The 72,089-nt window shown below is 38.1% G+C and overlaps 1 long non-coding RNA gene across 1 annotated transcript; it reads left to right on the top strand.

Annotated features, from left to right (window-relative positions):
- Positions 1-22,949: 22,949 nt before the first annotated feature.
- On the top strand, positions 22,950-55,875 carry LOC121527519. The gene is made up of 2 exons (XR_005993422.1): positions 22,950-23,032; positions 55,423-55,875. It is a non-coding gene; the product is annotated as an uncharacterized LOC121527519 (long non-coding RNA).
- The last annotated feature ends 16,214 nt before the right edge of the window (positions 55,876-72,089 follow it).

Raw genomic sequence — 72,089 nt, 5'->3', positions numbered from 1 at the left:
AAGGTTTTTAAACATTCCATCCTCTGCCTATGATGATGATGTCATCAAAGTTGATAAACATTCCATCCTCTGCCTTTCAGGATGATGTCATCAAGGTTTTTAAACATTCCATCCTCTGCCTTTGATGATGATGTCATCAAAGTTGATAAACATTCCATCCTCTGCCTTTCAGGATGATGTCATCAAGGTTTTTAAACATTCCATCCTCTGCCTTTCAGGATGATGTCATCAAAGTTGATAAACATTCCATCCTCTGCCTTTCAGGATGATGTCATCAAGGTTTTTAAACATTCCATCCTCTGCCTTTGATGATGATGTCATCAAAGTTGATAAACATTCCATCCTCTGCCTTTCAGGATGATATCTTCAAGGTTTTTAAACATTCCATCCTCTGCCTTTCAGGATGATATCTTCAAGGTTTTTAAACATTCCATCCTCTGCCTTTCAGGATGATGTCCTCAGAGTTCATAAACATTCCATTGTTGCCCCCAGTTGTGGTTCCAGTCTACCCAGTGCCTCCTCGCGTCGCCAGTGTTGGTGTTAGGAATGTTTGCGTCTTGGTTAGATGTGAAGCTAGCATTCGGTGGAAGTGTCTTGATTTTCATGACTCCCTCTGCTGGTGACATGTAAAAGTCATGTAGCTCAGCGTTGCTGATTTTGGGCTCTCCAGCCGTACTTTTAGAGTTATTCCAAACTTCAGAAACAGACTTTTAGAGCGTTTGATACGTGAGGATGTGATCTGTTTCAGGGATGTTTGAACAGAGAGTCATGACTCCTCCAGTGTGACGCCGTGCTTCTTTATTCTTCAAAGATAGAAATAAATATTTCTCCAGCTAAAAGACGATGAAGGGCATTATTCATGTCATGAGCTGGTATCATGAAAAAGCACATCACTGGGGACCGTAAACACTCGGCTGCAGCTTTATGTAAGACATCTAAAAATCCTGTTAAGTGCTAATATGCGGCCGTATATGGGAGGAAAAACCTGCTCTGACACTTCACAGGAATGAAAACGCTGCGATATTCACAGGCCGCTTTGATTGTCGAGGTCAAACCAAGAGCAGCAGGTTCAGGCAACCTCAGATCTTCCACACACAAACACCGCTGCACATACATCGAGCTGCACACGCTCCATCCTCGCTTCCTTGATGTTGCTGTAACATGATGTAACAGCGGGCCTGGACGGCTCCCATGGGGGCTGGTTAGTCGACTTAATGGACTGCCACAGCTAGCTTCAAAGACTCCAAGAGTGAAAAGAGTAAAGAGCGATGGGGAGGAAGAGGAGGCGTAAAAAGAGCGAGGAGAGCGGAGAGAAACACCAGGGTGAAGAAGTCATCGTCTGAGTTGGCCTCTGTGATTTAGAAGTTGGTGACAGGAGTTAGACGAGGCTTTATTCTGCATAAACCATCGCTGATTCCTGTCTCTGAACCTGTTTGAATTCACAGCTCAGCTTCTGATTGGTCAACTCATCCAAAAGTTAGTCTGAGGAGTCATGACCTGAGCGTGGATAGCTCTGTGAGAGTGTTTGGCTCAGTAGAAACTTTTTATCTGCTGTTATGGTAAATAAAGATTAAAAACCAAAGAAATTCTCAGTAGTCTGGTTCTTTATTTCATCTTCAGTCATGTTAATAGAAAGTCTGAGTCATGTGTATTTTACAGCCAATGGATTTTTAGTTTGACATTCAAAAACATAAAGAATAAAGCTGGTTAAAAATAAAATCATAAAGCCTGGAGAAAACCTGCCCTTGGCTCTTTCATATAAAAATATAAATAAAAAACTAAGCATTTCTGATGTTGGTGTATGATTTGATAGAGGCTGTGATCATCTGTGGGAAGTTTGGTGATGACTTGTGTAAGCACTGAAAAGTCATGGGCACTAAAAGCTGTTTTTCACCATGTTTTTTGAGAAAAATGGTGAAAAAGTGGTCTTCAAAGTTGGGGGCCTTGTCACGGCCCAGCCCCCAGGTGAAAAGTCATGCTTTTGATAACTTTTGGTGTCCATCTTGTCTAGTTTCAGGAGGAACCAGTCTGGAGTCAATGGAAGAAGTCCCCTCGGACGAGTTCGTTCAAATGCGAGGACTGTAAATTAACCGAAAAGGCCCAAATTTGGACACTTTTTCTTTAAGATGTCACTTCCTGTGCATTTTAGAGGATGGTCCCAAGAGGATTTTTTGTTCGTCTAGTCATGACACATATGTGTACCAAGTTTCATGCATGTCACTCAAACCTGTGGGCGGGGCTCCTGAATACCAGCAAAAACCAGGTTTTGGGGCCCCTGAGGGGCCATTTTTTTGAGCGAGCTGAATGGAACCACCAGAATATGAAATTTTTTCACCAGAATCTAACAAGACCCCAAATTTTGTGAGTTTTGGAGCGTGTTAAGGCCCCCAAAAATGCAAAAGTTCTGACAGAAACAAAATAAATTCCTACAGATACAATGGGGCTCTCACACTGGTCGGTGCTAACGAAGCGTTAATGCACTGCACAGTGAGCACTAAGATCCTCACAGGTCTGTATTTAAAATAATGAGCACATTCACTATATGAGGTAGAGCCGTTTGTCAACAGTAGGTGGCAGTATGATAAAGGAGGATCAGGTCATAGGTCATAGGTCATATGTATCAGTGGTCAGGGCACGGCTGATATTTATCATTTTGACTTTAAAGAAGATAAGTGTTTTATGAAAACGCTACAGCAGATCCGTAACATCAACATGTAAATATACCAGGGTCAGGGGCCTGATCATACATGTGAAATCTGAACCAAATCAGAAGTTTGATATGAGAGTTTTGGCAACTTCCTGTTAGATGGCGGAGTACAGAAACGGTCACCACCACAGCTGAGATGTGCTGTGGTCAAACGTTAGCATGATGCTGCTGAGGCCTTTCTGTCAAAATCAGGTTCGTAAGTTCAACTGTGTGAGAGGAATGAAGATTGTGTCATTCCCTCTTGCCAGCAGGGGGCGTTGGTACTGTAAAAACAGATCAAACGTATGCTAATGTTAGGTCTGGTTTAAGTCATAGGCACCGTCAGAAAGCCTGATTTTCAGACTGAAATGAAGCTGGTGGACTTCCTGTTGGGACTCTGGGTCCAGGAGGTTTTCTGGTAGGTCTGATGATGATCCACGTGTGGACTAAAAACCATCAGCCTAGGATAAATGGTCTGTGGGGGCTGAATGTTGACGATTCAGATCAAATCCCAGCTCTGGTAGTCATCTGTGTTTGTCAGAAGGGGGCGCTGTGTCAGAGTGATACATGTGATGCGTAAATGTCCCGAGGATGGATGTGTGATCATCTCTGATGTTTGCTGATGACTGACAGAAGTACTGCAGAGTTATGGACCATTACTGTTCCTGGAACTTTAGAATAAGTGGTAATAAGTAGTCCCACTTTGGGCCACGATCACGGCCCCGCCCTCTGACGAAAACTCACAACTTTTAATCTCCATCTTGTGTAAAATGAGCAAAAAACAAAACCTGGAGTCAGTCAGATAAAATCTGTGAAACCTGTCCATCAGTGAAAATCTGACCTTTACCTGTTTGTAGCAGACTTCCTGTACATTTTAGAGGATGGTCCCAAAAACCTTTTTAGTCTCCTCATGATACATACACTATATAGCCAAAAGTATTCGCTCACCTGCCTTGACTGTCATATGAACTTCAGTGACATCCCATTCTTAATCCATAGGGTTTAATCTGACGTGGGTCCACCCTTTGCAGCTATAACAGCTTCAACTCTTCTGGGAAGGCTTTCCACAAGGTTTAGGAGTGTGTTTATGGGAATGTTTGACCATTCTTCCAGAAGCACATTAGTGAGGTCACACACTGATGTTGGTCCAGAAGGCCTGGCTCTCAGTCTCCGCTCTAATTCATCCCAAAGGTGTTCTATGGGGTTGAGGTCAGGACTCTGTGCAGGCCAGTCAAGTTGATCCACACCAAACTCTCTCCTCCATGTTTTTATGGACCTTGCTTTGTGCTCTGGTGCACAGTCATGTTGGAACAGGAAGGGGCCATCCCCAAACTGTTCCCACAAAGTTGGGAGCATGGAATTGTCCAGAATCTCTTGGTATGCTGAAGCATTCAGAGTTCCTTTGACTGGAACTAAGGGGCCAAGCCCAGCTCCTGAAGAACAAGCCCACACCATAATCCCCCCTCCACCAAACTTTACACTTGGCACAATGCAGTCAGACAAGTACCGTTCTCCTGGCAACTGCCAAACCCAGACTGGTCCATCAGATTGCCAGATGGAGAAGCGTGATTGGTCACTCCAGAGAAGGCGTCTCCACTGCTCTAGAGTCCAGTGGCGGCGTGCTTTACACCACTGCATCCCACGCTTTACATTGCACTTGGTGATGTATGGCTTGGATGCAGCTGTTGCCATGGAAACCCATTCATGAAGCTCTCTACCACTGTTCTTGAGCTAATCTGAAGGCCACATGAAGTTTGGAGGTCTGTAGCCATTGACTCTGCAGAAAGTTGGCGACCTCTGCTTACTATGACCTCAGCATCCGCTGACCCGCTCCGTCGTTTTACGTGGCCTACCACTTAATGGCTGAGTTGCTGTGGTTCCCAGTGGCTTCCACTTTGTTCTAATACCACTGACAGTTGACTGTGGAATATTTAGGAGCCAGGAAATTTCACCACTGGACTTGTTGCACAGGTGGCATCCTATCACAGTACCACGCTGGAATTCACTGAGCTCCTGAGAGCGAGCCATTCTTTCACTAATGTTTGTAGAAACAGTCTGCATGCCTAGGGGATGATTTTATACACCTGTGGACATGGAAGTGATTGGAACACCTGATTTACATTATTGGATGGGTGAGTGAATACTTTTGGCACTATAGTGTATATGTAACGATTTTCATGCATGTAGCTCTTACCCAGTCCCTTAACTGATGCTCGCTGTGCTGCAGTGGCCCATTTCTACCACCACATATGGATGTCCACTAGGGGGCAGTATAGTTGAAAGTCTGCTGATTTTTGAGGATGTTGGAGCCCCTGAATTAGCGTTTTATTTGGAGAAATAGTAATAATGTGTCCCTTTAAAACAGGGTCCTCGCTCCAAGGCTGGTGCTCTGATCCTAGTTAGGGCCCCAGCAGTGACCTCAAAGCGAGACCCCGGTTGAACTGTAGGCGTTCTTCGATATATTTTTTTTGGCCCTTTGCAGCTTGTTTTAGGGGCTAAACATGCCTAGACGGTCCCAAAACCTTCCAGGAAAAAAACCTGCTTTTGCTGTTTTCTAACGTGTGCCAACTATTTTGGTCACGTTTAACTCTACAGTGCTTTTGTCAGTCATCATCAGACTTCAGAGAGATGATCACACAATCATCCTGAATACATTCATTCATCACTATCATCACCTCACAGCGCCCCCTTCTGTCAGTTCAACATTTCCTCCTGAGAAATTCTGATTTTTTTTTTTCATTAAATATTCTAAAGATTAAATATTCTAAACCATTCTACCTAGGCTCAGGATCTTTAGTCTGCTTGTGGATCCCCATCAGACCTACCAAAGAGCCTCTTGGACCCATGCCGAAAACCCAACAGGAAGTCCACCAGCTTCACCTCAATTCTAAAATAAGATGTTTTTGATGGGACCAAATGACTTCTTCTACACTTTCTGTCGAGACAACAAACAGGTCAAATAAACCAGACCGTTTGCGTGTGAATTCTCTGAACTAGACGGTATCTTATTGGACTGGTCTCCACAGGTTTCAGGGGCACAAAAGCTGCACAGTCCTGTTGTGAATCAGGCCCAGACTTAGGAGGATAAAGCCAGGTTAAACAGGTAGGAGCAGCAGCCTTAATATGAGAGAGAGAATGAAGGAGAGGAGGAGGATGAGGAGGAGGCACGTGGCTGAAAAACCGCCAAGTGTTCTGTGATCAGTGCGTCTCTTTTGATCAGCCAGCTAACTGCACACAGACGCTGTGGTTTTAGGGACCGCTCTTTTCCTCCACCGCTGGCAGCGTGCACATGGCACACACACTCCTAGCATCAAAAACACACTGGGAGGATTGGCAGGTGGAGCCTGAGTCAAACACAGACCATGTGTTCAAACACAGCGGAGCAGGGAGGCTTCCTAAAGCTGGCGCTGATGTTTGAGGGCCTTTATTGAAGCATCTCAGCGTAATACAGGGAAAAGTCCAGAAAAGTCACCTTAAACCTCGACACGCCCTGCAGTCACATGGAGGAGAGGCAGGGAGAGGAAAAAGTGAGGAAAGATGGAAAATGGAGAGAACATTCTCCTCCTGTGGAGGTTTGAAAGAACGATTACTGAGGGAATGTTCAGCTCTGTAACACTGTGAAAAACTCTAACTCTGACGCTAGACCCACTCTGAGGTTAAATGTTGTAACTCTGACTTTATGTGATATACAGTCTGATGGCTGGCTCCTTCCTCCTCTTTACACGACGTAGAAACTCTGATTTACACCTGATTCAGGGAGTTCTAAGACAGTCTGCTCTGTTTGCTCAGAAAGGAGCTGGCTCACCTCACACATCGCCGCTGTCATCACTCTTCTGAATGGAATCACCCACAATCTTTCCCTCCTGTTGACTGCTTGCCCTGTGTGGGCAAGTTTTAGAAAAGTATGTGGAAAAGTACAGAAACAACTTTTACACAAGCTGCAAACTATAGCCATAAAACATTCCATCCTTTCCTTTAAGATGATGTCATCATGCATATAAAACATTCCGTCCTTTCCTTTGAAGATGATGTCATCATGCAATGTCCATAAAACATTCCATCTTTTCCTTTGAAGATGATGTCATCACATCCTATAAAACATTCCATCCTCTTCCTTTGAAGACGATGTCATCATGTAATGACTATAAAACATTCCATCCTTTCCTTTGAAGATGATGTCATCATGTACTGTCCATAAAACATTCCATCTTTTCCTTTGAAGATGATGTCATCATGTAATGACTATAAAACATTCCATCCTTTCCTTTGAAGATGATGTCATCATGTAAAGTCTATAAAACATTCCATCTTTTCCTTTGAAGATGATGTCATCATGTAATGACTATAAAACATTCCATCCTTTCCTTTGAAGATGATGTCATCATGTAAAGTCTATAAAACATTCCATCTTTTCCTTTGAAGATGATGTCATCATGTAATGACTATAAAACATTCCATCCTTTCCTTTGAAGATGATGTCATCATGTACTGTCCATAAAACATTCCATCTTTTCCTTTGAAGATGATGTCATCATGTAATGACTATAAAACATTCCATCCTTTCCTTTGAAGATGATGTCATCATGTAAAGTCTATAAAACATTCCATCCTTTCCTTTGAAGATGATGTCATCATGTACTGTCCATAAAACATTCCATCTTTTCCTTTGAAGATGATGTCATCATGTAATGACTATAAAACATTCCATCCTTTCCTTTGAAGATGATGTCATCATGTAAAGTCTATAAAACATTCCATCTTTTCCTTTGAAGATGATGTCATCATGTAATGACTATAAAACATTCCATCCTTTCCTTTGAAGATGATGTCATCATGTAATGACTATAAAACATTCCATCCTTTCCTTTGAAGATGATGTCATCCTTTAATGTCCATAAAACATTCCATCCTTTCCTTTGAAGATGATATCATCATGTAATGTCCATAAAACATTCCATCTTTTCCTTTGACGATGATGTCATCATGTAATGACTATAAAACATTCCAACCTTTCCTTTGAAGATGATGTCATCATGTAAAGTCTATAAAACATTCCATCTTTTCCATTGAAGATGAGATCATCATGTAATGTCCATAAAACATTCCATCCTTTCCTTTGACGGTGATGTCATCCTTTTTATGTCCCTAAAACATTCCATCCTTTCCTTTGAAGATGATGTAATCCTTTGATATCCATAAAACATTCCATCCTTTCTTTTGGAGATGATGTCATCCTTTAATGTCCATAAAACATTCCATCCTTTCCTTTGAAGATGATGTCACCATGTAATGTCCATAAAACATTCCATCCTTTCCTTTGAAGATGATGTCATCATGTAATGTCCATAAAACATTCCATCCTTTCCTTTGAAGATGATGTCATCATGTAATGTCCATAAAACATTCCATCCTTTCCTTTGAAGATGATGACATCCTTTTTATGTCCATAACATATTCCATCCTTTCCTTTGAAGATGATGCAATCCCTTTTAAGTCCATAAAATATTCCATCCTTTCCTCTGAGGTCGATGTCATCCTGTATAAAACATCCCATCCTTGCTCTCTGCATACGGGTCAGTCTTGGCCCCAGTTGTCATTCCAGTCTAACCAGTAGCCCACAAGGCTTGTTGTCTGAATAGTACATCAGTGTGTCCTTTAAAAGCGTGTTTATGGCACTACAAGGGTGAAAAGCTGCTAAAGAAGCTCCACTGGCCTGTTAGCTGGTGGCTCATTAGCCCTTATTCATCCTTACCAGCATGCAGGGAAACCAGTCCACGGTCAGAGAGCCTCAGAGAGGATGATGGGCTTTAGTTAGAATCAGAGGAGGGACAGAGTTCTAGTACTGGGTCTCACTGAAAGCAGACTGTCACTAGTCTAAAGACTTTTCTAGACCCAGGGTTGATTCTCCTCAGCTGAAGCTCTGAGCTCTAGTTCTTCCTTAATAACTCATTTCACACAGCTCTGTTTAGCAAAGCGTCTTTGTGTGCTGAGTCTTTCTCTGCTTAAAACCAACAATACATATTATTTGTAATTTTTATTCATTTTCTTTAATTTCATGTTTAAAACAACAACGAGTGGGACATAAAACATAAAAAGCTTAAGTGAGGCAGGGAGAGTCGTCCATATGGATGTAATGATACCCTGCATAACAAGCAGATAGAATTACACACTCACAGACACATGCATGCAATCATACTGTTACACTAGTATGCACGCAGGCTCAGAGACAACACACAGAGGATATTAAAGGAGGAGCTGTGGTCGTGAGAAATACTCCAAAAAATGAGAGAAAAAACTTACATTATACATTTTCATCATCCATGCGTATAGCCAGTGTCAAACATGTTGATTTTCCCCTTCAAGTTCTTAAAGCTGCAGTTCCTCCACTGTCCACTGGTCTAATCCAACCTAATCTAATATAATCCAGACCAGTCTAATCTAGTCCAGTCTAATCTGATCCAATCAAATCTGATCCGTTCTAATCTAGTCTAAACCATTCCAATTTAATCTAAATTGGTCTAATCTAATCCAGTCTAATTTAATCCAATCTTCTACCAGTGTCTGTACGAGTGTCTGTAGCATGTCTGTAAAATGTCTGTACCAGTGTCTGTACCAGTGTCTGTAGCATGTCTGTACCAGTGACTGTGCCAGTGTCTGTAGCGTGTCTCTACCACTGTCACTACCAGTGTCTGTAGCATGTCTGTAAAATGTCTGTACCAGTGTCTGTAGCATGTCTGTAGCATGTCTGTAGAGTGTCTGTACCAGTGTCTGTAGAGTGTCTGTACCAGTGTCTGTAGAGTGTCTGTACTAGAGTCTGTAGAGTGTCTGTACCAGTGTCTGTAGAGTGTCTGTACCAGTGTCTGTAGAGTGTCTGTAGAGTGTCTGTACTAGTGTCTGTAGAGTGTCTGTACCAGTGTCTGTAGAGTGTCTGTACCAGTGTCTGTACCAGTGTTTGTAGAGTGTCTGTACCAATGTCTGTACCAGTGTCTGTAGAGTGTCTGTAGAGTGTCTGTACCAGTGTCTGTAGAGTGTCTGTACCAGTGTCTGTAGAGTGTCTGTAGAGTGTCTGTACCAGTGTCTGTAGAGTGTCTGTACCAGTGTCTGTACCAGTGTTTGTAGAGTGTCTGTACCAATGTCTGTACCAGTGTCTTTAGAGTGTCTGTAGAGTGTCTGAAGAGTGGCTGTAGAGTGTCTCTAGAGTGTCTGTAGAGTGTCTGTACCATTGTCTGTAGAGTGTCTGTAGAGTGTCTTTACCAGTGTCTGTAGAGTGTCTGTACCAGCGTCTGTAGAGTGTCTGTAAGGTGTCTGTAGAGTGTCTGTAGAGTGTCTGTAAGGTGTCTGTAGAGAGTCTGTACCAGTGTCTTTAGAGTGTCTGAAGAGTGGCTGTAGAGTGTCTGTAGAGTGTCTGTAAAGTGTCTGTACCACTGTCTTTAGAGTGTCTATAGAGTGTCTTTACCAGTGTCTGTAGAGTGTCTGTACCAGCGTCTGTAGAGTGTCTGTAGAGTGTCTGTACCAGTGTCTGTAGAGTGTCTCTACCAGCGTCTGTAGAGTGTCTGTAGAGTGTCTGTACCAGTGTCTGTACCAGTGTCTGTAGAGTGTCTGTAGACTGTCTCTACCAGTGTCTGTAGAGTGTGTGTAGTGTGTCTGTAGAGTGTCTGTACCAGTGTCTGTAGAGTGTCTGTACCAGTGTCTGTGCCATTGTCTGTAGAGTGTCTCTACCATTGTCTGTAGTGTCTGTAGAGTGTCTGTAGAGTGTCTGTAAGGTGTCTGTAGAGAGTCTGTACCAGTGTCTTTAGAGTGTCTGAAGAGTGTCTGAAGAGTGGCTGTAGAGTGTCTTTACCAGTGTCTGTAGAGTGTCTGTACCAGCGTCTGTAGAGTGTCTGTAGAGTGTCTGTACCAGTGTCTGTAGAGTGTCTGTACCAGCATCTGTAGAGTGTCTGTAGAGTGTCTGTAGAGTGTCTGTAGGGTGTCTGTACCAGTGTCTGTACCAGTGTCTGTACCAGTGTCTGTACCAGTGTCTGTAGAGTGTCTGTAGACTGTCTCTACCAGTGTCTGTAGAGTGTGTGTAGTGTGTCTGTAGACTGTCTGTACCAGTGTCTGTAGAGTGTCTGTGCCAGTGTCTGTGCCATTGTCTGTAGAGTGTCTCTACCATTGTCTGTAGTGTCTGTACCAGTGTCTGTAGAGTGTCTGTACCAGTGTCTGTAGAGTGTCTGTACCAGTGTCTGTACCAGTGTCTGTAGAGTGTCTGTACCAGTGTCTGTACCAGTGTCTTTACCAGTGTCTGTAGAGTGTCTGTACCAGCATCTGTAGAGTGTCTGTAGAGTGTCTGTACCAGTGTCTGTAGAGTGTCTGTACCAGCATCTGTAGAGTGTCTGTAGAGTGTCTGTACCAGTGTCTGTAGGGTGTCTGTACCAGTGTCTGTACCAGTGTCTGTACCAGTGTCTGTAGAGTGTCTGTAGACTGCCTCTACCAGTGTCTGTAGAGTGTGTGTAGTGTGTCTGTAGAGTGTCTGTACCAGTGTCTGTAGAGTGTCTGTGCCAGTGTCTGTGCCATTGTCTGTGGAGTGTCTCTACCATTGTCTGTAGTGTCTGTAGAGTTTCTGTAGAGTTTCTGTAGGGTGTCTGTAGAGTGTCTGTACCAGTGTCTGTACCAGTGTCTGTAGAGTGTCTGTAGAGTGTTTGTACCAGTGTCTGTACCAGTGTCTGTAGAGTGTCTGTACCACTGTCTGTAGAGTGTCTGTAGAGTGTCTGTACCATTGTCTGTAGAGTGTCTGTACCAGTGTCTGTACCAGTGTCTGTAGAGTGTCTGTAGACTGTCTCTACCAGTGTCTGTAGAGTGTCTGTAGAGTGTGTGTAGTGTGTCTGTAGAGTGTGTGTAGAGTGTCTGTACCAGTGTCTCTAGAGTGTCTGTACCAGTGTCTGTAGAGTGTGTGTAGAGTGTCTGTAGAGTGTCTGTACCAGTGTCTGTAGAGTGTCTGTACCAGTGTCTGTAGGGTGTCTGAAGAGTGTCTGTACCAGTGTCTGTAGAGTGTCTGTAGACTGTCTCTACCAGTGTCTGTAGAGTGTCTGTAGAGTGTGTGTAGTGTGTCTGTAGAGTGTCTGTAGAGTGTCTGTACCAGTGTCTCTAGAGTGTCTGTACCAGTGTCTGTAGAGTGTGTGTAGTGTGTCTGTAGAGTGTCTGTAGAGTGTCTGTACTAGTGTCTCTAGAGTGTCTGTACCAGTGTCTGTAGAGTGTGTGTAGAGTGTCTGTAGAGTGTCTGTACCAGTATCTCTAGAGTGTCTTTACCAGTGTCTGTAGAGTGTCTGTACCAGTGTCTGTAGAGTGTCTGTACCAGTGTCTCTAGAGTGTCTGTACCAGTGTCTGTAGCGTGTCTGTAGTGTCTGTACCAGTGTCTGTACCAGTGTCTGTACCAGTGTCTGTAGAGTGTCTGTACCAGTGTCTGTAGTGTCTGTACCAGTGTCTGTACCAGTGTCTGTACCAGTGTCTGTAGAGTGTCTGTACCAGTGTCTGTAGAGTGTCTGTAGAGTGTCTCTACCAGTGTCTGTACCAGTGTCTGTACCAGTGTCTGTAGAATGTCTCTACAAGTGTCTGTACCAGTGTCTGTAGAGTGTCCCTACCAGTGTCTGTACCAGTGTCTGTAGAGTGTCTCTACCAGTGTCTGTACCAGTGTCTGTACCAGTGTCTGTAGAGTGTCTGTACCAGTGTCTGTACCAGTGTCTGTACCAGTGTCTGTAGAGTGTCTCTACCAGTGTCTGTACTAGTGTCTGTACCAGTGTCTGTACCAGTGTCTGTAGAGTGTCTGTACCAGTGTCTGTACCAGTGTCTGTAGAGTGTCTCCACCAGTGTCTGTACCAGTGTCTTTAGAGTGTCTGTAGTGTCTGTACCAGTGTCTGTAGAGTGTCTGTACCAGTGTCTGTAGAGTGTCTGTACCAGTGTCTGTAGAGTGTCTGTAGTTTCTGTACCAGTGTCTGTAGAGTGTCTGTAGATTGTCTCTACCAGTGTCTGTACCAGTGTCTGTACCAGTGTCTGTAGAGTGTCTGTACCAGTGTCTGTAGTGTCTGTACCAGTGTCTGTACCAGTGTCTGTACCAGTGTCTGTACCAGTGTCTGTAGAGTGTCTGTAGAGTGTCTCTACCAGTGTCTGTAGAGTGTCTGTAGAGTGTCTGTACCATTGTCTGTAGAGTGTCTGTACCAGTGTCTGTAGAGTGTCTCTACCAGTGTCTGTACCAGTGTCTGTACCAGTGTCTCTACCAGTGTCTGTAGAGTGTCTGTACCAGTGTCTCTAGAGTGTCTGTACCAGTGTCTGTACCAGTGTCTGTACCAGTGTCTGTAGAGTGTCTGTAGACTGTCTCTACCAGTGTCTGTAGAGTGTGTGTAGTGTGTCTGTAGACTGTCTGTACCAGTGTCTGTAGAGTGTCTGTGCCAGTGTCTGTGCCATTGTCTGTAGAGTGTCTCTACCATTGTCTGTAGTGTCTGTACCAGTGTCTGTAGAGTGTCTGTACCAGTGTCTGTAGAGTGTCTGTACCAGTGTCTGTAGAGTGTCTGTACCAGTGTCTGTACCAGTGTCTTTACCAGTGTCTGTAGAGTGTCTGTACCAGCATCTGTAGAGTGTCTGTAGAGTGTCTGTACCAGTGTCTGTAGAGTGTCTGTACCAGCATCTGTAGAGTGTCTGTAGAGTGTCTGTACCAGTGTCTGTAGGGTGTCTGTACCAGTGTCTGTACCAGTGTCTGTACCAGTGTCTGTAGAGTGTCTGTAGACTGCCTCTACCAGTGTCTGTAGAGTGTGTGTAGTGTGTCTGTAGAGTGTCTGTACCAGTGTCTGTAGAGTGTCTGTGCCAGTGTCTGTGCCATTGTCTGTAGAGTGTCTCTACCATTGTCTGTAGTGTCTGTAGAGTTTCTGTAGAGTTTCTGTAGAGTTTCTGTAGAGTGTCTGTACCAGTGTCTGTACCAGTGTCTGTAGAGTGTCTGTAGAGTGTTTGTACCAGTGTCTGTACCAGTGTCTGTAGAGTGTCTGTACCACTGTCTGTAGAGTGTCTGTAGAGTGTCTGTACCATTGTCTGTAGAGTGTCTGTACCAGTGTCTGTACCAGTGTCTGTAGAGTGTCTGTAGACTGTCTCTACCAGTGTCTGTAGAGTGTCTGTAGAGTGTGTGTAGTGTGTCTGTAGAGTGTGTGTAGAGTGTCTGTACCAGTGTCTCTAGAGTGTCTGTACCAGTGTCTGTAGAGTGTGTGTAGAGTGTCTGTAGAGTGTCTGTACCAGTGTCTGTAGAGTGTCTGTACCAGTGTCTGTAGGGTGTCTGAAGAGTGTCTGTACCAGTGTCTGTAGAGTGTCTGTAGACTGTCTCTACCAGTGTCTGTAGAGTGTCTGTAGAGTGTGTGTAGTGTGTCTGTAGAGTGTCTGTAGAGTGTCTGTACCAGTGTCTCTAGAGTGTCTGTACCAGTGTCTGTAGAGTGTCTGTACCAGTGTCTGTACCAGTGTCTGTACCAGTGTCTGTAGAGTGTCTCTACCAGTGTCTGTAGAGTGTCTGTAGAGTGTCTCTTCCAGTGTCTGTACCAGTGTCTGTACCAGTGTCTCTACCAGTGTCTGTAGAGTGTCTGTAGAGTGTCTCTACCAGTGTCTGTACCAGTGTCTGTACCAGTGTCTGTACCAGTGTCTGTAGAGTGTCTCTACCAGTGTCTGTAGAGTGTCTGTAGAGTGTCTTTTCCAGTGTCTGTACCAGTGTCTGTACCAGTGTCTCTACCAGTGTCTGTAGAGTGTCTGTAGAGTGTCTCTACCAGTGTCTGTACCAATGTCTGTACCAGTGTCTCTACCAGTGTCTGTAGAGTGTCTGTAGAGTGTCTCTACCAGTGTCTGTACCAGTGTCTGTACCAGTGTGTGTACCAGTGTCTGTAGAGTGTCTGTAATGTGTCTCTACCAGTGTCTGTACCAGTGTCTGTACCAGTGTCTCTACCAGTGTCTGTAGAGTGTCTGTAGAGTGTCTGTAGAGTGTCTCTACCAGTGTCTGTACCAGTGTCTGTACCAGTGTCTCTACCAGTGTCTGTAGAGTGTCTGTACCAGTGTCTCTAGAGTGTCTGTACCAGTGTCTGTACCAGTGTCTGTACCAGTGTCTGTACCAGTGTCTGTAGAGTGTCTGTAGAGTGTCTGTACCAGTGTCTGTACCAGTGTCTGTACCAGTGTCTGTAGAGTGTCTGTAGAGTGTCTTTTCCAGTGTCTGTACCAGTGTCTGTACCAGTGTCTCTACCAGTGTCTGTAGAGTGTCTGTAGAGTGTCTCTACCAGTGTCTGTACCAATGTCTGTACCAGTGTCTCTACCAGTGTCTGTAGAGTGTCTGTAGAGTGTCTGTACCAGTGTCTGTACCAGTGTCTGTACCAGTGTCTGTACCAGTGTCTGTAGAGTGTCTGTAATGTGTCTCTACCAGTGTCTGTACCAGTGTCTGTACCAGTGTCTGTACCAGTGTCTGTAGAGTGTCTGTAGAGTGTCTGTAGAGTGTCTCTACCAGTGTCTGTACCAGTGTCTGTACCAGTGTCTCTACCAGTGTCTGTAGAGTGTCTGTACCAGTGTCTCTAGAGTGTCTGTACCAGTGTCTGTACCAGTGTCTGTACCAGTGTCTGTACCAGTGTCTGTAGAGTGTCTGTAGAGTGTCTGTACCAGTGTCTGTACCAGTGTCTGTACCAGTGTCTGTAGAGTGTCTGTCGATTGTCTCTACCAGTGTCTGTACCAGTGTCTGTACCAGTGTCTGTAGAGTGTCTGTAGTGTCTGTACCAGTGTCTCTAGAGTGTCTGTAGATTGTCTCTACCAGTGTCTGTACCAGTGTCTGTACCAGTGTCTGTACCAGTGTCTGTAGAGTGTCTGTACCAGTGTCTGTAGAGTGTCTCTACCAGTATCTGTACCAGTGTCTGTAGAGTGTCTGTAGAGTGTCTGTAGAGTGTCTCTACCAGTGTCTGTACCAGTGTCTCTAGAGTGTCTGTACCAGTGTCTGTACCAGTGTCTGTAGAGTGTCTGTAGAGTGTCTCTAACAGTGTCTGTACCAGTGTCTGTAGAGTGTCTGTACCAGTGTCTGTACCAGTGTCTGTACCAGTGTCTCTACCAGTGTCTCTACCAGTGTCTGTACCAGTGTCTGTACCAGTGTCTGTACCAGTGTCTGTAGAGTGTCTGTAGAGTGTCTGTAGAGTGTCTCTACCAGTGTCTGTACCAGTGTCTGTAGAGTGTCTGTAGAGTGTCTGTAGAGTGTCTCTACCAGTGTCTGTACCAGTGTCTGTACCAGTGTCTGTAGAGTGTCTGTAGAGTGTCTGTACCAGTTTCTGTACCAGTGTCTCTAGAGTGTCTGTAGAGTGTCTGTAGAGTGTCTCTTCCAGTGTCTGTACCAGTGTCTGTACCAGTGTCTCTACCAGTGTCTGTAGAGTGTCTGTAGAGTGTCTCTACCAGTGTCTGTACCAGTGTCTGTACCAGTGTCTGTACCAGTGTCTGTAGAGTGTCTGTAGAGTGTCTCTACCAGTGTCTGTACCAGTGTCTGTACCAGTGTCTCTACCAGTGTCTGTAGAGTGTCTGTAGAGTGTCTGTAGAGTGTCTCTACCAGTGTCTGTACCAGTGTCTGTACCAGTGTCTCTACCAGTGTCTGTAGAGTGTCTGTAGAGTGTCTCTACCAGTGTTTGTACCAGTGTCTGTTCCAGTGTCTGTACCAGTGTCTCTACCAGTGTCTGTAGAGTGTCTGTAGAGTGTCTCTACCAGTGTCTGTACCAGTGTCTGTACCAGTGTCTGTAGAGCGTCTCTACCAGTGTCTGTAGAGTGTCTGTACCAGTGTCTCTACCAGTGTCTGTAGAGTGTCTGTAGAGTGTCTCTACCAGTGTCTGTAGAGTGTCTGTAGAGTGTCTCTACCAGTGTCTGTACCAGTGTCTGTACCAGTGTCTGTACCAGTGTCTGTAGAGTGTCTGTAGAGTGTCTCTACCAGTGTCTGTACCAGTGTCTGTACCAGTGTCTCTACCAGTGTCTGTAGAGTGTCTGTAGAGTGTCTGTAGAGTGTCTCTACCAGTGTCTGTACCAGTGTCTGTACCAGTGTCTCTACCAGTGTCTGTAGAGTGTCTGTAGAGTGTCTCTACCAGTGTTTGTACCAGTGTCTGTTCCAGTGTCTGTACCAGTGTCTCTACCAGTGTCTGTAGAGTGTCTGTAGAGTGTCTCTACCAGTGTCTGTACCAGTGTCTGTACCAGTGTCTGTAGAGCGTCTCTACCAGTGTCTGTAGAGTGTCTGTACCAGTGTCTCTACCAGTGTCTGTAGAGTGTCTGTAGAGTGTCTCTACCAGTGTCTGTAGAGTGTCTGTAGAGTGTCTCTACCAGTGTCTCTACCAGTGTCTGTAGAGTGTCTGTAGAGTGTCTCTATCAGTGTCTGTACCAGTGTCTGTAGACTGATGGATGTCAGTGTTGGTGCCTGGTGGTAACGATTAAATAAGGATGGAGGTTTCTGAAGATCTGAACTCTGAGATATGTGAGACTGGGTTTCATCAAGAATGAAAAATCAACCCGCTACTATTCCTTACTTGCTAGAGGTCACCAGCTGATTGTCAGGTTTCCATAGCAACAAAAATGCAGAGTGAGGCGCCCCTGTTGTAGAAGCTTCACCCAGAAATCTGTTCTGCTCTGGAAATGACCTGAAATATTTGCTTTATTTTTTCTCATGTATATGAACATCCCGCCGTCCCTAACGCGGGCTCACAGCCTCGCCATAATTCATTTAGCGCTGGTTGGCTTCCTGCTCAGCGTGTCGCGTTTGATGTTTAAATTAAAGCCATCGATCAGCACTGGCTTCTTATTAAAGTCCCCCCTGCAGAAGACACATGTAATCTATTAACCCCGCCCCCTTAGGTCAGGGTTATATACATGAGATTACTGTTCTTCTTCCATGTGGTTCATGCCACCATGCAGACGGTCTGATAGCACAACTATAGACTGTTAAACACAGGTTAGCATCACTGCTCTACAGACAGACAGACAGTAGCTGGCCATCCTTAGTGCTGCTGCACCTATAGAAGCACGCTAGTCACATGACCACATCACAAACATACCAGCATGGTGGCTGTCCTTTGTTGCTAACAACTATGGTGTGCTATTTGGCAAAAATGGAGAGAAAAGGCCCCAACATTACCAGCTTCACCAACATTACCAGCTTCACCAACATTACCAGCTTCACCAACATTCCATCCTCTGCCTTTAATGACGTCATCCTTTCAAGTCTTTATAGAGATTATGTCAACAAAGCTTATAATCATTCCATCCATTCCTTTGAGGATGATGTCATCTTTACATGTCTGTAAAACATTCCATCCTTGCCTTTGACGATGATGTCATCTGTACATGTCTATAAAACATTCCATCCTTTCCTTTGAGGATGATGTCATCTGTACATGTCTATAAAACATTCCATCCTTTCCTTTGAGGATGATGTCATCTGTACATGTCTATAAAACATTCCATCCTTTCCTTTGAGGATGATGTCATCGGTACATGTCTGTAAAACATTCCATCCTTTCCTTTGAGGATGATGTCATCTGTACATGTCTATAAAACATCCCATCCTTGCCTTTGAGGATGATGTCATCTGTACATGTCAATAAAACATTCCATCCTTGCCTTTGAGGATGATGTCATCTGTACATGTCTATAAAACATTCCATCCTTTCCTTTGAGGATGATGTCATCTGTACATGTCTATAAAACATTCCATCCTTGCCTTTGAGGATGATGTCATCTGTACATGTCTATAAAACATTCCATCCTTTCCTTTGAGGATGATGTCATCTTTACATGTCTATAAAACATTCCATCCTTTCCTTTGAGGATGATGTCATCTGTACATGTCTATAAAACATTCCATCCTTTCCTTTGAGGATGATGTCATCTGTACATGTCTATAAAACATTCCATCCTTGCCTTTGAGGATGATGTCATCTGTACATGTCTATAAAACATTCCATCCTTTCCTTTGAGGATGATGTCATCTGTACATGTCTATAAAACATTCCATCCTTGCCTTTGAGGATGATGTCATCTGTACATGTCTATAAAACATTCCATCCTTTCCTTTGAGGATGATGTCATCTGTACATGTCTATAAAACATTCCATCCTTTCCTTTGAGGATGATGTCATCTGTACATGTCTATAAAACATTCCATCCTTGCCTTTGAGGATGATGTCATCTGTACATGTCTATAAAACATTCCATCCTTTCCTTTGAGGATGATGTCATCTGTACATGTCTATAAAACATTCCATCCTTTCCTTTGAGGATGATGTCATCTGTACATGTCTATAAAACATTCCATCCTTGCCTTTGAGGATGATGTCATCTGTACATGTCTATAAAACATTCCATCCTTTCCTTTGAGGATGATGTCATCTTTACATGTCTATAAAACATTCCATCCTTTCCTTTGAGGATGATGTCATCTGTACATGTCTATAAAACATTCCATCCTTTCCTTTGAGGATGATGTCATCTTTACATGTCTATAAAAAATTCCATCCTTTCCTTTGAGGATGATGTCATCTGTACATGTCTATAAAACATTCCATCCTTTCCTTTGAGGATGATGTCATCTGTACATGTCTATAAAACATTCCATCCTTTCCTTTGAGGATGATGTCATCTGTACATGTCTATAAAACATTCCATCCTTTCCTTTGAGGATGATGTCATCTGTACATGTCTATAAAACATTCCATCCTTTCCTTTGAGGATGATGTCATCGGTACATGTCTGTAAAACATTCCATCCTTTCCTTTGAGGATGATGTCATCTGTACATGTCTATAAAACATCCCATCCTTGCCTTTGAGGATGATGTCATCTGTACATGTCAATAAAACATTCCATCCTTGCCTTTGAGGATGATGTCATCTGTACATGTCTATAAAACATTCCATCCTTTCCTTTGAGGATGATGTCATCTGTACATGTCTATAAAACATTCCATCCTTGCCTTTGAGGATGATGTCATCTGTACATGTCTATAAAACATTCCATCCTTTCCTTTGAGGATGATGTCATCTTTACATGTCTATAAAACATTCCATCCTTTCCTTTGAGGATGATGTCATCTGTACATGTCTATAAAACATTCCATCCTTTCCTTTGAGGATGATGTCATCTGTACATGTCTATAAAACATTCCATCCTTGCCTTTGAGGATGATGTCATCTGTACATGTCTATAAAACATTCCATCCTTTCCTTTGAGGATGATGTCATCTGTACATGTCTATAAAACATTCCATCCTTGCCTTTGAGGATGATGTCATCTGTACATGTCTATAAAACATTCCATCCTTTCCTTTGAGGATGATGTCATCTGTACATGTCTATAAAACATTCCATCCTTTCCTTTGAGGATGATGTCATCTGTACATGTCTATAAAACATTCCATCCTTGCCTTTGAGGATGATGTCATCTGTACATGTCTATAAAACATTCCATCCTTTCCTTTGAGGATGATGTCATCTGTACATGTCTATAAAACATTCCATCCTTTCCTTTGAGGATGATGTCATCTGTACATGTCTATAAAACATTCCATCCTTGCCTTTGAGGATGATGTCATCTGTACATGTCTATAAAACATTCCATCCTTTCCTTTGAGGATGATGTCATCTTTACATGTCTATAAAACATTCCATCCTTTCCTTTGAGGATGATGTCATCTGTACATGTCTATAAAACATTCCATCCTTTCCTTTGAGGATGATGTCATCTTTACATGTCTATAAAAAATTCCATCCTTTCCTTTGAGGATGATGTCATCTGTACATGTCTATAAAACATTCCATCCTTTCCTTTGAGGATGATGTCATCTGTACATGTCTATAAAACATTCCATCCTTTCCTTTGAGGATGATGTCATCTGTACATGTCTATAAAACATTCCATCCTTGCCTTTGAGGATGATGTCATCTGTACATGTCTATAAAACATTCCATCCTTTCCTTTGAGGATGATGTCATCTGTACATGTCTATAAAACATTCCATCCTTTCCTTTGAGGATGATGTCATCTGTACATGTCTATAAAACATTCCATCCTTGCCTTTGAGGATGATGTCATCTGTACATGTCTATAAAACATTCCATCCTTTCCTTTGAGGATGATGTCATCTTTACATGTCTATAAAACATTCCATCCTTGCCTTTGAGGATGATGTCATCTGTACATGTCTATAAAACATTCCATCCTTTCCTTTGAGGATGATGTCATCTGTACATGTCTATAAAACATTCCATCCTTTCCTTTGAGGATGATGTCATCTGTACATGTCTATAAAACATTCCATCCTTGCCTTTGAGGATGATGTCATCTGTACATGTCTATAAAACATTCCATCCTTTCCTTTGAGGATGATGTCATCTTTACATGTCTATAAAACATTCCATCCTTTCCTTTGAGGATGATGTCATCTGTACATGTCTATAAAACATTCCATCCTTTCCTTTGAGGATGATGTCATCTTTACATGTCTATAAAAATTCCATCCTTTCCTTTGAGGATGATGTCATCTGTACATGTCTATAAAACATTCCATCCTTTCCTTTGAGGATGATGTCATCTGTACATGTCTATAACATTCCATCCTTTCCTTTGAGGATGATGTCATCTGTACATGTCTATAAAACATTCCATCCTTGCCTTTGAGGATGATGTCATCTGTACATGTCTATAAAACATTCCATCCTTTCCTTTGAGGATGATGTCATCTGTACATGTCTATAAAACATTCCATCCTTTCCTTTGAGGATGATGTCATCTGTACATGTCTATAAAACATTCCATCCTTGCCTTTGAGGATGATGTCATCTGTACATGTCTATAAAACATTCCATCCTTTCCTTTGAGGATGATGTCATCTTTACATGTCTATAAAACATTCCATCCTTTCCTTTGAGGATGATGTCATCTGTACATGTCTATAAAACATTCCATCCTTTCCTTTGAGGATGATGTCATCTTTACATGTCTATAAAACATTCCATCCTTTCCTCTGAGGATGATGTCATCTGTACATGTCTATAAAACATTCCATCCTTTCCTTTGAGGATGATGTCATCTTTACATGTCTATAAAACATTCCATTCTTTCCTTTGAGGATGATGTCATCTGTACATGTCTATAAAACATTCCATCCTTTCCTTTGAGGATGATGTCATCTTTACATGTCTATAAAACATTCCATCCTTTCCTCTGAGGATGATGTCATCTGTACATGTCTATAAAACATTCCATCCTTTCCTCTGAGGATGATGTCATCTGTACATGTCTATAAAACATTCCATCCTTGCCTTTTACACGCATGCTTTTCCATAGCCTCAGCTGTCGCTCCAGTCTAACCAGTACACTTCTGTTACTGATGTAATAGTTAATGTTTGAGACAAAATAAGGGAGAAAAGCTGTTAAAGGGGCACTCCTAACCTCTTAGCTGTTGGCAAACAAGGCAAAGCGAGTCATTTTGCACATGCACTCCTGCAGATCTTCTCATGTGTATCAGTTTAAAGTCAACATTTTAAAATATAAGCCAATAAAAAGGGTCTGGGCTTTGATTCATTGATCACCACTGTTCATCAAACACCAGTTAGACTGAAGGTTGTGATTCTAAGGGAGCTGCAGAAGAAACAAAGAGGCCAAGCGTGGGTTAGGACAGAATCAGGATAGGTGGACGGGAGAAAGAGGAAGGAGAGTGTGGATAATGGGAGGGAGGGAGGGAAAGACAGGATGGAGATGAAAGAGAAAGGAGAGGTGGAGGAAAGGATGGAATAATTTTTCTGTCAGTTTGAGGCACAGAGAAGACGACAAATCAACACAAACACACCAACATATGTAGAACGGCGCGCTGAGGAGCGTGTGAGCCAACATAAAGTCAGACATATGTTGGTGAGATGGATGTTTACCTTCCAGCTCCGCCCACATCCTCCTCTGTTTCCACCATCTCTCATAATTCAGTATTCAGACTCCAGACCCAGCTCAGGTCTGTTTCAGATCTGACTCCAGTCAGCCAATCAGATTATTCCGATCAGTACAGCGAGCACCAGCAGATTACACAGACCCAGACCTCCACTGATCCTTCTCTCCATGTTGTCGGTAAAGGGTTAACACAGATTTGCCTCATTAAAAACTGTCCCATGATCTGGCCCTGGTTCTCCTCCTCACCCGGGCTGTCTGTGTGCTTTCTATGTTGGTAATCCTTTTAGCCACAGGTAGAGCACCTGTGCTACACCCCCACACTGATCTCTGATGTTTGTGTGTCCACAGGTGAAACACAACGGACTCATCCAGGACATGGACCACCCCACAGCAGGACGCATCACTGTCCCAGGTTAGTAGCACTGAGAGAGCCAGCTGTTAGCTGACATTAGCATGAGTGTGGGTCACTCAGATGTCCAACCTCTGCAGCCTCACTCGGCCTTCAGAGCCTTCAGAGCCCTGGTTCTAGCGTACGCCCATCCATCCTCTCTGGAGCTCTCTGAGCACGGCTAGTATCCCTACATGCTAGTGAGAACAAATGAGGGCCAGTTAGTCAATGGCTAAGAGGCTAGCAGCATCTCTTTAACAGCTTTTCTCCCTCATGGTGTCATAAACTGACTGTATTTAATGAAAGATGATGCTGGTGGAGCCTGAGATCGGACAGAGTATCAGAGTAAGCCAACATACGAAAACAGCTGCTAACTGACCGACCAAAATAACCAAATATTAAGACACGCCCCGAAATTTGATGTCAAAATGGCACTAAACACGCTGCAGACGTGATTCTTGAAGACACTGCCCCCTAGCTTTTGGGAGAATATCAGTTTGCGGTGAAGAGGAAGCCGGCGCTAAGGTATAAATGCACCAGACGTCTCTGCATCATCAGTCCGCATCAGTTTTTGTCTGTGTGGCCGTCCGCGTGGAAAGCATAACCGAGCCTTAGGAGGGAAATAATCTTTTTAACACTCAATTAACAACATTTTTTAAAAAGGTGCAAGCACAGGGAAACAAAGTTTGAAGAATATGAATGTATCTGTGGCTGTCATAACCCTGCATCAGTGGATACAGAGTTAACAGCACCGTTTTAATAATACTCAGTCAGCTGGAGGCTGATCAGAGACACTTCAGTGATAGCCTGTTTCAACAGATTTAACAGAGCTTCATGCAAAAAATATGAAATAAAATAGTGCAACTACTGAGAACTGTCAGAATCCTCAACACTGTGTTCCTTTAGCTGAGTCCTGAATACAGAGCTAACACAGCACTGTTAGAACCAGAGGTGTGGACTCAAGTCACGCAACTTGGACTCGATTCAGACTTGAGTTCACACTCATTTTCAGTGAGTGTGTTGAGTAAAATGTGCCCCCATTCAAAGTATTCAGCTAATGCAGTGGCACTCAACCCGCGGCTCTAAAGCCACATGTGGCTCTTTAGGGACCAGTTGCTGCTCTTTTAAGACTTACTTTAAAAAATCCTCCCGAAATCCTCTATAAATCTAAGTCCACACAAAGAGGACAGACTTTAACTTCCAACCTCAAATGAAAACTTGTATATTATTACTGTTGGATGCGCGCTGGATGGAGGAACGTGTGTAAAAGAGCGCAGAGGAAGTCCGCTGGTGGCGCGTCTTTACTAAGTTCATTCATAGAGGTGTGCTGTCTTGTGTTCACAGTGGAGCCTCTAATGCTCTGGTTTTAACACGTTTCTTCAGTCACTTCCTGCCGATGCTCTCCCATGCTCGTATTTGATGATGACTTTTACACTGGCATCATCATCAACGAGCCAAACACACACGGATCACATTTTGAAGTGATGTAAAACTGAGTCAAACTCGTCCAAACGAGGGTCATTTGATCTTAAACGTACTAATGATAAATCCTGTCAAAGGGCAGAAACAGAAAAATGAAAGCAGCAACGGTCTGTGAGGGGGCGCTGCAGGTGTGAGGCAGGGCTGGCTTTAGCCAGTTAGAGGCCCAGGGCAAAGACCACTATGAGGACCCTCCCCCTTTAGCTAAAAGCGATAATAATGAGAGGAGAAAAATAGCAAGCATAACGTTAACAGAGTCACAGAACTACAGTAAATGTCCAAATATGAAATATTAATACCCAAACAGACTCCCATGATTCACCAGCTCTGTTTATGTTTATTCACTAGGAGGCAGTCACTGTGTTCACAGAACTGGAGCTTAACTGGTTATAACACCTCAAACCTAACGCTGACCAGTCAAACATGTTCACTTACACACACACATAAACCCTATATATCCACTCACACACCTATACACACACACACACACACCCCCCCCCCCCCACACACACACACACACCAGAGTCTCTAACTCTGAGGTTTTGGTGGACAAAGCAGCTCTGAGGTCATGCTCAGTGTCTGTTTCTGTGCTTCGTCTTCAGCTGGACCAGAGCTGAGACGCCTCTCTCACAGAGATACTGTTGGGTACTCTTTCATCACAGTGCTGCACCAGAACTGGGACAGGCTTACCTGCAACTCCATTGCTCCTGCGAGTCCTCCTCCCACACCCGTGTCTCACGTAGACGAGTGGAACTGCTGTGTTTAAGTCTGTTGTAATGCGAAATGAGCGCCTGCGTTAAAACGAGCGGCGGTCTGCTGTCTGTCTTCCCACGTCTTTGATTCGTCTGCTTAGTGTCATGTGACAGAGGTATAGTTTTGAGTTTATCTGCTGCAGCGTGGTCCAGAACCTCTCACCATGTCCAGTGCTGCAGGTAAAACTAGGTCCTCCATGATGGTGTGGGGCTTTTTTGACTGAACAATACGATGTGCCACCTGGTAAGAAGCGTGACGTGTTTGCTGTTGCTTCGAGCATGAAGAAATAAGGCACTTCTGCGTCTCAGGTCCTGAAGACGTCTTCAAAAGTACTCAACAGAGCTCACCCTGAGAACAGGGCTTTGTTTCTAAATGTCGCTTTAGTTTTGACGGCCTCGTACTTTCATGAGCCAGCACCTCGCTGCACAAAACACGCTGTGGTTTTTGTCCTCAATGTAAGAAAATCCATATTCCATGCAGTCGGGGTCGTACCTGTGCTTCGCCATGCTGGATTAGCATGAAAACAAACTTTCTCTGCTGTGAAATGCAGCTGTGAGTGTCAGTTATCATTACAGTACTTTACCGCCACCTGCTGGAAGGAGTGGGAATAGATGGCACCACTGCGTTGTTCTTTTGAAGATAGAAAGGTAAACTGGTGCTACATGAAGAGCTGGTTTGGAGCTGAAGTCCAAGAAAGATGGTCGGGATCTCTAAACAGAGCCACAGTTCTCGTCACTCTGAGCGAGGCTAGGCAGGTGAAGACCGTGCTTTTTGCTCGTTTGTGGACTACATAGATCACGTCAGCTGATAGGGCGGTCTTTAATGTGTGCCAGCACACGTTCGATCTACAGAACCAGTCCAGTCCAGGTGAAGATCCCAGACCACCTCTGTATGTGCCTGAGCTGTCAGATATCAGAGCGTTTGAGGCCTGTTTACACGCAGCCATAAGGATGACTGCTGTCTGCATGCCTTAACCAGATTTAAGTGTGAGGTGTAAACGGGGTCACACTCATCCGCTGGTTCCACTGAGAGCATGCTGTTTGTCCTTATGGTGTATTTACACCATTATCCCAGCGTCTGTGGCTCCATTCACCGCCTTAACAATATCCTTTTCTTCGCTCTCCTCTTTCCTGTTCCCTCCATCTCTGTTTAGTAAACAACACCAGTGTCTGTGTGTGTTTTCATGTGTGTGTTCTGTATGTGTGTGTGGTTGTGTGTACCTCAGAGGTTTAACTGAGCGTGAAAACGTGCAGCTTAGGACATTCATTGGCCCGTCCGTCCGCAGCATTCCTCTGTGTGTTGTTTTATAGCCAAGAAATAACTGAGAACAAACGGTAAAGAAGAGCGTTCATTAATAACGGGCTAGTCTGACGTTATATAACCATCAGGAACAATAAGAAAGTAACGGACGCCTGCACTCGGAGATTTATCAATAATCTCTTTAGTAGAAAAGCTCTGAACAGACAAACGCGCTCCAGAGTGCAGAGAGAGAGAGAGGACAACAGAAATGACACCTGAAAGATACCTGAGCTGCACGCTACAATCATACGTTCCAGTAAATCAGTACGGTCCAAATCAATACGGGCTGGTGTCGCAAATGATCCACATTAAACAGAAAAACCAGGATCAAGGCATCCCTGTTTACTTCAGTGAGGAGGTTTACCATCTAAACCTGAATCTGAAAAGCTTTGAAACGGATTTATTTATGTGAAAAAAGAAAGATTTAGACCAACGGAGGCTAGAAACAGTTGAGATTCTCTCATCCTGGTAGGATTTGTCCCTGTTTTTTGTGAGCATATTTGATTCTGTACCGTGGCGAGACATCAAACTTTAAGGAGCCGCCTTGGCGGCGCCCTTAAAGTTTTATTCTGGAGATTTATACATCTGTTTCTCCGTGGTCTCTTTTAGTAACAAAGAGGATCTGAAGAAGCCCTTCAGAGTAGTTCATTCTAGAATGATCCATGAAAACCGCTGATTCATCTTTTTTTTTAGCAAACATTAAAACTGTGAACTTCCTGTTGATTTGAAGGTCTTGGTCTAAGAGGCGTCTCTGTGGGTCCTACAAGGTTGAATGTGTGCCAAACTTCAATGTGCTGTGGAGGTGGAATTTTTCAAATGAATGTAGGGGGCGCCGCTGAGCCATGGCCACCATCAAAGTCTCTCTCAGTCACCTGGTGGATAAACCTCCAGATGAGGTCTTTTTAGCCATCCAGCCACGACCACACACAGAGTCCATCACCTGTGCCTGCCAGCTGGAACTGTTCTGCCAAGTTTCATGGCTTTGTAACTATTTACACCCCCAGATAAAACTGCTTCCTGTTTTGTGGCAAACAAAAAATGACCATGTTCACAGCGTTGGACAAAAGCCATGGCTTTCATAGGCGGGCGTGGTGAAGATCTTTGGATGCGTCTGAATAAATAAGCGTGGGATTTGGTCAAACAGGATTGTAGGTAAAAATAAAGAAGCAGAAACTTCCTGTTGCCAGCAGTTGGTGCTGCAGGTTTAAATTATGCAGCTATTTTGAATTTTGCTTGATTCTTTAAATGAAGATAAAAGTGTTGATTAGTCAAATTTATCCATTTTAACCTTTTTACTTTAGTCCAGTTTCAGTCAATAAACGGTCCTCACATTTCAGTCTGTCAGGGTGAACTCTCTGAGTGTTCCTTTGACTCCTTGGTGTAATGGTAGCCAGGGTTAGACTACTAGCTCCAACCTGGCCTCACTTAGATCAGTTTAAATGGTGAATATTTATATTTACAGACATTTATCTGACATTACTGTGTAGAAATCTGTTCTCACTTTGACATCAGAGAGGGGCGTTGTCTTGTTTGTCACAAAAGCCAAACTCTATTGACCCTTTTATTGGTTTATAAAATCAATAACAGGGTCAAACCTCCGAGGGGGTGAGACAGTGGCACCAAACCAGAAACTTTATTTAAACCCAGAAGAAGAACTTTTCCTGACAGGAAAGCCCAGCGCGCTCAACACTTCAGGACGGGTCTGAGACAGGAAGTCCATTTAGAGACGGACAGCATGAATGGATGACGAAGATGATGATGATGATGATGAAGATGAAGCTGATGATGATGATGATGATGCTGATGATGATGATGAAGCTGATGATGATGATGATGATGATGGTGATGAAGCTCATGATGGTGATGATGATGATGATGGTGATGAGAATGATGAAGATGAAGCTGATGATGATGATGATGATGATGGTGATGAAGATGATGGTGATGAAGATGAAGCTGATGATGATGATGATGATGAAGGTGATGAAGCTAATGATGGTGATGATGATGATGATGGTGATGAAGATGATGGTGATGAAGATGAAGCTGATGATGATGATGATGAAGCTAATGATGGTGATGATGATGATGATGGTGATGAAGATGATGAAGATGAAGCTGATGATGATGATGATGATGATGGTGATGATGATGATGATGGTGATGAAGATGATGGTGATGAAGATGAAGCTGATGATGATGATGAAGGTGATGAAGCTCATGATGGTAATGATGATGGTGATGATGATGGTGATGAAGATGATGGTGATGAAGATGAAGCTGATGATGATGATGATGATGATGAAGATGAAGCTGATGATGATGGTGATGAAGCTAATGATGGTGATGATGATGATGATGGTGATGAAGATGATGAAGATGAAGCTGATGATGATGATGATGATGATGGTGATGATGATGATGATGGTGATGAAGCTGATGGTGATGAAGATGAAGCTGATGATGATGATGAAGGTGATGAAGCTCATGATGGTAATGATGATGGTGATGATGATGGTGATGAAGCTGATGATGATGATGGTGATGAAGCTGATGATGATGATGGTGATGGTGATGAAGCTGATGATGATGATGGTGATGATGATGGTGATGGTGATGGTGATGAAGCTGATGAAGCTGATGATGATGATGATGGTGATGGTGATGGTGATGAAGCTGATGATGATGATGGTGATGATGATGGTGATAAAGCTGATGATGATGATGGTGATGATGATGGTGATGAAGCTGATGATGATGATGGTGATGGTGATGATGATGAAGCTGATGATGATGATGATGATGATGATGATGATGAAGAAGAGGCTGATGATGATGGTGATGAAGCTAATGATGGTGATGATGATGATGATGATGGTGATGAAGATGATGAAGATGAAGCTGATGATGATGATGATGATGATGGTGATGATGATGATGATGGTGATGAAGATGATGGTGATGAAGATGAAGCTGATGATGATGATGAAGGTGATGAAGCTCATGATGGTAATGATGATGGTGATGATGATGGTGATGAAGCTGATGATGATGATGGTGATGAAGCTGATGATGATGATGGTGATGGTGATGAAGCTGATGATGATGATGGTGATGATGATGGTGATGGTGATGGTGATGAAGCTGATGAAGCTGATGATGATGATGGTGATGGTGATGGTGATAAAGCTGATGATGGTGATGGTGATGGTGATGAAGCTGATGATGATGATGGTGATGATGATGGTGATGGTGATGGTGATAAAGCTGATGATGATGATGGTGATGATGATGGTGATGGTGATGGTGATAAAGCTGATGATGGTGATGGTGATGGTGATGAAGCTGATGATGATGATGGTGATGATGATGGTGATAAAGCTGATGATGATGATGGTGATGATGATGGTGATGAAGCTGATGATGATGATGGTGATGATGATGGTGATGAAGCTGATGATGATGATGGTGATGGTGATGATGATGAAGCTGATGATGATGATGCTGATGATGATGGTGATGGTGATGGTGATGGTGATGAAGCTGATGATGATGATGGTGATGTGATGAAGATGAAGCTGATGATGATGATGGTGATGATGATGGTGATAAAGCTGATGATGATGATGGTGATGATGATGGTGATGAAGCTGATGATGATGATGGTGATGGTGATGATGATGAAGCTGATGATGATGATGATGATGGTGATGGTGATAAAGCTGATGATGGTGATGGTGATGGTGATGAAGCTGATGATGATGATGGTGATGATGATGGTGATGGTGATGGTGATAAAGCTGATGATGATGATGGTGATGATGATGGTGATGGTGATGGTGATAAAGCTGATGATGGTGATGGTGATGGTGATGAAGCTGATGATGATGATGGTGATGATGATGGTGATAAAGCTGATGATGATGATGGTGATGATGATGGTGATGAAGCTGATGATGATGATGGTGATGATGATGGTGATGAAGCTGATGATGATGATGGTGATGGTGATGATGATGAAGCTGATGATGATGAAGCTGATGATGATGGTGATGGTGATGGTGATGGTGATGAAGCTGATGATGATGATGGTGATGTGATGAAGATGAAGCTGATGATGATGATGGTGATGATGATGGTGATAAAGCTGATGATGATGATGGTGATGATGATGGTGATGAAGCTGATGATGATGATGGTGATGATGATGGTGATAAAGCTGATGATGATGATGGTGATGATGATGGTGATGAAGCTGATGATGATGATGGTGATGATGATGGTGATGAAGCTGATGATGATGATGGTGATGATGATGGTGATGAAGCTGATGATGATGATGGTGATGATGATGGTGATGAAGCTGATGATGATGATGGTGATGATGATGGTGATAAAGCTGATGATGATGATGGTGATGATGATGGTGATGAAGCTGATGATGATGATGGTGATGGTGATGATGATGAAGCTGATGATGATGATGATGATGATGAAGAAGAGGCTGATGATGATGGTGATGAAGCTAATGATGGTGATGATGATGATGATGATGGTGATGAAGATGATGAAGATGAAGCTGATGATGATGATGATGATGGTGATGATGATGATGATGATGGTGATGAAGATGATGGTGATGAAGATGAAGCTGATGATGATGATGAAGGTGATGAAGCTCATGATGGTAATGATGATGGGTATGATGATGGTGATGAAGCTGATGATGATGATGGTGATGGTGATGAAGCTGATGATGATGATGGTGATGATGATGGTGATGGTGATGGTGATGAAGCTGATGAAGCTGATGATGATGATGGTGATGGTGATGGTGATGAAGCTGATGATGATGATGGTGATGATGATGGTGATGGTGATGGTGATGAAGCTGATGATGATGATGGTGATGATGATGGTGATGAAGCTGATGATGATGATGGTGATGGTGATGATGATGAAGCTGATGATGATGAAGCTGATGATGATGGTGATGGTGTTGTGATGAAGCTGATGATGATGATGGTGATGTGATGAAGATGAAGCTGATGATGATGATGGTGATGATGATGGTGATAAAGCTGATGATGATGATGGTGATGATGATGGTGATGAAGCTGATGATGATGATGGTGATGATGATGGTGATAAAGCTGATGATGATGATGGTGATGATGATGGTGATGAAGCTGATGATGATGATGGTGATGTGATGAAGATGAAGCTGATGATGATGATGGTGATGATGATGGTGATAAAGCTGATGATGATGATGGTGATGATGATGGTGATAAAGCTGATGATGATGATGGTGATGATGATGGTGATGTGATGAAGATGAAGCTGATGATGATGATGGTGATGGTGATGGTGATGAAGCTGATGATGATGATGGTGATGGTGATGGTGATGAAGCTGATGATGATGATGGTGATGATGATGGTGATGATGATGGTGATAAAGCTGATGATGGTGATGGTGATGGTGATGAAGCTGATGATGATGATGGTGATGGTGATGGTGATGAAGCTGATGATGATGATGGTGATGATGATGGTGATGATGATGGTGATGAAGCTGATGATGATGATGGTGATGGTGATGATGATGAAGCTGATGATGATGAAGCTGATGATGATGGTGATGGTGATGGTGATGAAGCTGATGATGATGATGGTGATGATGATGGTGATGAAGCTGATGATGATGATGGTGATGATGATGGTGATGAAGCTGATGATGATGATGGTGATGATGATGGTGATGAAGCTGATGATGATGATGGTGATGTGATGAAGATGAAGCTGATGATGATGATGGTGATGATGATGGTGATAAAGCTGATGATGATGATGGTGATGATGATGATGGTGATGTGATGAAGATGAAGCTCCCTTACATAACCTCGTTAATAACTGGAGCTGCTGCTGCTCTCTGAGTGCGGTTGGAAGGAAACTAATGGGGTGAAAATAGAAGCTCTGTTCACAAACACACCAGCTGACACAGTCATGCAGAAAACCATGATCCCGGCCGCCACACCAACATGGTCATGTGACTCTGCACGTGTGGCTCACGCACACACATGCTGTGAGAGTCCAGCTCATTAGCGCTGCTCTTTAAAGACAGATGATTGTTGTGGGTTTCCTAAAATAACTGTCCTTTGATCACCCGTTGTGATCCAGAGCACAGCTGTTGTTGAGGTGAAAAAAGTCCTGATGTATCCCGGAAGGAGTTTGAGGCTGATCCACATGTCTGAGGCGGAGCCCTGATGTACCAGAACATTTCTCATATCAGGGCTCATATCAGGACCTCGACCCAGCTAAGAACATTTGACCCTAAGACCATTTGACCTAAGACCAGTTCATGGCGAGACTGGCTCATCCTGTCAGAATGGTTACATACTTCCTGTTGACCTGGCGATTTTGGTACGCTGAATATGTGACCCAGGTTTCAGAGTCTTGGGCTGAATGTGCTGTGGAGGCTGAACCCTTGAGTTCCTCTAGGGGGCGCCATTGAGCCACGCCCACCAACAAAGTCTACATCAGTTACCTTATCAAGTTTCATGGCTGTAACTCTTTTTTGTCAGTGAGGGCTGAAATAAAGCTGGACTGATCGTACTTTCTGTATCTCGCTCTAAACGTAGATTTAAGTTTCAGTCTGAGTAGACCTGGTCTGTGAGCAGACCTGGTCTGTGAGCAGACCTGGTCTTCTCTCTGATCTTCAGAGTCAGTCTTCAGTTGAAGAAGCTCCGGGTTAAATAATCTCTCTAACTTCAAGGCTCCCTGATTCCTTCTTCAGTTAAAATGAGCTCTGAGCAATGCTAAACCAGCTAGCCTGATAATGGCAGTTTCCATGATGTGTTAGCATGAAGCTAACAAACCCATCTCTTGGAATCGTCAGTGTCTTTTGGAGGGAAAATTTCCTTGTAATGCAGAGAGCTGTTTAAACAGAGCTGGTGACCACAGCGATGTTTTCATGTGTCAGGAGATTTTAGAGAAGCGCAGACGATCACCTCCTGCTGACTCTCGTCTTTACTTCTTCCTGTGTCAAAGCAAATATAGGGCTGGAGGAGAGACGAAGATGAGGGACGCGGCGATGAAGACGTGGAGAGGTCAGAGGCTTCACCAGTGATGTCTGCATGGTTGCATCTTTTTCTCATCATCGCCTCGTTCCTCTGTGTGTCTCTAATGAGTCCCTTTGGCTCCGCGTTACATCTTTTATAATGGCGCTCTCAGTCAGAGGTGAAAAAGTCAGCGCTCCCTCGTCTCACAGTTAAAAAGAGGAAGAGTCACGAGGAAGAGCGAAGGATGAGATCAGCAGAAAGGTGCAGCTCTGACCCTAAGGTCAGCAGAGGTTTCAAAAAGATTCACATTCATTCCTCAGGTAGAAGTTCAGATACTGAGGTTTAAGAACATTCGGTAGAAGAATCAGCTCAAACGTTTTAATTAAGTACAAGTATAAAAGTACTGGTTTAAAAGTACTCAAAGTATAAAAGTACTGGTTTAAAGTACTCAAAGTATAAAAGTACTGATTTAGAAGTACTCAAAGTTTAAAAGTACTGGATTAAAACTACATAAAGTATAACAGTACTGGTTTAAAGTACTCAAAGTATAAAAGTACTGGTTTAAAAGTACTCAAAGTATAAAAGTACTGGTTTAAAACTACATAAAGTATAAAAGTACTGGTTTAAAAGTACTCAAAGTATAAAAGTACTGGTTTAAAACTACATAAAGTATAAAAGTACTGGTTTAAAAGTACTCAAAGTATAAAAGTACTGGTTTAAAACCACATAAAGTATAAAAGTACTGGTTTAAAAGTACTCAAAGTATAACAGTACTGGTTTAAAACTACTCAAAGTATAAAAGTACTGGTTTAAAAGTACTCAAAGTATAAAAGTACTGGTTTAAAACTACATAAAGTATAAAAGTACTGGTTTAAAAGTACTCAAAGTATAAAAGTACTGGTTTAAAACCACATAAAGTATAAAAGTACTGGTTTAAAAGTACTCAAAGTATAACAGTACTGGTTTAAAAGTACTCAAACTATAAAAGTACTGGTTTAAAAGTACTCAAAGTATAAAAGTACTGGTTTAAAACCACATAAAGTATAAAAGTACTGGTTTAAAACCACAAAAAGTATAAAAGTACTGGTTTAAAACTACTCAAAGTATAAAAGTACTGGTTTAAAAGTACTCAAAGTATAAAAGTACTGGTTTAAAACTACATAAAGTATAAAAGTACTGGTCTAAAACTACATAAAGTATAAAAGTACTGGTTTAAAACCACATAAAGTATAAAAGTACTGGTTTAAAAGTACTCAAAGTATAAAAGTACTGGTTTAAAAGTACTCAAAGTATAAAAGTACTGGTTTAAAACCACATAAAGTATAAAAGTACTGGTTTAAAACTACTCAAAGTATAAAAGTACTGGTTTAAAAGTACTCAAAGTATAAAAGTACTGGTTTAAAACTACATAAAGTATAAAAGTACTGGTCTAAAACTACATAAAGTATAAAAGTACTGGTTTAAAACCACATAAAGTATAAAAGTACTGGTTTAAAAGTACTCAAAGTATAAAAGTACTGGTTTAAAAGTACTCAAAGTATAAAAGTACCGGTTTAAAACCACATCAAGTATAAAAGTACTGGTTCAAAACTACATAAAGTATAAAAGTACTGGTTTAAAAGTACTCAAAGTATAAAAGTACTGGTTTAAAAGTACTCAAAGTATAAAAGTACTGGTTTAGAAGTACTCAAAGTTTAAAAGTACTGGATTAAAACTACATAAAGTATAAAAGTACTGGTTTAAAACTACATAAAGTATAAAAGTACTGGTTTAAAAGTACTAAAAGTTTAAAAGTACTGGATTAAAACTACATAAAGTATAACAGTACTGGTTTAGAAGTACTCAAAGTATAACAGTACTGGTTTAAAAGTACTCAAAGTATAAAAGTACTGGTTTAAAAGTACTCAAAGTATAAAAGTACTGGTTTAAAACCACAACAAGTATAAAAGTACTGGTTTAAAAGTACTCAAAGTATAAAAGTACTGGTTTAGAAGTACTCAAAGTTTAAAAGTACTGGATTAAAACTACATAAAGTATAACAGTACTGGTTTAAAAGTACTCAAAGTATAACAGTACTGGTTTAAAAGTACTCAAAGCATAAAAGTACTGGTTTAAAAGTACTCAAAGTATAAAAGTACTGGTTTAAAACCACATTAAGTATAAAAGTACTGGTTTAAAACCACATAAAGTATAAAAGTACTGGTTTAAAGTACTCAAAGTATAAAAGTACTGGTTTAAAAGTACTCAAAGTATAAAAGTACTGTTTGAAACTACATAAAGTATAAAAGTACTGGTTTAAAACTACATAAAGTATAAAAGTACTGGTTTAAAACCACATAAAGTATAAAAGTACTGGTTTAAAAGTACTCAAAGTATAAAAGTACTGGTTTAAAAGTACTCAAAGTATAAAAGTACCAGTTTAAAACCACATAGTGTATAAAAGTACTGGTTTAAAACCACATAAAGTATAAAAGTACTGGTTTAAAACTACATAAAGTATAAAAGTACTGGTTTAAAACCACATAAAGTATAAAAATACTGGTTTAAAAGTACTCAAAGTATAAAAGTACTGGTTTTAAAGTACTCAAAGTATAAAAGTACTGGTTTAAAACCACATAAAGTATAAAAGTACTGGTTTAAAACCACATACAGTATAAAAGTACTTATTTAAAACCACATAAAGTATAAAAGTACTGGTTTAAAACTACATAAAGTAAAAAAAATGATTTAAAACTACTCAAAGTATAAAAGTCCTGATTTAAAACTACATAAAGTATAAAAGTACTTGTTTAAAACTACATAAAGTATAAAAGTATTGGTTTAAACTACTCAAAGTGTAAAAGTACTGGTTTAAAACTACTCAAAGTATAACAGTACTTGTTCAAACTACTCAAAGTGTAAACGTACTATTTAAAACTACATAAAGTATAAAAGTACTGGTTTAAAACTACTCAAAGTGAAAAAGTACTGGTTTAAAAGTACTCAAAGGATAAAAGAACTGGTTTAAAAGTACTCAAAGGATAAAAGTACTGGTTTAAAACAACTCAAAGTATAAAAGTACTGGTTTAAAAGTACTCAAAGTATAAAAGTACTGGTTTAAAAGTACTCAAAGTATAAAAGTACTGGTTTAAAACTACATAAAATATAAAAGTACTGGTTTAAAAGTACTCAAAATATAAAAGTACTGGTTTAAAACTACTCAAAGTGTAAAAGTACTGGTTTAAAACTATTCAAAGTGAAAAAGTACTGGTTTAAAAGTACTCAAAGGATAAAAGTACTGGTTAAAAACTATTCAAAGTGTAAAAGTACTGGTTTAAAACTACTCAAAGTGAAAAACAACTGGTTTAAAAGTGCTCAAAGGATAAAAGTACTGGTTTAAAACTACTCAAAGTATAAAAGTACTGGTTTAAAAGTACTCAACGTTTAAAAAAATGGTTTAAAACTACTCAAAGTATAAAAGTACTGGTTTAAACTACTCAAAGTGTAAAAGTACTGGTTTAAAACTACTCAAAGTATAACAGTACTTGTTCAAACTACTCAAAGTATAAAAGTACTATTTAAAACTACATAAAGTATAAAAGTACTGGTTTAAAACTACTCAAAGTGAAAAAGTACTGGTTTAAAAGTACTCAAAGGATAAAAGTACTGGTTTTAAAGTACTCAAAGGATAAAAGTACTGGTTTAAAACTACTCAAAGTATAAAAATACTGGTTTAAAAGTACTCAAAGTATAAAAGTACTGGTTTAAAAGTACTCAAAGTATAAAAGTACTGGTTTAAACTACTCACAGTATAAAAGTTCTGGTTTAAAACTACATAAAATATAAAAGTACTGGTTTAAAAGTACTCAAAATATAAAAGTACTGGTTTAAAACTACTCAAAGTGTAAAAGTACTGGTTTAAAACTATTCAAAGTGAAAAAGTACTAGTTTAAAAGTACTCAAAGGATAAAAGTACTGGTTTAAAACTACTCAAATTGTAAAAGTACTGGTTTAAAACTACTCAAAGTGAAAAAGTACTGGTTTAAAAGTGCTCAAAGGATAAAAGTACTGGTTTAAAAGTACTCAAAGTATAAAAGTACTGGTTTAATACAACTCAAAGTATAAAAGTACTGGTTTAAAAGTACTCAAAGTATAAAAGTACTGGTTTAAAAGTACTCAAAGTATAAAAGTACTGGTTTCAAACTACTCAAATTGTAAAAGTACTGGTTGAAAACTACTCAAAGTATAAAAGAACTGGTTTAAAACTACTCAAAGTATAAAAGTACTGGTTTAAAAGTACTCAAAGTATAAAAGTACTGGTTTAAAACCACATAAAGTATAAAAGTACTGGTTTAAAAGTACTCAAAGTATAAAAGTACTGGTTTAAAACTACAAGAAGTGAAAAAGTACTGGTTTAAAAATACATAAAGTATAAAAGTACTGGTTTAAAACAACTCAAAGTATAAAAGTACTGGTTTAAAACTACTCAAAGTATAAAAGTACTGGTTTAATAGTACTCAAAGTATAAAAGTACTGGTTTAAAACTACTAGAAGTGAAAAAGTACTGGTTTAAAAATACATAAAGTATAAAAGTACTGGTTTAAACGTACTCAAAGTATAAAAGTACTGGTTTAAAACTACTCAAAGTATAAAAGTACTGGTTTAAAAGTACTCAAAGTATAAAAGTACTGGTTTAAAACCACATAAAGTATAAAAGTACTGGTTTAAAAGTACTCAAAGTATAAAAGTACTGGTTTAAAACCACATAAAGTATAAAAGTACTGGTTTAAAACTACTAGAAGTGAAAAAGTACTGGTTTAAAAATACATAAAGTATAAAAGTACTGGTTTAAAACAACTCAAAGTATAAAAGTACTGGTTTAAAAGTACTCAAAGTATAAAAGTACTGGTTTAAAACTCCTAGAAGTGAAAAAGTACTGGTTTAAAACTACTCAACGTATAAAGTATAAAAGTACTGGTTTAAAACAACTCAAAGTATAAAAGTACTGGTTTAAAACCACATAAAGTATAAAAGTACTGGTTTAAAACTACTCAAAGTATAAAAGTACTGGTTTCAATGTACTCATACCATAAAAGTACTGGTTTCAATCAACTCAAAGCATAAAAGTACTGGTTTCAAACTACTCAAAGTGTAAACGTACTGGTTTAAATCAACTCAAAGTGTAAAAGTTCTGATTTAAAAGTACTCAAAGTATAAAAGTACTGGTTTAAAACTACTCAAATTGTAAAAGTACTGGTTTAAAACTACTCAAAGTATAAAAGTACTGGTTTAAAAGTACTCAAAGGATAAAAGTACTGGTTTAAAACTACATAAAGTATAAAAGTACTGGTTTAAAACCACATAAATTATAAAAGTACTGGTTTTAAACCACATAAAGTATAAAAGTACTGGTTAAAACTACATAAAGTATAAAAGTACTGGTTTAAAACTACATAAAGTATAAAAGTACTGGTTTAAAACTACTCAAAGTGTAAAAGTACTGGTTTAAAGTACACAAAGTATAACAGTACTGGTTTAAAACCACATAAAGTATAAAAGTACTGGTTTCAAACTACATAAAGTATGAAAGTACTGGTTTCAAACTACATAAAGTATAAAAGTACTGGTTTAAAACCACATAAAGTATAAAAATACTGGTTTAAAACCACATAAAGTATAAAAGTACTGGTTTAAAACCACATAAAGTATAAAAGTACTGGTTTAAAACCACATAAAGTATAAAAGTACTGGTTTAAAAGTACTCAAAGTATAAAAGTACTGGTTTAAAAGTACTGAAAGTATAAAAGTACTGGTTTAAAAGTACTCAAAGTATAAAAGTACTGGTTTAAAACTACTCAAAGGATAAAAGTACTGGTTTCAATCTACTGAAATCATAAAAGTACTGGTTTAAAACTACTCAAAGTGTAAAAGTACTTGTTTCAAACTACTGACAGTATAAACGTTCTGATTTAAAACTACTCAAAGTATAAAAGTACTGGTTTAAAACTACCCAAAGTGTAAAAGTACTGGTTTAAAACTACTCAAAGTATAAAAGTACTGGTTCAAACTAATCATAGCATAAAAGTACTGGTTTCAAACTTCTCAAAGTTTAAAAGTACTGGTTTTAAAACTTCTAAAAGTATAAAAGTACTTGTTTAATCTACTCAATGTATTAAGTTACTGGTTTCAATCTACTCAAAGTATAAAAGTACTGGTTTAAAACTACCCAAAGTGTTAAAGTACTGATTTAAAACTACTCAAAGTATAAAAGTACTGGTTTAAAAGTACTTAATGTATAAAAGTACTGGTTCAAACTACTCATAGCATAAAAGCACTGGTTTCAAACTTCTCAAAGTTTAAAAGTACTGGTTTAAAACGACTCACAATATAAAAGTTCTGGATTCAATCTACTGAAAGCATAAAAGTACTGGTTTCAAACTACTTAATGTATAAAAGTACTGGTTTCAAACTACTCAATGGATAAAAGTACTGGTTTAAAAACGACTCAAAGTCTAAAAGTACTGGTTTCAATCTACTGAAAGCATAAAAGTACTGGTTTCAAACTACTCAAAAGATAGAAGTACTGGTTTAAAACAACTCAAAGTATAAAAGTACTGGTTTAAACGTACTCAAAGTATAAAAGTACTGGTTTAAAACTACTCAAAGTATAAAAGTACTGGTTTAAAAGTACTCAAAGTATAAAAGTACTGGTTTAAAACCACATAAAGTATAAAAGTACTGGTTTAAAAGTACTCAAAGTATAAAAGTACTGGTTTAAAACCACATAAAGTATAAAAGTACTGGTTTAAAAGTACTCAAAGTATAAAAGTACTGGTTTAAAACTACTAGAAGTGAAAAAGTACTGGTTTAAAAATACATAAAGTATAAAAGTACTGGTTTAAAACAACTCAAAGTATAAAAGTACTGGTTTAAAAGTACTCAAAGTATAAAAGTACTGGTTTAAAACTCCTAGAAGTGAAAAAGTACTGGTTTAAAAATACATAAAGTATAAAAGTACTGGTTTAAAAGTACTCAAAGTATAAAAGTACTGGTTTAAAACTACTCAAAGTATAAAAGTACTGGTTTCAATGTACTCATACCATAAAAGTACTGGTTTCAATCAACTCAAAGCATAAAAGTACTGGTTTCAAACTACTCAAAGTGTAAACGTACTGGTTTAAATCAACTCAAAGTGTAAAAGTTCTGATTTAAAACTACTCAAAGTGTAAAAGTACTGGTTTAAAACTACCCAAAGTGTAAAAGTACTGATTTAAAACTACTCAAAGTATAAAAGCACTGGTTTAAAACTACTCAAAGTATAAAAGTACTGGTTCAAACTACTCATAGCATAAAAGTACTGGTTTCAAACTACTCAAAGGATAAAAGTACTGGTTTAAAACTACTTAATGTATAAAAGTACTGGTTTCAAACTACTCAAAGTATAAAAGTACTGGTTTAAAACTACTCAAAGTGTAAAAGTACTTGTTTCAAACTTCTCACAGTATAAAAGTTCTGATTTAAAACTACTCAAAGTATAAAAGTACTGGTTTAAAACTACCCAAAGTGTAAAATTACTGATTTAAAACTACTCAAAGTATAAAAGTACTGGTTTAAAACTACTCAACGTATAAAAGTACTGGTTCAAACTACTCAAAAGATAAAAGTACTGGTTTAAAACTACTCAAAGTGTCAAAGTACTGGTTTAAAACTACTCAAAGTATAAAAGTACTGGTTTAAAACTACTCGATGTATAAAATACTGGTTAAATAGTACTCAAAGTATACAAGTACTGGTTTCAAATTACTCAAAGTCCAAAAGTACTGGTTTAAAAGTACTTAAAGTGTAAAAGTACTGGTTTCAAACTTCTCAAAGTTTAAAAGTACTGGTTTTAAAACTACTCAAAGTATAAAAGTACTGGTTTAAAACTACTCAAAGGATAAAAGTACTGGTTTAAAACTACTCAAAGTATAAAAGTACTGGTTTAAAACTACTCAAAGGATAAAAGTACTGATTTAAAACTACTCAAAGTATAAAAGTACTGGTTTAAAACTACTCAAAGTATAAAAGTACTGGTTTAAAACTACTCAAAGTGTCAAAGTACTGGTTTAAAACTACTCAAAGTATAAAAGTACTGGTTTAAAACTACTCGATGTATAAAATACTGGTTAAATAGTACTCAAGGTATACAAGTACTGGTTTCAAATTACTCAAAGTCCAAAAGTACTGGTTTAAAAGTACTTAAAGTGTAAAAGTACTGGTTTCAAACTTCTCAAAGTTTAAAAGTACTGGTTTTAAAATTTCTAAAAGTATAAAAGTACTTGTTTAATCTACTCAATGTATTAAGTTACTGGTTTCAATCTACTCAAAGCATAAAAGTACTGGTTTCAAACTACTCAAAGGATAAAAGTACTGGTTTCAATCTACTGAAATCATAAAAGTACTGGTTTAAAACTACTCAAAGTGTAAAAGTACTGGTTTAAACTACTCACAGTATAAATGTTCTGATTTAAAACTACTCAAAGTATAAAAGTACTGGTTTAAAACTACCCAAAGTGTAAAAGTACTGATTTAAAACTACTCAAAGTCTAAAAGTACTGGTTCAAAACTACTGAAAGCATAAAAGTACTGGTTTCAAACTACTTAATGTATAAAAGTACTGGTTTCAAACTACTTAATGTATAAAAGTACTGGTTTCAAACTACTCAAAGGATAAAAGTACTGGTTTACAACCTCAAAGCATAAAAGTAATGCTTTAAACTACCCAAAGTATAAAAGCACTGGTTTCAAACTACTTAATGTATAAAAGTACTGGTTTCAAAGTACTTAATGTATAAATGTACTGGTTTCAAACTACTCAAAGGATAAAAGTACTGGTTTACAACCTCCTCAAAGCATAAAAGTACTGCTTTAAACTACCCAAAGTATAAAAGTACTGGTTTAAAACGACTCACAGTATAAAAGTTCTGGTTTCAATCTACTGAAAGCATAAAAGTACTGCTTTAAACTACCCAAAGTATAAAAGTACTGGTTTAAAACGACTCACAGTATAAAAGTACTGGTTTCAAACTACTTAATGTATAAAAGTACTGGTTTCAAACTACTCAATGGATAAAAGTACTGGTTTAAAAACGACTCAAAGTCTAAAAGTACTGGTTTCAATCTACTGAAAGCATAAAAGTACTGGTTTCAAACTACTCAAAGTGTAAAAGTACTTGTCTAAAACTACTCAACGTATAAAAGTACTGGTTTCAATCTACTGAAATCATAAAAGTACTGGTTTAAAACTACTCAAAGTATAAAAGTACTGGTTCAAACTAATCATAGCATAAAAGTACTGGTTTCAAACTTCTCAAAGTTTAAAAGTACTGGTTTTAAAACTTCTAAAAGTATAAAAGTACTTGTTTAATCTACTCAATGTATTAAGTTACTGGTTTCAATCTACTCACAGTATAAAAGTTCTGATTTAAAACTACTCAAAGTATAAAAGTACTGGTTTAAAACTACCCAAAGTGTTAAAGTACTGATTTAAAACTACTCAAAGTATAAAATTACTGGTTTAAAAGTACTTAATGTATAAAAGTACTGGTTCAAACTACTCATAGCATAAAAGCACTGGTTTCAAACTTCTCAAAGTTTAAAAGTACTGGTTTAAAACGACTCACAATATAAAAGTTCTGGTTTCAATCTACTGAAAGCATAAAAGTACTGGTTTCAAACTACTTAATGTATAAAAGTACTGGTTTCAAACTACTCAATGGATAAAAGTACTGGTTTAAAAACGACTCAAAGTCTAAAAGTACTGGTTTCAATCTACTGAAAGCATAAAAGTACTGGTTTCAAACTACTCAAAAGATAGAAGTACTGGTTTAAAACAACTCAAAGTATAAAAGTACTGGTTTAAACGTACTCAAAGTATAAAAGTACTGGTTTAAAACTACTCAAAGTATAAAAGTACTGGTTTAAAAGTACTCAAAGTATAAAAGTACTGGTTTAAAACCACATAAAGTATAAAAGTACTGGTTTAAAAGTACTCAAAGTATAAAAGTACTGGTTTAAAACCACATAAAGTATAAAAGTACTGGTTTAAAAGTACTCAAAGTATAAAAGTACTGGTTTAAAACTACTAGAAGTGAAAAAGTACTGGTTTAAAAATACATAAAGTATAAAAGTACTGGTTTAAAACAACTCAAAGTATAAAAGTACTGGTTTAAAAGTACTCAAAGTATAAAAGTACTGGTTTAAAACTCCTAGAAGTGAAAAAGTACTGGTTTAAAAATACATAAAGTATAAAAGTACTGGTTTAAAAGTACTCAAAGTATAAAAGTACTGGTTTAAAACTACTCAAAGTATAAAAGTACTGGTTTCAATGTACTCATACCATAAAAGTACTGGTTTCAATCAACTCAAAGCATAAAAGTACTGGTTTCAAACTACTCAAAGTGTAAACGTACTGGTTTAAATCAACTCAAAGTGTAAAAGTTCTGATTTAAAACTACTCAAAGTGTAAAAGTACTGGTTTAAAACTACCCAAAGTGTAAAAGTACTGATTTAAAACTACTCAAAGTATAAAAGCACTGGTTTAAAACTACTCAAAGTATAAAAGTACTGGTTCAAACTACTCATAGCATAAAAGTACTGGTTTCAAACTACTCAAAGGATAAAAGTACTGGTTTAAAACTACTCAAAGTGTCAAAGTACTGGTTTAAAACTACTTAATGTATAAAAGTACTGGTTTCAAACTACTCAAAGTATAAAAGTACTGGTTTAAAACTACTCAAAGTGTAAAAGTACTTGTTTCAAACTTCTCACAGTATAAAAGTTCTGATTTAAAACTACTCAAAGTATAAAAGTACTGGTTTAAAACTACCCAAAGTGTAAAATTACTGATTTAAAACTACTCAAAGTATAAAAGTACTGGTTTAAAACTACTCAACGTATAAAAGTACTGGTTCAAACTACTCAAAAGATAAAAGTACTGGTTTAAAACTACTCAAAGTGTCAAAGTACTGGTTTAAAACTACTCAAAGTATAAAAGTACTGGTTTAAAACTACTCGATGTATAAAATACTGGTTAAATAGTACTCAAAGTATACAAGTACTGGTTTCAAATTACTCAAAGTCCAAAAGTACTGGTTTAAAAGTACTTAAAGTGTAAAAGTACTGGTTTCAAACTTCTCAAAGTTTAAAAGTACTGGTTTTAAAACTACTCAAAGTGTAAAAGTACTTGTTTCAAACTACTCACAGTATAAAAGTTCTGATTTAAAACTACTCAAAGTATAAAAGTACTGGTTTAAAACTACCCAAAGTGTAAAATTACTGATTTAAAACTACTCAAAGTATAAAAGTACTGGTTTAAAACTACTCAAAGGATAAAAGTACTGGTTTAAAACTACTCAAAGTATAAAAGTACTGGTTTAAAACTACTCAAAGGATAAAAGTACTGATTTAAAACTACTCAAAGTATAAAAGTACTGGTTTAAAACTACTCAAAGTATAAAAGTACTGGTTTAAAACTACTCAAAGTGTCAAAGTACTGGTTTAAAACTACTCAAAGTATAAAAGTACTGGTTTAAAACTACTCGATGTATAAAATACTGGTTAAATAGTACTCAAGGTATACAAGTACTGGTTTCAAATTACTCAAAGTCCAAAAGTACTGGTTTAAAAGTACTTAAAGTGTAAAAGTACTGGTTTCAAACTTCTCAAAGTTTAAAAGTACTGGTTTTAAAATTTCTAAAAGTATAAAAGTACTTGTTTAATCTACTCAATGTATTAAGTTACTGGTTTCAATCTACTCAAAGCATAAAAGTACTGGTTTCAAACTACTCAAAGGATAAAAGTACTGGTTTCAATCTACTGAAATCATAAAAGTACTGGTTTAAAACTACTCAAAGTGTAAAAGTACTTGTTTCAAACTACTCACAGTATAAATGTTCTGATTTAAAACTACTCAAAGTATAAAAGTACTGGTTTAAAACTACCCAAAGTGTAAAAGTACTGATTTAAAACTACTCAAAGTCTAAAAGTACTGGTTCAAAACTACTGAAAGCATAAAAGTACTGGTTTCAAACTACTTAATGTATAAAAGTACTGGTTTCAAACTACTTAATGTATAAAAGTACTGGTTTCAAACTACTCAAAGGATAAAAGTACTGGTTTACAACCTCCTCAAAGCATAAAAGTACTGCTTTAAACTACCCAAAGTATAAAAGCACTGGTTTCAAACTACTTAATGTATAAAAGTACTGGTTTCAAAGTACTTAATGTATAAATGTACTGGTTTCAAACTACTCAAAGGATAAAAGTACTGGTTTACAACCTCCTCAAAGCATAAAAGTACTGCTTTAAACTACCCAAAGTATAAAAGTACTGGTTTAAAACGACTCACAGTATAAAAGTTCTGGTTTCAATCTACTGAAAGCATAAAAGTACTGCTTTAAACTACCCAAAGTATAAAAGTACTGGTTTAAAACGACTCACAGTATAAAAGTACTGGTTTCAAACTACTTAATGTATAAAAGTACTGGTTTCAAACTACTCAATGGATAAAAGTACTGGTTTAAAAACGACTCAAAGTCTAAAAGTACTGGTTTCAATCTACTGAAAGCATAAAAGTACTGGTTTCAAACTACTCAAAGTGTAAAAGTACTTGTCTAAAACTACTCAACGTATAAAAGTACTGGTTTCAATCTACTGAAAGCATAAAAGTACTGATTTTACACTACTTAATGTATAAATGTACTGATTTCAATCTATTCAAAGCATAAAGGTACTGGTTTAAAACTACTCAACGTATAAAAGTACTGGTTTCAATCTACTGAAAGCATTAAAGTACTGGTTTCAAACTACTTAATGTATAAATTTACTGGTTTCAAACTACTCAAAGCATAAAAGTACTAGTTTCAAACTACTTAATGTATAAAAGTACTAGTTTCAAACTACTTAATGTATAAAAGTACTGGTTTAAAACTACTCAAAGTATAACAGTACTGGTTTAAAACTACTCAAAGTATAACAGTACTGGTTTAAAACTACTCAAAGTGTAAAAGTACTGGTTTAAAACTACCCAAAGTGTAAAAGTACTGATTTAAAACTACTCAAAGTATAAAAGCACTGGTTTAAAACTACTCAAAGTATAAAAGTACTGGTTCAAACTACTCATAGCATAAAAGTACTGGTTTCAAACTACTCAAAGGATAAAAGTACTGGTTTAAAACTACTCAAAGTGTCAAAGTACTGGTTTAAAACTACTTAATGTATAAAAGTACTGGTTTCAAACTACTCAAAGTATAAAAGTACTGGTTTAAAACTACTCAAAGTGTAAAAGTACTTGTTTCAAACTTCTCACAGTATAAAAGTTCTGATTTAAAACTACTCAAAGTATAAAAGTACTGGTTTAAAACTACCCAAAGTGTAAAATTACTGATTTAAAACTACTCAAAGTATAAAAGTACTGGTTTAAAACTACTCAACGTATAAAAGTACTGGTTCAAACTACTCATAGCATAAAAGCACTGGTTTCAAACTACTCAAAAGATAAAAGTACTGGTTTAAAACTACTCAAAGTGTCAAAGTACTGGTTTAAAACTACTCAAAGTATAAAAGTACTGGTTTAAAACTACTCGATGTATAAAATACTGGTTAAATAGTACTCAAAGTATACAAGTACTGGTTTCAAATTACTCAAAGTCCAAAAGTACTGGTTTAAAAGTACTTAAAGTGTAAAAGTACTGGTTTCAAACTTCTCAAAGTTTAAAAGTACTGGTTTTAAAACTACTCAAAGTGTAAAAGTACTTGTTTCAAACTACTCACAGTATAAAAGTTCTGATTTAAAACTACTCAAAGTATAAAAGTACTGGTTTAAAACTACCCAAAGTGTAAAATTACTGATTTAAAACTACTCAAAGTATAAAAGTACTGGTTTAAAACTACCCAAAGTGTAAAATTACTGATTTAAAACTACTCAAAGTATAAAAGTACTGGTTTAAAACTACTCAAAGGATAAAAGTATTGGTTTAAAACTACTCAAAGTGTCAAAGTACTGGTTTAAAACTTCTCAAAGTTTAAAAGTACTGGTTTTAAAACTACTCAAAGTGTAAAAGTACTTGTTTCAAACTACTCACAGTATAAAAGTTCTGATTTAAAACTACTCAAAGTATAAAAGTACTGGTTTAAAACTACCCAAAGTGTAAAATTACTGATTTAAAACTACTCAAAGTATAAAAGTACTGGTTTAAAACTACCCAAAGTGTAAAATTACTGATTTAAAACTACTCAAAGTATAAAAGTACTGGTTTAAAACTACTCAAAGGATAAAAGTACTGGTTTAAAACTACTCAAAGGATAAAAGTACTGGTTTAAAACTACCCAAAGTGTAAAATTACTGATTTAAAACTACTCAAAGTATAAAATTACTGATTTAAAACTACTCAAAGTATAAAAGTACTGGTTTAAAACTACTCAAAGTATTAAAGTACTGGTTTAAAACTACTCGATGTATAAAATACTGGTTAAATAGTACTCAAGGTATACAAGTACTGGTTTCAAATTACTCAAAGTCCAAAAGTACTGGTTTAAAAGTACTTAAAGTGTAAAAGTACTGGTTTCAAACTTCTCAAAGTTTAAAAGTACTGGTTTTAAAACTTCTAAAAGTATAAAAGTACTTGTTTAATCTACTCAATGTATTAAGTTACTGGTTTCAATCTACTCAAAGCATAAAAGTACTGGTTTCAAACTACTCAAAGGATAAAGTACTGGTTTCAATCTACTGAAATCATAAAAGTACTGGTTTAAAACTACTCAAAGTGTAAAAGTACTTGTTTCAAACTACTCACAGTATAAATGTTCTGATTTAAAACTACTCAAAGTATAAAAGTACTGGTTTAAAACTACCCAAAGTTAAAAGTACTGATTTAAAACTACTCAAAGTATAAAAGTACTGGTTCAGACTACTCATAGTATAAAAGTACTGGTTTCAATCTACTGAAATCATAAAAGTACTGGTTTCAAACTACTTAATGTATAAAAGTACTGGTTTCAAATTACTCAAAGGTTAAAAGTACTGGTTCAAAAACTACTCAAAGTCTAAAAGTACTGGTTCAAAACTACTGAAAGCATAAAAGTACTGGTTTCAAACTACTTAATGTATAAATGTACTGGTTTCAAACTACTCAAAGGATAAAAGTACTGGTTTACAACCTCCTCAAAGCATAAAAGTACTGGTTTCAAACTACTTAATGTATAAAAGTACTGGTTTCAAACTACTTAATGTATAAATGTACTGGTTTCAAACTACTCAAAGGATAAAAGTACTGGTTTACAACCTCCTCAAAGCATAAAAGTACTGCTTTAAACTACCCAAAGTATAAAAGTACTGGTTTAAAACGACTCACAGTATAAAAGTACTGGTTTCAAACTACTTAATGTATAAAAGTACTGGTTTCAAACTACTCAATGGATAAAAGTACTGGTTTAAAAACGACTCAAAGTCTAAAAGTACTGGTTTCAATCTACTGAAAGCATAAAAGTACTGGTTTCAAACTACTCAAAGTATAAAAGTACTCGTTTCAAACTACATAAAGTGTAAAACTACTGGTTTAAAACTTCTAAAAGTATAAAAGTACTGGTTCAAAACTACTCAAAGCATAACACTACTGGTTTAAAACTACTCAAAGTGTAAAAGTACTTGTCTAAAACTACTCAACGTATAAAAGTACTGGTTTAAAACTACTGAAAGCATAAAAGTACTGATTTTACACTACTTAATGTATAAATGTACTGATTTCAATCTATTCAAAGCATAAAAGTACTGGTTTAAAACTACTCAACGTATAAAAGTACTGGTTTCAATCTACTGAAAGCATTAAAGTACTGGTTTCAAACTACTTAATGTATAAATTTACTGGTTTCAAACTACTCAAAGCATAAAAGTACTAGTTTCAAACTACTTAATGTATAAAAGTACTAGTTTCAAACTACTTAATGTATAAAAGTACTGGTTTAAAACTACTCAAAGTATAACAGTACTGGTTTAAAACTACTCAAAGTATAACAGTACTGGTTTCAATCTACTCAAAGTATAAAAGTACTGGTTTCAAACTACTCAATGTATAAAAGTCGTGGTTAAATAGTACTCAAAAGATACAAGTACTGGTTTCAAATTACTCAAAGTCCAAAAGTACTGGTTTCAAACGACTCCAAGTTTAAAAGTAATGTTTTCAATCTACCAAAAGTATAAAAGTACTGATTTAAAACTACTCAAAGTGTAAAAGTACTGGTTTAAACTACTCAAAGTGTAAAAGTATTGGTTTCAAACTACTCAAAGTATAAAAGTACTGGTTTAAACTACTCACAGTATAAAAGTTCTGGTTTAAAACTACTCAAAGTATAAAAGTACTGGTTTCAAACTACTGAAATTATAAAAGTACTGGTTCAAACTACTGAAAGTATAAAAGTACTGGTTTAAAACTACTTAAAGTATAAAAGTAAAAGTAATGTAAGGGGGGGATATGCCATTAAGGACCAAAGCTTAGTTTGGCCACAGGGGTCTACAGCTCACTTTCCCACCTCCCCAAAAACATGTTTCTAACGGCCATAATGACTAAAATGTTATATTAAATTGTTAATGTTGAAATATTTGGGATGCACCTGTTTCAGCCACATTTATGCCCATTGAAAATGAACACATTTTAGTACAACACAAATATACTCAAGAACCATATATGTGTACTACCAGCCTCCTCGCTGGTGATTGGTTGGGACATTTCGCTCCGGTTCTCCTGAGTCTCTACCACAGACATCTTCATACTAGGCTACATACGTCCGATATTTCCTTGCTGGTGTGTGACGTGATTTGTGTCGTGCACAGGTGCGATGGATCGCGTTCAAACCAATGGGGTGTCAGAATGGTTTTATGTTTACACTTCTCATCCAACCACAATCAAATTCACTCTATCTGGATGGCGTGATTTATCAGGATAGGTTTTGGGAGTTTTTATTTGTGCTTTTTTGAACGATGACAAGACAGAATGAAAACAAGCTGAAATTTAAAAAAGGAGTAACGAGGCTATTTTTAAAATGTAAGGAGTAGAAGTAAAAAGTTGGCTGAAAAATAATTACTACAGTAAAGTATAGATGCTAAACATTTCTACTAAAGTAAGGTAACAAAGTATTTGTAATCTACTACAGCATTATAGACCTTTATTAACATGGTTATTTAACTAAACGCGGTTATTTAACTCTCCTACAGCATTAACGACCTTTATTAACACGGTTATTTAACTCTCCTACAGCATTAACGACCTTTATTAACACGGTTATTTAACTCTCCTACAGCATTAACGACCTTTATTAACACGGTTATTTAACTTAACACGGTTATTTAACTCTCCTACAGCATTAACGACCTTTATTAACACGGTTATTTAACTCTACTACAGCATTAACGACCTTTATTAACACGGTTATTTAACTCTCCTACAGCATTAATGACCTTTATTAACACGGTTATTTAACTCTCCTACAGCATTAACGACCTTTATTAACACGGTTATTTAACTCTCCTACAGCATTAACGACCTTTATTAACACGGTTATTTAACTTAACACGGTTATTTAACTCTCCTACAGCATTAACGACCTTTATTAACACGGTTATTTAACTAAACACGGTTATTTAACTCTCCTCCAGCATCAACGACCTTTATTAACATGGTTATTTAACTTAACACGGTTATTTAACTCTCCTACAGCATTAACGACCTTTATTAACACGGTTATTTAACTAAACACGGTTATTTAACTCTCCTCCAGCATCAACGACCTTTATTAACATGGTTATTTAACTCTCCTCCAGCATTAACGACCTTTATTAACATGGTTATTTAACTCTCCTACAGCATTAATGACCTTTATTAACACGGTTATTTAACTCTCCTCCAGCATTAACGACCTTTATTAACACGGTTATTTAACTCTCCTACAGCATTAACGACCTTTATTAACATGGTTATTTAACTCTCCTCCAGCATTAACGCCCTTTATTAACACGGTTATTTAACTCTCCTCCAGCATTAACGACCTTTATTAACATGGTTATTTAACTCTCCTCCAGCATTAACGCCCTTTATTAACATGGTTATTTAACTCTCCTACAGCATTAACGACCTTTATTAACACGGTTATTTAACTCTCCTACAGCATTAACGACCTTTATTAACACGGTTATTTAACTCTCCTCCAGCATTAACGACCTTTATTAACATGGTTATTTAACTCTCCTCCAGCATTAGCGACCTTCATTAACACGGTTATTTAACTTAACACGGTTATTTAACTCTCCTACAGCATTAACGACCTTTATTAACACGGTTATTTAACTCTACTACAGCATTAACGACCTTTATTAACACGGTTATTTAACTCTACTACAGCATTAACGACCTTTATTAACATGGTTATTTAACTAAACACGGTTATTTAACTCTCCTACAGCATTAACGACCTTTATTAACACGGTTTTTTAACTCTACTACAGCATTAACGACCTTTATTAACACGGTTATTTAACTCTCCTACAGCATTAACGACCTTTATTAACACGGTTATTTAACTCTACTACAGCATTAATGAGCTTTATTAACACGGTTATTTAACTCTCCTACAGCATTAACGACCTTTATTAACACGGTTATTTAACTCTCCTACAGCATTAACGACCTTTATTAACACGGTTATTTAACTTAACACGGTTATTTAACTCTCCTACAGCATTAACGACCTTTATTAACACGGTTATTTAACTAAACACGGTTATTTAACTCTCCTCCAGCATTAACGACCTTTATTAACAGGGTTATTTAACTTAACACGGTTATTTAACTCTCCTCCAGCATCAACGACCTTTATTAACACGGTTATTTAACTCTCCTACAGCATTAATGACCTTTATTAACACGGTTATTTAACTCTCCTACAGCATTAATGACCTTTATTAACACGGTTATTTAACTCTCCTACAGCATTAATGACCTTTATTAACATGGTTATTTAACTCTCCTACAGCATTAACGACCTTTATTAACATGGTTATTTAACTCTCCTCCAGCATTAACGACCTTTATTAACACGGTTATTTAACTCTCCTCCATCATTAACGACCTTTATTAACATGGTTATTTAACTCTCCTACAGCATTAACGACCTTTATTAACATGGTTATTTAACTCTCCTACAGCATTAACGACCTTTATTAACATGGTTATTTAACTCTCCTCCAGCATTAACGACCTTTATTAACATGGTTATTTAACTCTCCTCCAGCATTAGCGACCTTCATTAACACGGTTATTTAACTTAACACGGTTATTTAACTCTCCTACAGCATTAACGACCTTTATTAACACGGTTATTTAACTCTACTACAGCATTAACGACCTTTATTAACACGGTTATTTAACTCTACTACAGCATTAACGACCTTTATTAACATGGTTATTTAACTAAACACGGTTATTTAACTCTCCTACAGCATTAACGACCTTTATTAACACGGTTATTTAACTCTCCTACAGCATTAACGACCTTTATTAACACGGTTATTTAACTCTCCTACAGCATTAATGAGCTTTATTAACACGGTTATTTAACTCTACTACAGCATTAATGAGCTTTATTAACACGGTTATTTAACTCTCCTACAGCATTAACGACCTTTATTAACACGGTTATTTAACTCTCCTACAGCATTAACGACCTTTATTAACACGGTTATTTAACTTAACACGGTTATTTAACTCTCCTACAGCATTAACGACCTTTATTAACACGGTTATTTAACTAAACACGGTTATTTAACTCTCCTCCAGCATTAACGACCTTTATTAACACGGTTATTTAACTCTCCTCCAGCATCAACGACCTTTATTAACACGGTTATTTAACTCTCCTCCAGCATTAACGACCTTTATTAACATGGTTATTTAACTCTCCTACAGCATTAATGACCTTTATTAACACGGTTATTTAACTCTCCTACAGCATTAATGACCTTTATTAACACGGTTATTTAACTCTCCTACAGCATTAACGACCTTTATTAACATGGTTATTTAACTCTCCTCCAGCATTAACGACCTTTATTAACACGGTTATTTAACTCTCCTCCATCATTAACGACCTTTATTAACATGGTTATTTAACTCTCCTACAGCATTAACGACCTTTATTAACATGGTTATTTAACTCTCCTACAGCATTAACGACCTTTATTAACATGGTTATTTAACTCTCCTCCAGCATTAACGACCTTTATTAACATGGTTATTTAACTCTCCTCCAGCATTAGCGACCTTCATTAACATGGTTATTTAACTTAACACGGTTATTTAACTCTACTACAGTATTAACGACCTTTATTAACACGGTTATTTAACTCTACTACAGCATTAACGACCTTTATTAACATGGTTATTTAACTCTCCTCCAGCATTAACGACCTTTATTAACATGGTTATTTAACTCTCCTCCAGCATTAACGACCTTTATTAACACGGTTATTTAACTCTCCTCCAGCATTAGCGACCTTCATTAACACGGTTATTTAACTTAACACGGTTATTTAACTCTACTACAGTATTAACGACCTTTATTAACATGGTTATTTAACTCTCCTACAGCATTAACGACCTTTATTAACACGGTTATTTAACTCTCCTACAGCATTAACGACCTTTATTAACACGGTTATTTAACTCTCCTACAGCATTAACGACCTTTATTAACACGGTTATTTAACTCTCCTCCAGCATTAACGACCTTTATTAACACGGTTATTTAACTCTCCTCCAGCATTAACGACCTTTATTAACACGGTTATTTAACTCTCCTCCAGCATTAACGACCTTTATTAACACAGTTATTTAACTCTCCTACAGCATTAACGACCTTTATTAACACGGTTATTTAACTCTCCTCCAGCATTAACGACCTTTATTAACACGGTTATTTAACTCTCCTCCAGCATTAACGACCTTTATTAACATGGTTATTTAACTCTCCTCCATCATTAACGACCTTTATTAACATGGTTATTTAACTCTCCTCCAGCATTAACGACCTTTATTAACATGGTTATTTAACTCTCCTCCAGCATTAACGACCTTTATTAACACGGTTATTTAACTCTCCTCCAGCACTAGCGACCTTTATTAACATGGTTATTTAACTCTCCTCCAGCATTAACGACCTTTATTAACACGGTTATTTAACTCTCCTCCAGCATTAGCGACCTTCATTAACACGGTTATTTAACTTAACACGGTTATTTAACTCTACTACAGCATTAACGACCTTTATTAACATGGTTATTTAACTCTCCTCCAGCATTAACGACCTTTATTAACGTGGTTATTTAACTCTACTACAGCATTAACGACCTTTATTAACGTGGTTATTTAACTTAACACGGTTATTAAACTCTACTACAGCATTAACGACCTTTATTAACACGGTTATTTAACTCTACTACAGCATTAACGAGCTTTATTAACATGGTTATTTAACTCTACTACAGCATTAACGAGCTTTATTAACGCGGTTATTGAACTCTACTACAGCATTAACGACCTTTATTAACGCGGTTATTTAACTCTACTACAGCATTAATGACCTTTATTAACACGGTTATTTAACTCTACTACAGCACTAATGACCTTTATTAACACGGTTATTTAACTCTACTACAGCATTAACAAGCTTTATTAACACGGTTATTTAACTCTACTACAGCATTAACGACCTTTATTAACACATGTATTTCTGTCTTCTCTGGTTGTTCCTCCAGGCCCCGCCGTCCGCTTCAGCAGCTTCACGCCGTCTGGACCGATGCCCCCTCCTCTGATTGGTCAGCACACACTGCAGGTGCTGAGAGACGTCCTCTCCTACAGTGACGACATCATCAAAACGTTGTTGGAGGTGAAGGCGGTTGCCCAAAATGAAGTGTCCTAACTGGCTGGGACTCCCAGAATGCCATTTCAGTGATGTCACATGAGAGAGAGAGAAAATGGACGATCAAGTGACTGTTCTGAATAATGAGGCGCTGCTCACTAATCCACATTTACTATTTATGATTTTTAACAAGTTTAAATGGAATCATCACTCCCTTAGAACAGCAGACTCCTGATACCTTTAAAACACTCCTTATCCTGGTCTTTGTAAAAGGATATGATTCACTCCAGAAGTGAGCCGCTGCTTTTACAATAAAATAAATAAATACACGTTTAATGTGCTGATCTGACTAATCTCAGTGTGAACGTTACACATTTACATATTTAAGAGGTTAATTCATATAACCACGCTCCCACAGGACCAACACTTCCTCTCTGTTCCTCTTGGATGACCATTCCATTTACAGGGCTCCCACAGACCTGGTCCAGGTCTAGACCCGAACTGTCAGACTGACAACGCAGACGTCTGGGGAGAGTTGTAGGGGGAGTAGAGATCTAAACATCATCTTCATAGCCAAGGATGGAATGTTTAATGAGCTGGAATGCATGACATCATCTTTATAGGCAGGGATGGAATGTTTTATGGGCTGTAAAGTATGACATCATCGTTATAGGCAGGGATGGAATGTTTTATGAGCTGTAAAGGATGGCATCATCTTTATAGGCAAGTATGGAATTTTTAAAAGGTTTCACAGATGACCTCATCTTTAAAGGTAAGGATGGAATATTATACAAACTACAATGGATGACATAATCTTCAGCAGCAAGGATGGAATGTTTATTGAGCTGGAAGGTATTACATCTTCTTAAAGGCAAGGATGGAATGTTTAATGAGCTGTATAGTATGACATCATCTTTACAGGCAAGGATGGAATATTTAATGTTTTTTGTTGGATGACATCATCTTTGTAGGCAAGGATGGAATGTTTGATGAGCTGTAAAGTATGACATCATGTTCAATGGCCAGGATGGAATTTTTAATGAGCTTTAAAGGATGGTATTATCTTAAATGGTAAGCATGGAACATTCATTTAAAGGATGACTTCTTCATAGGCAAGAATGGATGGTTTTATATGCTTTAAAAGATGACATCATCTGCATAGGTTAGGATGGAATTATTAATGAGTTGTAACAGATTACATTATCTTCAGAGGCAAGGATGGAATGTTTTAAACAGGGCTCGACAGTGCAAGTGTTTCACTCGCATTTGCGCCTAAAAATAGGTGTGTGCAAACTGTAAAAATTATTTAGGGGCACAGATGGAGGAGAGACACCCTGCTTGGCATCTTTGTAGCCATAGCAACACGTGGTCGTCTGTGCTTATTTATTCGTCTCATGTTAAGAATGACATGTTGGACAGCTCACCGTCTCGCTGGCTGCTCATAACGCCCCAGTGCAAGAGCAGAAACCCCAAGACAGTGTAATTTGGAGTTTTTTCATTGTTTATGTGGAAAAATCGAGTACAAGGTCTCCCTCCTCACCCATCAGTGCATCCACGGACATGCCCCCCAATACCTCATGACTCCTCACCCCCCAGACCTCCTCGTGCACCCTCCGTTCTGTGACCCTCCAAGTCCCCAGAACCAAGCTCCGCACTATGGGTGATCGGGCCTTTTTCACTGCAGCACCGAGGCTGTGGAACGCCCTCCCTGACCACCTGAGGGCCCCACAAACTGCAGATGCTTTTAAAAGAGACCTAAAAACCTGTCTTTTACTAAAGCTTTTTGTTAAAATTCTTTTATAGGCTCTTCTCTTAATTGATTTTATAATTTTATCGTATTACTCTTCCGCTCTGTAGCACTTTGAGATTGCTGAAATGTGAAGTGCAACACAAATAAAATTTATTAGGGCCCGAGCACCGAGTGGTGCGAGGACCTAATTGTATCTGCCAGGATTATTCAACATATCATTTGTTGTCATTGCATGGCATTTTGAGGCCCTTAACATTTATGAATTTGCAGGAAACTTTGCACATACATCCAGTCTCGCGAAAATTTCGATATTTTTTGGGTCTCCAACATGAAAATTTAGAATTGCAAAAATAGCGCCCCCTAACGGTTTTCAAAGTTAAAGCCCCCTCCTTTGACTTTGTCATAGATTCATCAAATTTTGTGTGCAAGTGCGGCTTGGGGAGATCTACAAAAAAACCTCTTGGGCCTACACTCTATCTCCAACAGGAAATCCACCATTTTGAATAAATAAGCAAAAACGGGGCTGTTTTTGGCCTTTTCCAGGGGACATAACTGAACGAACTCATTCAAGGGATTTCATCAGATCGACTTGTACTTCAGCACAGAGCTACATGAGACATGGCTGATGAAAAGTTATTCGGGGTTTTCCCATTAGTCGAAAGGTGTGGCCATGGCGAGCCCTCAAATTTGCATAAGATTCTGGTAAACAGGAAGTAGTTTATTACTCAGCCGTGCATTGCCCAATTGGACTCATATTGCTCAGGTATATTGACGGTCATGGCCTGCACCCATTCATATGGTCAGATTTTATACAGATCAAAGCGCCACCTAGTGGTGACAGGAAATGTCAAGGTTTATGGTGCAAGCTACAGTTTAAAAACTATCCAAGATATCCACTTCAAATTTGTGTCAGGAAGGACTAAAGAAGTGCTTTTAGCTTTGTGGAAAATAAAATTGACTTTTCGTCAGAGGGCGTGGCCTCAGCGGGGCAACAAAGTCAAGAGTCGCCATCTTGTCTCATCAAAAATGTTTAAACAGTCATAACTCTAGTATACATGGTCCTATCTGAGACAGATTTCATGTGCCTGGTAACAGTCCAGGCCAGAACACATCCATGCTGGAAATTTTGAAAAATTGTACAGCGCCACCCTCTGGCAACAGAAAGTCATTACTCCTGAATTTCACGTCGCAGAACCTACATGGTTGGGCAGATCATTCTGAAAATTCACTCAGGCTGTTCTCAAGGAGTTGGCCTTACACATATACGATGGTCAAACATCTACATTAACGGGCGGGGCCATGGTGATTTTTTGTTCGCCATGAAAGAGGAAGTATATTTTTCAAATGGTTATAAGACACCTAGAGCAATGAAACTGGCAAAAAAAAAATCTCATTGGATTGCTAAGAAGATTGATATTCATTTTGTAGGTGGGCGTGGCCTATTGGCTCAATGGCGCCCCCTTCAAATTTTCAAAAATTCAGCCACCCCAGCTGGTGTAACCCAGGCCTTTGAGTTTTGGTGTGCATGTCATCATCAGTCCTACAAAAAAGCTATTTGGACCCATGCCAAAATCTCAACAGGAAGTCCACTAGCTTCATTGGATGAAACAGGAAGTAGAATTCTCAGGGGCTTGTAATATGTGTAGAGCAATAAAACTTGGCAAAAACATTCTCATTAGCATGCTGAGATAATTAATGTGATGTTTTTAGGTGGGCGTGGCCAGTAGGCTCAATGGCAGCCCTTAGAAAATTTAAAAAAATCAGCCCCCCCCCAGCAGGTTTGACCTAGGATTTCCAAACATGTGTGGGCAGATTCGTCATGTCAGGATACACAAAAAATCCTCTTGGACCCATATCGTAAGTCAAACAGGAAGTTGGCCATTTTGAATTTTTTGGTAAAACGAGGCATATTTTAGGGGTCGTATTTGAACGAACTTGTCCGAGGGCGTTCATCCAAACTACTTCATCTTTAGTGGAGAGCAAGAAGAGATGTCTTTGGTCAAAAGTTATTCGGGGATTTCTCATTAGTCGAAAGGCGTGGCCATGGCGGCCCCTTGAATTGAAATGCCTCATCATGTGATAAAGGTGGCTGGTGCTCACAGAAAAATTTTCATTTATTACAAGATTGGCCAAATCCTGCTGAAATTAGCCCAGAGACATCCCTCAAGGTTGTTATTACTCAGATTTGAAGGTCAAGAGTTCTTAACTTAAATGGTGTGGTGGTGACAATTTTTCTTTCGCCATGTAACAGGAAGTAGAATTATCTAGTGCTTACAAAACTTGTAAAGCCATGAAACTCGGCAGGAAAATACTCAGTAGCAACACGAGATGATTGATAATATAATTTTTGGTGGGCGTGGCTTTTATGCTCAGTGGCGCCCCCTACAATTTTTGAAAATTCAGCTCCTGCATCAGGTTTAACCTAGGATTTTGAAAATTCTTGAGCTTATACATCATTTTAAGTTCTACAAAAAAGCCTCTTGGACCCATATTGCAAAACAAACAGGAAGTCCACCATTTTGAGCAGCACATTGCAGACTTCACAATTTTCAAAATTCCTCATGAGGAATTCATTCAAACACCATCATGTTAGGGATATTGTAAGAGGACATGTTGAAGTTGAAAATTTCCTTAGAAATTTTTAATTCTCAAAGGGGCGTGGCCACGGAGAATTTTTCTTCCCCATGAAAAGAAAGTAGATTTAACCTAGGCTTACAGAACTTACGAAGCCATGAAACTTGGCAGAAAAATACCCAAATTAGGAAATGAGAAGATTGATAGGATGATTGTTGGTGGCCGTGGCTATTTAGCTCAGTGGCGCCCCCTACAATATTTTAAAGAATCAGCCCCTGCAGTTCATATTACCTAGGTGTTTGAAAATGCTTCAGCATATCTGTCATCTCAGGATCTCTTGGACCCAAATTGTAAAACAAAAGCAAGTCTATTTCTGTCATTTTCCATGTTGAAATGTTCAAAACTCTGTCCTCTCTTAATGGAACCGAACTTAAGGCTATGCTGCCATCTTTTGATGATACACAGCATTGCACCATATTTAAGGACAGGGTCCAAACAGCAAACAACACATTACAAAGTATACTTCTGTCTATCCATGAATATAAGGAAAACTGCCAAAATGAGATAAGATATAAAAGCAGTGAATAAAATAATGAAAAAACATGTACGCATCTGTTCCTCTGTATTTTATGCATCTATATCTGTTTATTTTACACATCTGTCGCTGTGGCAAAACAGTAAAAGTCATGAAAAAAAGGTGGGGGAACTAAAAGAACTGGAAAAATATCTTCAAAAATGAATAATTTAGAGAGAGCAACAGTCTGGATATAAAAGAATTAGGTTTATTATAAAGTGTCTGTAGTCAAGATCTTTTATAGACTGTGATCAATAGTTCCATGTATGCATAGACAATTCTGAATCCTGCGTTTCAATCGTGTCACCATGTCCATCCAAACCCTCTTTTTACGGCTACAGGATTGTATAATGTGAAGGTTTTTGTAGCTGTGAGGCTCTGAAGGGTCAAAGTGATGGAAAGACATTGGGGTATCAGCTACAGGTGGATGTATCTGACTGGGACAACCTTTAATTAAAAAAAACCCAAACTTTTAACTTAGGATGAAATTTATTGTTCAGATTATCAAATGGGATTGTTGCTTGGTCTGGTTGTCTGCCGTTTACTCCTTGAGTTTTGATCATAGAGTGACAGGAAGGATACTGTTGGAATCTGAGGAGTCTCAGCTTGTGTTGCAGGCATGAAATATAGAATACTGAGGGTGCTTGATTTGCAGTAAAGTACTGTTTGTATCTGTCTGTTTATCCATAAATACATGGTAAAAAAATGAGAGGAGATATCAAAGCATTAAAGATAATAATGAAACAAACTCGTACACATCTGTAATGCACCTTTGGGTATCTTATTTATGTTCTTTTTTATCTGCTGCTATTCTTAAATGTGCATTATAATCTGCCCGACCCTGAGTGTGTTGTTACTAAAAGGGTCACATGAGGGTCATTGTGTCAATGAGCATCTCTGTCATGTACTGACTTTTATTTATTATTGTCTCTGTTTGGCGGTTTGTGATTGTGTGTATGGTCTGGGTAGACTGCAAAAACTGAATTGCCCTTTGGGATAAATAAAGTTGTCTGAATCTGAATCTGAATCTCTGTATTTTCTCCTCTATCTTCCACACTGATGATTGCAACAATCTGAGAACAGTTAATGCTTTCAGCCACTCAGTCATTTTTCTCCTGTGGAGTGAGCGTGAACTAGAGGAAGAGGGAGTGAGGCTGCAAACATGCAAAAGAGAAAGAGAGAGAGAGCAACTGAGCCAAGCAGAGCAGAAAGAGGAGCTGTGAGCTGACAATCCGGTGATTTGTTCATTTTTTGGAGCTGCTTTCCAAACTTTCAGGGCTCATGCCTCACGCTCATTTGGTTTTACTGCCAAAGTAATGGCAAGCTCTGGAAATTAATGAGGAGGATCATCTTCTGTTTCTGTGAAACTGTGAGTGTTGCAAACCCACATACCCCATGGGGCAGCGTGCTCTGTTGCTGGCACTCGACGGTTGCCATACACCTGCAGTCGCAGCACATCCCGACGTGCAATTATTATTATTATTATTAAAAAAGACCGGTGGGAGGAGCTGGATTTCCACGTTTCTTCTTCTATGCCTGCTTTTCTTCTTGGTCGCTGTTTTTTTGTGACGACAGCGCCCCTAGCGGTCAGAGGTTGTAGGTGTTCAGATGGTGTGGTTCGTTTGGCCAAGAGCAGTGTGAATGCGAACCATACCAAAGGAAAGAGCAACAATGCTTCACTTTCCATTCCAGAACGGACCAAGTCCCCCGGACTATACAAAACACGCTAAGATGAAACTTATTAGTCACTCACACTGACTCCGACTGAAGTTGCCAAATTTAAAGTAAAGTTAAAGTACCAAAATTAGTAACATTAAAGACAAAATAAATTGCAATACTTTTTTAAAACTTAATAATTTTACCTTTCTGTACATTTTCTATACAAATTCATTAATAATTTTGCTTGTAAATGTCTATTTGCAACACTTTAAACACAGAAATCCCATTTTTTGATCACTTTTCATTGTCCCTCTAAATTTCTTTATGTGCTCCTAACTTTGTCAACTTAGAAGCGCAGCTCAACACAGTTAGAGTCAAGCCCCGTAAAAGGTTTAAAGGATGACCTCATCTTCAAAGGTAAGGATGGAATGTTTAAAAGGTTTAAAGGATGACCTCATCTTCAAAGGTAAGGATGGAATGTTTAAAAGGTTTAAAGGATGACCTCATCTTTAAAGGTAAGGATGGAATTTTTAAAAGGTTTTAACGGATTACCTCATCTTTGAAAGTAAGGCAGGAATGTTTGAAAGGCTTAAAGGATGACCTCATCTTTAAAGGTAAGGATAGAATGTTTAAAAGGTTAAACAGATGACCTTATCTTTAAAGGTAAGGATGAAATATTATAAAGGTTTAACGGATGACCTCATTTTCAAAGGTACGGCTGGAATGTTAAAAAGGTTTATTGGATGACCTCACCTTTAAAGGTAAGGATGGAATGTTTAAAAGGTTTAACGGATTACCTCATCTTTAAAGGTAAGGATGGAATGTTTAAAAGGTTTAACGGATGACCTCATTTTCAAAGGTAAGGATGGAAGGTTTAAAAGCTTTAACGGATGACCTCATCTTCAAAGGTAAGGATGGAATGTGTAAAAGGTTTAATGGATGAACTCACCTTTAAAGAAAAGGATGGAATGTTTAAAAGGTTTTAACGGATTACCTCATCTTTGGAGGTAAGGATGGAATGTTTAAAAGGTTTAAAGGATGACCTCATCTTTAAAGGTAAGGATGGAATGTTTAAAAGGTTTAAGGGATGACCTTATCTTCAAAGGTAAGGATGGAATGTTTAAAGGTTTTAACGGATTACCTCATCTTTGGAGGTAAGGATGGAATGTTTAAAAGGTTTAAAGGATGACCTCATCTTTAATGGCAAGGATAGAATAGTATATAAACTACAAGGGATGACCTCATCTTAAAAGGTAAGGATGGAATGTTTAAAAAGGTTTAACGGATGACCTCATCTTCAAAGGTAAGGATGAAATGTTTAAAAGGTTTAACGGATGACCTCATCTTCAAAGGTAAGGATGAAATATTTAAAAGGTTTAATGGATGGCCTCATCTTCAAAGGTAAGGACTGAATGTTTAAAAGGTTTAAAGGATGACCTCATCTTCAAAGGTAAGTATGGAATGTTTAAAAGGTTTAACGGATGACCTCATCTTTAATGGCAAGGATGGAATGTTTAAAAGGTTTAACGGATGAACTCATCTTCAAAGGTACGGATGGAATCTTTAAAAGGTTTAATGGATGACCTCATCTTCAAAGGTGAGAATGGAATGTTTTAAATGTTTAATGTATGACCTCATCTTTAATGGCAAGGATAGAATATTATATAAACTACAAAGGATGACCTCATCTTCAAAGGTAAGGATGGAATGTTTAAAAGGTTTAACGGATGACCTCATCTTTAATGGCAAGGATAGAATATTATATAAACTAAAAGGGATGACCTCATCTTCAAAGGTAAGGATGGAATGTTAAAAAAGGTTTAAAGGATGACCTCATCTTCAAAGGTAAGGATGGAATGTTTAAAAGGTTTAAAGGATGACCTCATCTTCAAAGGTAAGGATGGAATGTTTAAAAGGTTTAAAGGATGACCTCATCTTCAAAGGTAAGGATGGAATGTTTAAAAGGTTTAAAGGATGACCTCATCTTCAAAGGTAAGGATGGAATGTTTAAAAGGTTTAAAGGATGACCTCATCTTCAAAGGTAAGGATGGAATGTTTAAAAGGTTTAAAGGATGACCTCATCTTCAAAGGTAAGGATGGAATGTTTAAAAGGTTTAAAGGATGACCTCATCTTCAAAGGTAAGGATGGAATGTTTAAAAGGTTTAAAGGATGACCTCATCTTCAAAGGTAAGGATGGAATGTTTAAAAGGTTTAAAGGATGACCTCATCTTTAAAGGTAAGGATGGAATTTTTAAAAGGTTTTAACGGATTACCTCATCTTTGAAAGTAAGGCAGGAATGTTTGAAAGGCTTAAAGGATGACCTCATCTTTAAAGGTAAGGATAGAATGTTTAAAAGGTTAAACAGATGACCTTATCTTTAAAGGTAAGGATGAAATTTTATAAAGGTTTAACGGATGACCTCATTTTCAAAGGTACGGCTGGAATGTTAAAAAGGTTTAAGGGATGACCTTATCTTTATAGGTAAGGATGGAATGTTTAAAAGGTTTTAACGGATTACCTCATCTTTGAAAGTAAGGCAGGAATGTTTGAAAGGCTTAAAGGATGACCTCATCTTTAAAGGTAAGGATAGAATGTTTAAAAGGTTAAACAGATGACCTTATCTTTAAAGGTAAGGATGAAATATTATAAAGGTTTAACGGATGACCTCATTTTCAAAGGTACGGCTGGAATGTTAAAAAGGTTTATTGGATGACCTCACCTTTAAAGGTAAGGATGGAATGTTTAAAAGGTTTAACGGATTACCTCATCTTTAAAGGTAAGGATGGAATGTTTAAAAGGTTTAACGGATGACCTCATTTTCAAAGGTAAGGATGGAAGGTTTAAAAGCTTTAACGGATGACCTCATCTTCAAAGGTAAGGATGGAATGTGTAAAAGGTTTAAGGGATGACCTTATCTTCAAAGGTAAGGATGGAATGTTTAAAGGTTTTAACGGATTACCTCATCTTTGGAGGTAAGGATGGAATGTTTAAAAGGTTTAAAGGATGACCTCATCTTTAAAGGTAAGGATGGAATGTTTAAAAGGTTTAAGGGATGACCTTATCTTCAAAGGTAAGGATGGAATGTTTAAAGGTTTTAACGGATTACCTCATCTTTGGAGGTAAGGATGGAATGTTTAAAAGGTTTAAAGGATGACCTCATCTTTAATGGCAAGGATAGAATAGTATATAAACTACAAGGGATGACCTCATCTTAAAAGGTAAGGATGGAATGTTTAAAAAGGTTTAACGGATGACCTCATCTTCAAAGGTAAGGATGAAATGTTTAAAAGGTTTAACGGATGACCTCATCTTTAAAGGTGAGGATAGAATATTTAAAAGGTTTAAAGGATGACCTCATCTTCAAAGGTAAGTATGGAATGTTTAAAAGGTTTAACGGATGACCTCATCTTTAATGGCAAGGATGGAATGTTTAAAAGGTTTAACAGATGACCTCAACTTTAAAGGTAAGGATAAAATATTTAAAAGGTTTAACGGATGAACTCATCTTCAAAGGTACGGATGGAATCTTTAAAAGGTTTAATGGATGACCTCATCTTCAAAGGTGAGAATGGAATGTTTTAAATGTTTAATGTATGACCTCATCTTTAATGGCAAGGATAGAATATTATATAAACTACAAAGGATGACCTCATCTTCAAAGGTAAGGATGGAATGTTTAAAAGGTTTAACGGATGACCTCATCTTTAATGGCAAGGATAGAATATTATATAAACTAAAAGGGATGACCTCATCTTCAAAGGTAAGGATGGAATGTTTAAAAAGGTTTAAAGGATGACCTCATCTTCAAAGGTAAGGATGAAATGTTTAAAAGGTTCAACGGATGACCTCATTTTTTTCAAGTGAAGGATGGAATGTTTAAAAGGTTTAACGGATGACCTCATCTTCAAAGGTAAGGATGGAATGTTTAGAAGGTTTAACGGATGACCTCATCTTTAAAGGTAAGGATGGAATGTTTAAACGGTTTAACGGATGACCTCATCTTAAAAGGTAAGTATGGAATGTTTCAAAGGTTTAAAGGATGACCTCATCTTCAAAAGTATGGATGGAATGTTTAAATGGTTTAACCGATTACCTCATCTTTAAAGGTGAGAATGGAATATATATAAGGTCTAATGGATGACCTCATCTTTAATGGCAAGGATGGAATATTATATAAACTACAAAGGATGACCTAATCTTCAAAGGTAAGGATGGAATTTTTTAAAGGTTCAACGGATAACCTCATCATTAAAGGTAAGAATAGAATTTTCAACAGGTTCAACGGATGACCTCATCTTTAATGGCAAGGATAGAATATTATGTAAACTACAAGGGATGAACTTATCTTCAAAGGTAAGTATGGAATGTTTAAAAGGCTTCAAGGATGACCTCATCTTTAGAGGTAAGGATGGAATGTTTAAAAGGTTTAACGGCTGACCTCATCTTCAACGGTAAGGATGGAATGTTTTAACTGTTTAACGGATGACCTCATCTTCAAAGGTGAGAATGGAATGTTTAAAAGGTTTAAAGGATGACCTCATCTTCAAAGGTAAGGATAGAAAATTTAAAAGGTTTAACGAATCACCTCATCTTCAAAGGTAAGGATAGAATGTTTAAACGGTTTAACGGATGACCTCAACTTCAAAAGTATGGATGGAATGTTAAAAAGTTTTAACGGAAGACCTCATCTTTAAAGGTAAGGATGGAATGTTTAAAGGTTTTAACAGATTACCTTATCTTTGAAAGTAAGGATGTAATGTTAAAAAGGTTTAACCGATGACCTCATCTTTAAAGGTAAGGATGGAATGTATATAAGGTTTAACGAATGACCTCATGTTCAAAGGTCAGGATAGAATGTTTAAAAGGTTTAACGGATGACCTCATCTTTAAAGGTAAGTCTGGAATGTTTTAAAGGTTTAACAGATGACCTCATCTTCAAAGGTATGGATGGAATGTTTAAACGGTTTAACGGATGACCTCATCTTTAAAGGTAAGTATAGAATGTTTAAAAGGTCTAATGGATGACCTCATCTTTAATGGCAAGGAAAGAATATTATATAAACTACAAAGGATGACCTCATCTTCAAAGGTAAGGATGGAATTTTTAAAAGGTTCAACGAATAACTTCATCTTTAAAGGTAAGAATGGAATGTTTAAAAGGTTTAAAGGATGACCTCATCTTTAAAGTTAAAGATGTAATGTTTAAAAGGTTTAACAGATGACCTCATATTTAAAAGTAAGGATAGAAATTTTAAAAGGTTTAACGGATGACCTCATCTTCAAAGGCAAGGATGGAATGTTTAGAAGGTTTAATAGATGACCTCATCTTTAAAGGTAAGGATGGAATGTTTAAACGGTTTAAAGGATGACCTCATCTTTAAAGGTAAGGATGGAATGTTTAAAAGGTTCAACGGATGACCTCATCTTTAAAGGTAAGAATGGAATGTTTAAAAGGTTTAACGGATGACCTCATCTTTAAAGGTAAGGATGGAATGTTCGAAAGGTTTAACTGCTGACCTCATCTTCAAAGGTAAGGATTGAATGTTTAAACAGTTTAAAAGATGATTTCATCTTTAAAGGTAAGGATGGAATGTATATGAGGTTTAAAGGATGACCTCATCTTTAAAGGTAAGGATGGAATGTTTAAAAGGTTTAACGGCTGACCTCATCTTCAAAGGTATGGATGGAATGTTTCAAAGGTTTAATGGATGACCTCATCTTTAAAGGTAAGGATGAAATGTTTAAAAGGTTTAATGGATGACCTCATCTTTAAAGCCAAGGATAGAATATTATATAAACTACAAAGGATGACCTCATCTTCAAAGGTAAGGATGGAATGTTTAAAAGGTTTAACGGATGACCTCATCTTTAAAGGTAAGGATGGAATGTATATGAGGTTTAAAGGATGACCTCATCTTTAAAGGTAAGGATGGAATGTTTAAAAGGTTTAACGGCTGACCTCATCTTCAAAGGTATGGATGGAATGTTTCAAAGGTTTAATGGATGACCTCATCTTTAAAGGTAAGGATGAAATGTTTAAAAGGTTTAATGGATGACCTCATCTTTAAAGCCAAGGATAGAATATTATATAAACTACAAAGGATGACCTCATCTTCAAAGGTAAGGATGGAATGTTTAAAAGGTTTAACGGATGACCTCATCTTTAAATGTAAGGATGGACCATAGGATGACATACTTTTTTAGGGCAAGGATTGAATGTTCCATAACCTTCAAAAGAGGACGTCAACTTTAATGGCCAATGACAGACTGTTGGGGAAGCCAGGGGTGTTGGGGGCGTTTTCCCTCCATTTTTGCCTTGTTGTCTGGCTTTGTTTCCATGAAAGCCAAAATGACAGCAGAGATCACGGCTGACATCAAGCAGAGAGAAGCCGGCGCACACTTAGGAGCCCCAACGCCGTTTTCTTCCTGGCTACACATGAACGCTGTCAACCATTTCTAAAACCTTCCTCCCTGAAGAGGTTGAACAAAGCAGTGTCTTCAATGATGCTTGGGTCTGAATAAAAATCCTGAATGCTAAAGAAACATTCAGTTTTTAAAAATGGCCGCCTGTCTGAAAGAAGGATCTGAAAGAGTCCAGAACGCTGCAGAGATCCACATCAGTGGATAAAGAAGCTGGTACGTTCAGATCCACGCTGTTTTATGGCTGCAGATAAAGTGAGGACAGTTCAGATACTCCATGATGATCCAAGAATCTTCTGCTGACATTCAGAGACACGAGCGCGGTTGGAATCATGGCTCCGGCTGAGCTTTATGACGTGAATTACCCACCATCATCACTCAGAGTCACATCAGAAATAAAACCCTCCCAGCAGGGCGCCTCCTCTCTGTCAGGACGCTTCTAGTCTTTCGAGGAAACTCTTGGACACAAGGAACGAGTGGATGTTGTTATAGCGAGTCGGTGGGAGGACGAGAGGGAGGTCGACAGTGATTAATGTGAAGAAATCCTCTGGTAGAAGGATGGCGACTCAAATCAACGTGATGTTTACTGAATTCAGAAAAATGTGACGCATCTGGACGACAGCGCCGTCGTCGGGGGAGGCAAAGACTGACATGTTTGTTTGAGTTGTGGGGGAGTGGGGGGAGGCTCAGGTGTGATTCATCACAAACCGGGGACCCTCTGAAGCCATGGCGTCCAAAACCCAACAAACAGCTCCAGGATCTGTTGACGTTTTTCTGGAAGGAGTGATCAGTCTGATGGAGCTCAGAGGGGAAATTAAACATTGGCATACTGCAGCCCGCCAAAATAAGACAAATATTAATAAGGAAATACTCCTAAAGAGCTTTATTCTGAAGAGAACTTGTCTAGTATGTGGATATTTAGTCAGTTAGGATTTGACATTTGAACACAAAGTCCTTAAAGTCTACATTGTGTTAGAAATATGCCCCCTACTGGATTAAACCTGCCACTGCACCTGAATTTTTCTATTGGTTGATTCTGTCAGCTGTGTCACCATGGAGATCAACATCGATTGCCTACCGTGGGCTTGACCAATCAGAGTCATTGCTGCAACTTTCTAGGATTGTGGGTAGTGAAGTTCAGTTCCCTAAGATTGTGAATAAGCAGTGTTATTCTTCTATCCAGTTTGATATCATACAGACCTCTGCAGAGGTGTGTGCCTGTGTTTAATGCTCAGGTGGTTCAGGTAAGTCCACCTTAGATGGTTGTAACACCAGGGTGGAAAATCTGAAGGAGGCCCAGTGCTGAAACTCATCTGTCTGTACGCCACCACTGCCTAGAATTACTGCTGCTATCAGGACATGTCTGGATGTTCATCCTTCCATACCACCACTCACATCCAGGGTTGGCAGGATCGAATGAAGAACACTCATCATTGTGCCGCCTCTTGATTTTATTGTACCAATCAAATCAGTGGAAGCAGATAAGCATACAATCACAGATGTGCTAGTGATCCATGCTGTAGGCACTAATACACCCTCATACTATCGCAGATATGCTAGTGAACCATTCTGTAGGCACTAATACACCCTCATACTATCACAGATGTGCTAGTGATCCATGCTGTAGGCACAAATACACCCTCACATTATTCCAAATGTGCTAGTGACCCATGCTATAGGCATTAATACACCCTCATACCATCACAGATATGCTAGTGACCCATTCTGTAGGCACTAATACACCCTCATACTATCACAGATGTGCTAGTGATCCATGCTGTAGGCACTTATACACCCTCATACTATCACAGATGTGCTAGTGACCCATTCTGTAGGCACTAATACACCCTCACACTATCACAGATGTGCAAGTGACCCATGCTATAGGCATTAATACACCCTCACACTATCACAGATGTGCAAGTGACCCATGCTGTAGGCACTGATACACCCTCACACTATCACAGATGTGCAAGTGACCCATGCTATAGGCATTAATACACCCTCACACTATCACAGATGTGCCAGTGACCCATGCTGTAGGCACTGATACACCCTCACACTATCACAGATGTGCTAGTGACTGTTATTGAAGAGGCTGCTCTGCATGGATGTGAACATTGCAGGCCTTGAGATTCCAGCTCAGTGAAGAACCATGGCTCTGAGTTGTATTGCTGATGTTGATGTTGGGGAACCTTGTTCATAAACTGTCGCACTACTTGCAGACATTACAGAGCGAGATCCTTGCTGCTGTGAAGGACTGATACTTCCTGCTCCTTTAGTCATGTTACCATCATCTGTCTCAGACTGACCTCCTTACTGTGGAAAGTTCCAGGTGATTGGAGCGTTCCTCAGCTTACTCCTGTCCCAACTTTTGTGAAACATGTTGCAGACATCAAATTCAGAATGTATGTACATTTCCACCAAGATGATAGATGTCATCAGTTGGAAGACTAAAATATTTTTGTTTTGCTGTATTCAATTTTTAAAACAACTAGACAGTACTGTCTTCTGTTTTCACTCACTTTTCGCGCAGTGACCCAACTTTTTTGTGACGAGCGTTTGTATTCTCTATCTGTCCATAACAAAAAGACCATGATACCAATAATAATAATTCATGCTTCTTGGACCCTGAGCGTGCAGTCTCCGACCTAAAGTCGAGATTAATAGAGAATTAAAACTCTGCAGAGGCCGCTCATCCTGTTAATTTTGTAATTTTTTTTTTTTTTTTTGCGTTTTTGTGTCCTGTTTATTTTGTCTTTTTTTGTGTCCCATTTATTTCGTCTTTTTTTTTGTGTCCCTTTTATTTTGTCTTTTTTTGTGTCCCGTTTATTTTATCTGTTTTTTTGTGTCCCGTTTATTTTATCGTGTTTTTTTGTGTCCCATTAATTTTGCCTTTTTTTGTGTCCCGTTTGTTTTATCTGTTTTTTTGTGTCCCATTTATTTGATCTTGGTTTTTTTTTTGTCCCGTTTATTTTGTCTTTTTTTTGTGTCCCATTTATTTTGTCTTTTTTTGTGTCCCATTTATTTTATCTGTTTTTTTGTGTCCCATTAATTTTGCCTTTTTTTGTGTCCCGTTTATTTTATCTTGTTTTGTTGTGTCCCGTTTATTTGATCTTGTTTTTTGTGTCCCATTTATCTTGTGTTTTTTTGTGTTATTTTTGTCTTTTTTGTGTGTCCCGTTTATTTTGTCTTTTTTTTGTGTCCCGTTTATTTTGTCTTTTTTTTTGTGTCCTGTTAATTTTAACTTTTTTGTGTCCCGTTTATTTTATCTTTTTTTGTGTCCTGTTATGTTGTCCTGTTTTTTCTTTGTGTCATATTTTTGTGTACTGTTTATTTTGTGTTGTTGTTTTATATGTCCCACTTTTTTGTCTCCTGTTTTTTTATTTGTTTTTTGTCTCATTTTTTCACAGGAACCTCCAAGCAGAAGCTGCAGAGGATTTATGGGCGTGCAGCGGCCTCCCTCCCTTCTCTCTCTTCCTTTTGTCTCTCGCTCTTCCTCTCTCTCTCTGTTCTCGTCATGCTCGGTCGCCCAGTTGGCTGCCTCCGTCTTGAACTTGGTGTATGTGAGAGAGAAATTCGGA

The sequence above is a fragment of the Cheilinus undulatus genome, linkage group 19 (genome assembly GCF_018320785.1).
Source record: "Cheilinus undulatus linkage group 19, ASM1832078v1, whole genome shotgun sequence".
In the NCBI taxonomy this organism is placed as follows: domain Eukaryota; kingdom Metazoa; phylum Chordata; class Actinopteri; order Labriformes; family Labridae; genus Cheilinus; species Cheilinus undulatus.
The sequence above is the reverse complement of the archived record's forward strand: the minus strand, read 5'-3'. Positions and strand labels throughout refer to the sequence as shown.